Source organism: Myodes glareolus, chromosome 23, assembly GCF_982192425.1.
Source record: "Myodes glareolus chromosome 23, mMyoGla1.1, whole genome shotgun sequence".
In the NCBI taxonomy this organism is placed as follows: Eukaryota; Metazoa; Chordata; class Mammalia; order Rodentia; family Cricetidae; genus Myodes; species Myodes glareolus.
In genome coordinates this window covers 2,099,925-2,172,013 of record NC_142048.1, presented here as the reverse complement: position 1 = coordinate 2,172,013, position 72,089 = coordinate 2,099,925, and the positions used below count along the sequence as shown (strand labels likewise).

Genomic DNA, 72,089 nt, shown 5'->3' with positions numbered 1-72,089 from the left:
ATCAAATTGAATGGAGAGAAACTCAAAGCCTTTCCACTAAAATCAGGAACACGACAAGGCTGACCACTCTCTCCATACCTCTTCAATATAGTGCTTGAAGTTCTAGCAATAGCAATAAGACAACATAAGGGGATCAAGGGGATTCGAATTGGAAAGGATGAAGTTAAACTTTCGTTATTTGCTGACGATATGATAGTGTACATAAGCGACCCCAAAAACTCTACCAAAGAACTCCTACAGCTGATAAACACCTTTAGTAACGTGGCAGGATACAAGATCAACTCCAAAAAATCAGTGGCACTCCTATACCCAAAGGATAAAGAAACGGAGAGGGAAATCAGAGAAACATCACCTTTCACGATAGCCACAAACACCATAAAATATCTTGGGGTTACTCTAACCAAGGATGTGAAAGACCTTTTTGACAAGAACTTTAAGCCTTTGAAAAGAGAAATTGAGGAGGATACCAGAAAATGGAAAGACCTCCCCTGCTCTTGGATTGGGAGAATCAACATAGTAAAAATGGCAATTCTACCAAAAGCAATCTACAGATTCAATGCAATCCCCATCAAAATCCCATCAAACTTCTTCACAGACCTTGAGAGAACATTAATCAAGTTTATATGGAAAAACAAAAAACCCAGGATAGCCAAAACAATCTTATACAATAAAAGAACTTCTGGAGGCATTACCATCCCTGACTTCAAACTCTATTATAGAGCTACAGTATTGAAAACAGCTTGGTATTGGCATAAGAACAGAGAAGTCGACCTATGGAATCGAATAGAAGACCCAGATATTAACCCACAAACTTATGAACACCTAATTTTCGACAAGGGAGCTAAAGGTATACAATGGAAGAAGGAAAGCATCTTTAACAAATGGTGCTGGCATAACTGGATGTCAACCTGTAAAAAATTGAAAGTAGATCCATATCTACCACCATGCACAAATCTCAAGTCCAAATGGATTAAAGACATCAACATTAATCCGTCCACTTTGAACCTGATAGAAGAGAAAGTGGGAAGTAGTCTACAAGATATAGGCACAGGAGGCCTCTTCCTAAGTAGGACCCCAGCAGTACAGACAATAAGAGAAACAATGAATAAATGGGATCTACTGAAACTGGGAAGCTTCTGTAAAGCAAAGGACACTGTCAGTAGTACAAAAAGGCTGCCTTCTGACTGGGAGAAGATCTTCACCAACCCCTCATCAGACAAAGGTCTGATCTCCGGAATATACAAAGAACTCAAGAAACTGGACACTAAAACTCTAATTAACCCAATTAAAAATTGGGGTACTGATCTGAACAGAGAATTCACAACAGATGAACTTCGAATGGCCAGAAGACACTTAAGGTCATGCTCAACCTCCTTAGCAATCAGGGAAATGCAAATCAAAACCACTTTGAGATACCATCTTATACCTTTCAGAATAGCTAAAGTTAGAAACACCAATGATAGCCTATGCTGGAGAGGATGTGGAATGAGGGGAACACTCATCCATTGTTGGTGGGAATGCAAACTTGTGCAGCCACTTTGGAAATCAGTGTGGCAGTTTCTCAGGAAACTGGGAGTCAACCTCCCTCAGGACCCAGCAATTCCTCTCTTGGGAATATACCCTAGAGATTCCCAAACATACTACAAAAGTGTTTGTTCAACTATGTTCATAGCAGCACTATTTGTAATAGCCAGAACCTGGAAACAGCCTAGGTGCCCCTCAATAGAAGAATGGTTAAAAAAGGTGTGGAACATATACACATTAGAGTTTTACTCAGCGGTAAAAAATAATGACATCTTGAATTTTGCATGCAAATGGATGGACATAGAAAACGCTTTAATGAGTGAGGTAAGCCAGACCCAAAAAGAGGAACACGGTATGTATTCACTCATAAGTGGATTCTAACCATAATTTAAGGTCTTTGAGCCTATTATTCGTGATCCTAGAGAAGCTAAATAAGAAGACGAACCTGATGAAGATTATTTAGCTATCCGCCAGGAGGTAGGAAATAGTCAAGAGTCCCAGGTAACCTTGGGTGCATGGGGGGGGTGGGAGGGTTGTTGGAAGGGGAGAGGGTTAGAGAGAAGGGAGTAGGGGAGGAATGGAGAAAGCTCGGTTGACCGAGATGTGGGGAAGGGAGGAAGGATGAATATGGGATCAGGGAAGAATATATTTCAACTAAGGGAGTCATTTTAGAGTTTACAGGAAACTTGATTATATATGGGATCCCAGGTCCAAGGAGAGATCCCCAGATTGTTCTCTGGACAGAGGAGGGGGTGCCTGAACCGGTCTTGGCCCGTGACCATACTGATGAATATTTTGCTTATCACCATAGATCCTTCATCTGGCGTTGGATGGCGATACAGATGGAGGCCCACGTTGGGGCACCGAACTGAGCCCCCCAAGATCCAAATGAGGAGCAGAAGGAGGAAGAAAATGACGAAGGACTGCGAGGGATACTATCACCCACTGATACAAGGGTTCGGATCTAATGTGAGTTTACCAAGGCCAGATGGACCGTGACTGAACGAGCATGTGATCCAACCAGATTCTCTGAATGTGGCCGGATTTTCTGAATGTGGCTGGCCTGCAGTCTTTCTGAGAAGCCATTGACAATGACACTGGGACTGGTTTCCTCTGCATATACTGGATTTTTGGGATCCAGTCTGTTTGGATGCTCACCTTCCTGGACCTGGAGGGAGGGGGGAGGAACTTGAACTTCCCACAGGGCAGGAGACCCAGACTGCCCTTGGGGACAAAGAGGGAGGAGGAGAGGGAGGGGGGGAGTGGGAGGGCGTTGGGAGGAGGGGCGTAAATGGAAACTTTTTATAATTTAATAAAATTACTTTCAAAAAAAATAATAAAATCTTTAAAGAGAAAGTAAAAAAAAGATATATTTATGTATTATATACACAGTGTTCAGCCTCCATATATGCCTGCAGGCCAGAAGAGGTCATCAGATCTCATTACAGATGGTTGTGAGCCACCATGTTGGCTGCTGAGACTTGAACTCAGGATCTCTGGAGGAGCAGTCAGAGCTTTTAACCTCTGAGCCATCTCTCTAGCCCCTCAAAGTAGTCTTTAAATAAACACTTTGATGTATAATTTACAAAATCTAAAATTCACCCCATTTTTACAGATGTACTTGTGTAATTCCTATCACAAAATAAATAGACCAGCCAGCACACAAATATTTTCATTCATTTACAGAATTTCTTTCAAGATTGTGTTTTGTATGTAGCTATGGCTGGCCTAGTATTCACTTTGTAAATGAGATTGACCTCAAATCCACGGTAGTCCTCTTGCCTCATCTCATGAATGCTTGGATTATAGATGTGTGGAACAGAGTCTGCCTGTTTCTACCACTTGAAATAGTGAAACCACCACTAAAATTGGAGTGTACAACAGTTCTGGACCCCTCCAGAGTTCTCTCATGTTGTCCTTTGTCATCAAACTCTCTAATGTCTAACCCCTGCCAATTTTTCTTTGTTTCCTGTTCCTGTAGCTTATCTTTACCAATACACTGTATAGATAGAACCATACAGCTCGGATCCTTTTGACATTGATTTATCCACTGAACAGGATACATTTGAGATTCATCTATGGTTCTGTATGTATCGGAGCATTCAGTCTTATTGCTTGTGAGTTTTCCGTTAATTGAATGTGTTAGTTTGTTCATTTAATCACTTCTTGAAAAAACCAAGTAGTTTCTAAAATTTAATAGTTTGGGAATATTATGAGACATATGCATCTTTATGTAAGTGTAGGTCTCACTTCTCTAGTTTCATCAGGAGTAGTATTACTAAGTTTTGAGTTTAATTTATGTGTAACTTCAGGCTAATCTGCCCTTAGCTCTCCATATCTTCTTCAGTGCTTGTTGTTTGCAGCATGGTCTCATTATGGTTTTCAGTGGTCTTTCCTAAATGGGTAAAAATGTTGAATTATCTGCAGATATGCATATTTGTCACCTGTCAATCTTCTGCAATGAAGTATCTGTTCAGAATGTCTGTCTATTTTTATTGGCCAGTATGCACGTTTTTGGAGTAAATTTGTAGGAATAGGTTTGAAGTTTTCAAAGACCTCATAGATATCGCATTCTTAAAAATTTCCTTTTTGCTTTTGTTCAGCCTCCTGGCAACACAAATGGCTTCATTTTTCTCATCCTGTGACTCTCCAAAAAGTAATCATCCTACAGACAGCTTAGTCCCTGTGTGAGCTCAGAATGAGGTCACATAAAGTAAATCTCAGTAAATAGGGATTATCCAGACAGCTTATTGTATAAAGGTGCTTACTGCCAAGGCTGATAACCTGAATTGATTATGTGGGTCAAGTATAAACAAAGGTTGCTTTTAAATGACTGGGTGGTGGTTGTGGCACACACCTTTAATTCCAGCACTCAGGAGACAGAGGCAGGCAGATCTCTGTGAGTTTGAGACCAGCCTGGTCTACAAGAATTAGTTTCAGGACAGGCTTCAAAGCTGCAGAGAAACCTTGTCTCAGAAAAATAAAGAAAAATGGCAGAGGGGAACATAGAGATACTTCCAATATTATCATGGTATGAGAGACTCAATCAGACTCAACACTCTTGCCCTTAAAAGAGGAATGGGTTGTTGGTCAAAGAAGGCAGGAAGTTTCTAAAGGATAAAAAAGGCAATAGGAACATGGATATTCTGCCAGAGTTTCAGAAAGTTCAGCCAACACTTTGACTTCAGTGGTGAGAGATGAAGACTGATAGGCTTCATTTTATATTCATATACTTGTCTGCAGGGTTTAGTATCTCAGTCTATTGGACTGAGGACTTAGTTTTTTGTTGGCTCTTGACCAAACACTTGTCCCATTTCCTGTCACATGTTCCAAAGCATTTCACAGAATTGCAATTGTCTTTAATCAAAGTAAAGGAATAAAAATCCAGTTTGTTTATAGCCTAATATTTCAAATTTTTTCTCACTCAGATTTTCAAGGGAATAATTGACAACTAAATGCTGCATATTTCATAGGTTTGGTGTATTTAATGGACACGTGCATTGTTAAATGAATTAATATAATAGATATCTCTCTTATTTCATATATTTAAGAGAGAGCACTAAAGATGCTTCATCAGTGACTTCAAACAGCCAATATGGTACTTGTAGCCACCATACTGTTCACCACAAAGTGGTTCCTTAGATTCAGCACATGTTCAAGAAAAGAAAATTGCATATGTAAATTATAGTCAGGGGTTTAATCTCTGACACTACCTACCACAGGATTATTTCCATTGTCAGGGTCCAAAGATGTGAGTCCATTCTACCTTGACTATTGGTCAGAGAGTTTGAGCTTGTTTTCTTCTCAGAGTTGTTGACTTCAGCTGGCAATACCATGAAGAAATTCTGACCTAGGGAATATTTTATTACCATTTTGAGAATAGAGGTGTATCCACTCACCTGGACCAAAGGTCAGAGATGCTCTGTCCTTGTATCATGTTAGTGAAGTATCTTGCCTTCCTCCTCCCCTTTGAGAGTGGGGTATAAAAAGGTGTGGAACATTAACAAGAGTTGATTCAGGGTGTGATATTCACTCGAGTTCCCTCCAAAATGCTGGGGTTAAAGAAATGCGCCATCACCACCTTTTTTTTATTATAGAGTGAATTTTCAACAGTATGGCTTCCATAATTTACCATTTGAACTAGATAACATAAGTGTTCTTTAAAATATGGAAGAGCATTGTTTTGTTTTGTTCTCTGTATATTTCTTTGAAGAACAGCTTTTGCTTAAATTTAGTAGTGGGTGTAGATATTGAGTTTCTCAAGTTCTCTGTTGGAATTTGTTAGAAATGGTTTTTGCTTCTTGCCACATAATTATGTTTCTCCGTTCTTCTAGACCACTCCACATTCTTATACATATTGTATATTGAACAAATACACACACAAACAGCTACATTTTATATAAAAATTTTGGAGAGTAAACAGAAGTTTTAAAATTCATTTCCATAAGCAACAATATCATTGCAACCAAAATTCAAACTAAAGCAATTTGATTCAATTCCAAAATGAAGTAAGCCAGATAAGAATATCAGAACAACTAAGTCCAAAAGTAAGAAATAGCATGCCAAGTAGCTTAGTTCACAGTTCACAGAGAGAGAGAGACAGAGAGTCAGAGAGAGAGAGAGAGAAAGAGAGAGAGAGAGAGAGAGAGAGAGAGAGAGAGAGAGAGAGAATGCAATAAAATTCTTAAATAATGAGTAAGACTTAAACTGAACAGAAATAACCAGGTAAGGGTTTCACAGAGTCTATTATTAAAGAGAAGAGGAGACACTTAGGGTGAAAATCAGTCATTGTGTTTTCCTCCATCTTTAAGCAACACTGTCCCTCAACTTATTAGTACTTCCTTTCTTTCAAACAACTGAAAATTCAATATTTTGTCTTCTTCCAGAAAGCTCCAGGCTGCATTGTCAGACTCATTCTCTGAACACTGGCTCAGCATTTCACACAGCAATTCTATGCAGACATTTTACTAAGGTCACAAATGGCATCTGAAGGGGCTGGAGAGATGGCTCAGTGGTTAAGAGCATTGCCTGCTCTTCCAAAGGTCCTGAGTTCAATTCCCAGCAATCACATGGTGGCTCACAACCATCTGTAATGAGGCCTGGTGCCCTCTTCAGGCATGCACTTAGACAGAATATTGTATATATAATAAATAAATAAATACTAAAAAAGAACAAAACAAATGACATCTGAAGCAACATCAAAGCAGAATTGAAATCTACTTCTTTTAATATGATTATAGGTTTTACTGTGAAATGTTGTCCACCTTTGCTCAGCATGTGTTTCATTCATGTGTTAATTAGTGCTGCTGATTCTCCTAAAGACCTCTGTGGACTACTGCTGTACATGCCCCTTAAAAGTTGGAGCTTCTCCAATTCTGTTGTTGATCTTTAGCCCTCATTATTTTACATTCTCTCTTTGACCAACCTATCCAGTGTTATGATTCCCAGCATCCTGTGACATTGCATAAAATTTCTTCTCTCTGATGACTTAACTATGGGTTCCAAGTGCCTAAAGTTGGATTTGGATTACTCTCTTTCAAAATGATTTCATGCTTAATATGAATATTACATCCTGAAATATGATATCAGTGATATGCATTCATTCTATTTAGCCCTTACAGTGGAAATTTTATCATTTTAGTTTATACCTTTGTCAATATTCTCCATTTTTTAATCGATTTTGCTTAGCTATACATTTTTCTCAGCTCTCCTCCCTTCTTTTCCCTACCCCTTCTACTCTCTCCCATGGTCCCCATGCTCCCAATTTATTCAGGAGATCTTGTCTTTTTCAACTTCCCATGTAGATTAGATCTATGCATGTCTCTCTTTGAGTTCTCATTATTGTCCAGGATCTCTGAGATTGTGATTGTTGGGCTGGTTTTCTTTGCTTTAAGTTTAAAAACCACCTATGAGTGCTTACATGTGATAATTGTCTTTCTGTGTCTGGGTTATCTCACTCAAAGTGATGTTTTCTAGTTCCACACATTTGCCTGCAAAATTTAAGATGTTGTTATTTTTTCTGCTGTGTAGTACTCCATTGTGTAAATGTACCACTTTTTTATCTATTCTTCAATTGAGGGGCATTTAGGTTGTTTCCAGGTTCTGGCTATGACAAATAAAGCTGCTAAGAACATAGTTGACCACATGTCCTTATGGCACAATTGAGCGTCCTTTGGATATATACCCAAAGATGGTATTGCTGGGTCTTGAGGAAGGTTGTTTCCTAATTTTCTGAGAAATCTCCACACTAACATCCAAAGTGATGTTAGTACCAGCTTGCATTCCCACCAGCAATGCAGAAGTGTTTCCTTTACCCCACAACCTCTCCAGCATAAGTTGTCATCAGTGTTTTGATTTTGGCCATTCTTACAGTTGTATGATGGAATCTCAGAGTTGTCTTGATTTGCACTTCTCTGATAACTGAGGATGTTCAACATTTCCTAAAGTGTCTTTCAGCCATTTTAGATTCCTCTGTTGGGAGTTCTCTGTTTATGTCTGTACTCTATTTTTAAAATGGATTATTTGTTCTTTTGATGACCAATTTCTTGAGTTCATTGTACATTTCAGAGATCAGACATCTGTCCAATGTGGGATGAAGATCTTTTCCTGTTATGTAGGCTGTTGTTTTGTCTATGACCGTTGCTTTACAGAAGCTTTTCAGTTTCAGGAGGTCCCATTTATTAATTGTTTCCCTTAGTTTAGATGCTTCCAGGGTTATATTTAGGAAGTGGTCTCTTGTGCCAATGCATTTAAGTGTACTTCCTAATTTCTCTTCTATGAAGTTCAGTGTGGTTGGCTTTATGCTAAGATCTTTGATCCATTTGGACTTGCATTTTGTGCATGGTGATAGATATGAATCTATTTTCATCCTTCTACATGTTGATATCCAGTTATGCCAGCACCATTTGTTAAATATGATTCCTTTTTTCCATTTGGTATTTTTTTTCTTCTTTGTCAAATATAAGCTATTCGAAGGTGTATGTAATAATATCTGGGTCTTTGATTCAGTTCCACTGGTCCTCCTGTCAGTTTTTATGCCAATACCAGGCTGTTTTTAGTAGTGTAGCTCTGTTGTAGAGTTTAAGAATAACATGCTAGTACTCATGGAGAGGGGCAAGTTCTCACAGGAACCCTGAACTGGGGACAGCATCCGTGTGTCTAACTTCTGTCTGAAGGACTGCCTACTCTTCAAAGAGGGTAGGCATTGGAGTTGTGAAGCTAGTATCTAGAAATACTTTCTGTGTTACAAGATCAAAGCCAACTGGGGGCTGGGCGGTGGTGGCACACACCTTTAATCCCAGTACTTAGGAGGCAGAGGCAGGTGAAACTCTGTGAATTTGAGGCCAGTCTGGTCCAAAAGAGCTAGTTCCAGGACAGGCTGAGAAGCTACAGAGAAACCCTGTCTAGAACCCCCCCCAAAAAACCAAAGAAACAAAACACCTAACTGGAAACCCCTGGCACAGCTGAGGTGCCTCTGCAGGAGCAGTCACCCAGAAATCTGCAGAAAGCCCTAAAAACTCCTTAGAGGCCTGGGGACCTAGGGTTGAGACTAAGGCTATCAGCTCTCTCATTTCCCATGCCTAGTTGATTGATTTTATTTTTTAAAAAACTTCATAGTGTTTGTGTGTTTGTGTGTGTGTGTGTGTGTGTGAGCAGATCTTGTGAAACTGGAGTTATGGGTGATTGTAAACCACCTGACATAGGTACTTGGAACTGATTAAACTGGGGTCCTTTGGAAAACAGCAAGTGCTCTCTAGTACTGGGCCATGTCTCCAAGTGTCACCCCCTGCCCCACCACTGTACCCCTATAGATTTTATTCTCTTGTCCTTCAGTTTCTCTTGAAAGGGCAGTAGCATGGCCGAATGCTGAATACAGATACAGCTCCCAGAGCCAACCTGCCAAGCACCTATGCTAACAAAATATGGATTCTCAAGGACTTGCATAACCTGGCCCTGAAAAGCACTATGCCAAAAATAGGGGCCCCCAAAGCTCCACTCCCTTCTCAGTAGTGACATCAGCCTGTTGACCCAGCACAGGACGTTTGAGTGTAATGTACTTCAGTACTAACATAGAATGTTTACCTGTGGCATTCCATGAAACCTATTCTTATTTTTTCCTGCCAGAGATGGGTATGCCCTGCAGCCCAAGATACCATTTTAAATGGAAAATACTCCCATACCTTTAAGGTGCAGGAAAGTCAGAAACTCCATTATGGTGCACACGATGTTGCTCTCAGGCAGGGGCCCACCAATGCTGCCTAGACAATGGAGAAGAACAGTGTTCATGGCCTTTTTTCTTACCACCTTTGTATCACCCATCTGAGGCCAAGGAGGCTGGCTGAAAGCCTGGGATCATCCACACACAAAAAAATGTAGCATTAACTTAAAAGTTCAAGGCTATTGTGGACTGCACACTGAGTTCTAGTCCAGTCTAATATATGTGTGGACATATATGTCTAACCATCACTATGATCTCTCTTCAGAGTTCTTCTAACCTGTAGACACACCCCCAACTCCTTGTCAGCTATTACCCATTGTCTGTTGCAGAATATTTATTTATATTGTGTGAAAATGTGTCACCGTGGCTGGTTTAATATAGAGCTGAATGGCCAATAGCTAGGCTGGAAGAGGTTAGGTGAGACTTCTGGGGACAGAGAGGGAAGAGGAAAGATGAGGTTGCCAGACATAGGTGGATAAAACAGCATGAGCAGTTTAGAAAGATGTGGTAACTAGTCACATGACTGTTGTGATCTAGCTGCCCTCACTTCCCCTGACTGACAGCAGGACTTCCTTGTGGTCTGTAATTGACAAGGATGTTTGTGTTCTTTCTGGCCGGTGATTTTTCACAGAAGCAGTAGAGATATAAAAGACTTTAGCTGGGGCAAAATAAAGGTTACTTGTTCTTCCATATGAAAAGAAGTTTCCATGTCTCAATCCTAGCACCCCCCCCACCAGTCTTGGCATCCAGACTGTGCTGGCTGCAGCAAAGTGGAGGTTCCACAGAGATCTCGAAAGTGGGGATTCTTGAATGGGGTTGCTCCATCCACCAGCTAAATCAAGGAGCATATTGGGGAAAGTAGGGTGTTTTTTTTTCATCACCAGAGATACTCTGAGGGACATGCTCTAAAAGACTAGCAAGTATAAAGAAGAGGTGGGAGGGGGAATTGAAGGCCTCAAAAAGTAACTGAAACTCTTAAAGCAGCAAGGCATGGAAGTAACAAGGAAAACAGCCTAAGATTTCACATAAACAATAACTTAAGTTAGCCCCTGGTTTATTATGGGAGGGGGTTTAAATGTTCCAGACTAGGAACAAGCTAAGTTAGATTAAAAGGAGTATGTGTTTTTTTCTTCCCCAGAGACGCCCAAATTCCCTAAAAGATTGTTAAAGTGGGGCCCCTTCAATGGTTTTGGAGCAGGTACAGTGAGCCTGCTTCCCTGAGGTTTGCTCCTTTCCATGCAGCAGTTTGCACCCAGAGGGAGCGCATCTGGGGCCAGAAGGCAGCTGGAGCAGAGCTTTGATAGTTGGCTGAGGTGAAAGGCATGTTGCCATGACCCAGTCAGTGCCAGGCCTGGGGGACACTGCTGCGGTGTCAGGAGTATCAGCAAATATGGCAACAAGTGCTGGACCATAGAAGATTGGCAGAGGAGAGACCTTGGAATATTGCTATCTCTGCCACTGCAGATACTGCTGCCAGAATTGCTCTTTAGACTTGAACCAGCTGGCTGAAAGAGTCAGCAATGCTTTGGACATTCAAAATCACAAGTGGCTCTGGTTCAGGAGTAAGTGGGCTATCTTTGGGCTTTTCAACAGTTAATCATGTTACGTGTGTTACTCCTGGCACTGTGCTGCATGCTTCTGCTACTGTTATGGAACTCAAACTCAACGTCATATGAGAGGGGTTTGGAATACTGCTTCTTTTAATTTTATCACCCAGTTAGTGCATGCTAGATGATTGCAGTGCTTGTCTGGCTCATTGGTGCTGTCAGTCCTGGGGATACTTAGTTTAGGGCTATGTGTCTGGGTAGCCACAAATGGGCAATACTTTGGGGGCAGGATGCCACCTAAGACAGGAACTATTAGAGGGCTATTCCCCATGACAGGAAAGGAAAAAGTATTCCACCCAAAGTATCAAGACAGGCACCATTTATTTTTTAAAATAAAACAGGGGGAGTTGTTGTGATCTAGCTGTCCTTGCTCCCCCTGACCAACAGCAGAACTTCCTTGTGGTCTGTAATTGACAAGGATGTTTGTGTTCTTTCTGGCCAGTGATTTTCCCCAGAAGCATTGGAGGTATAAAAGGCTTTAGCTGGGGCAAAATAAAGGTTGCTGTTCTTCCACATAAAAAAGCCTCTGTGTCTCAATCCCAGCACCCCCTGCCAGTCTTGGCATCCAGGCTGCACTGGCTGCAGCACATGACAGAATGTAGAATAAGGTAAATGGGTTAAGTTATAAGAGCTAGTGGGATAAGCCTAAGATAAATCTAAACTTTCATAAGAATAAGTCTTAGTATCATTGTTTGGGAGCTGGTGTATGTAGAAAGACTTGCTACAACTGTCCTACTGTTTGTCTTCACCAATGACCTTGGTGTCTTCAGTATCTCATACATAAGAAATCAACAATCTCTGTGATGGGCTTAGCTCACTCAACATGAAGGCATTAATGTATTCATCTATGTGGTAGATGTGCCTGAATGTCCTTCCTTAATTAGGGCTGGAAACTGGGACCATCCTGTACCTGAGTTGGCATGGTGATACTCATAGTCTTCCCTGCACCTTTCCTTCCATGTCACAAAGCTATTCCCATAGAGACACTGTTGATGGGCACCTCTCCTCTCCATCTGCTCCTCCTCAACTCCCACCCCAGTCACAAGCATTGAGGTCCAGACATCTTCCTCTGTATGTGACTCTAACCTCAACTCCAGACAGGGAAACTCACAATTTCGACACCTAATTACCAAACCTCCAGGCCCTGGCTGTCCCCGTGAAGTCTGTTTCTCTCACATACCTTGGACTGCTTATTCCAGGCCTTGGTTTCTTTCCCCATGAAGGGACTAACCCTGAGGACCTGCTGATACACATTCTGCTAGATTAGGGCTTGCGAGTCAGGAAATAGCCATGTTAGTCTCTTCATCCATCTCAAATTAGAATTATGTTTCCAAAATGTGGCTACCAATTATGGATTCTACTGTTTCCAGAATCCAGTACACACTCTGAGGCTAGCCTTGCCACACAAGGACAGAGTGATGAAGGGGTCCTTGAAGGCAGACTTTTTTTTACATTGCTGACTATGTAACCTAGGATGTTTAGCATATGATGTGGCTCTGAGCTATATCCCCTCAGATGTGTATGTATACCTGCCTTTCTGAGTCTCTTTTTCTTTCTTTCTTTCTTTCTTTCTTTCTTTCTTTCTTTCTTTCTTTCTTTTTTTGGTCTTTTTCTCCACATTTCTTTCCAGAAAGCTTTCTGTGTGTGCATGTTGTGGAGAGGTCTATGTTATGTCTTCTTCTTGCACTCTCTACCTTATTTTTGAGACAGAATCCCTCTCTGAATCTGGAGCTCATTGATGGGCTATATACACTGAATAGGGAGCCCCAAGGACCCTCCTGTCTCCACTTGCCAGCTGGGGTTTACAAATGTGCCCTGTCATGCTCAGCTTTTATACCCAGGTGCTGTGGACTTGAACTCAGGTTCGTATGCTTGCAGTTTCTTCTCCATAGGAACCCTCTTCCAACCATTTTTCTTTCTTTCGTGGAGGGGGAGTTCAAGACAGGTTTCTCTGTTTAACAGTCTTGGTTGTTCTGTAACTAGCTCTTTTAGACCAGACTGGCCTCTAACTCACAAAGGGCTACCTGTCTCTGCCTCCCAAGTGCTGGGATTAAAGGCGTGTGCCTCCACTGCCTGGCTCTCCCTACCATTTTTTGTGGATTGTTTCTCACCACATAGCCCTAGCTGTCCTAGGAATTGTACTCCTCCTGCCTCAGTCTTCAAGTGCTGTGGTGACAGGCACTACCTCTTCTGAACAGTGGGTCTTCACTGAGCAGTGTCTGTGAAAACTCCAGAGTGTCTAGGATTCCAAGGCAGCTCACAGACCTTCTGCCTCCTGGCAACCTCCCTCATAAGTCAAACTTTGAGTTTTGAGGGCCAGTGACCAGTGCTCCAAGGATTCCTTGTTGTGGGATATTTTACTTCTTTGGCTTTTTTTGGGGGGTGTTTCTACCCAGCTTCCAAATAAATCACACCCAGAGGAGGATTATTCTTAGTTATGAATGCCCAAGTTTATCTCAGCTTGTTTCTAGTCATCTATTTTTAAAAATCTTACATTATCCTGACAACCTTTTTTCCTCTGAGCTTTTATCTTTCTCTATTTCTATATACCTTTCATTGCTTCTTTCCCCATGGCTTGTTGTGTAGCTGGGTGGCTGACCCTGATATCCTCCTGCACTTGTTCTCTTGTTGCTTGCTCTCCTTTTGCCTTTCATACTTTCTGCCTGAAAGCCCTGCCTAATCTTGCTTCTGTCTTGGTATTGGCCATTCAGCTCTTTATTAGACCATTAGGTGTTTTATATAAAACAACAACAACAACAACAACAAAAACTACCAGTCACAGAGAAATAGTGGGTAGCTTCAGAAAGGGCTAAGAGGCCCATGTCAGGGTGATGTGGAGGACTGGACCCTTGTCCAAATAGGGTTTTTTTCTGATTAACCAGCAGGAGATGTCCACTTGGTTCACAGATATTTCCTGGACTGGGAGGTGCTAGGGGTAGAAGTAGAGCTGAAGCCCAGGATTCTCTTCTCCATTCTTGTCCCAGTGTTGTGAGGCATCTTGAAGAGACAGAAAGACCTGGATAGGATACTCAGACCTTCTAAGCACACACAGGAACCTCCCATGCACTCTAAGGTGAGCAAGAAGACCCTAGTGGATCAGTGGGTGTGGGAGCTCTGCTGTAGGGTTATCTCCTCAAGGTACAGTCTTCTCTTTGCCAAATCTCTTGAAGCCAGGGTGGCATTGACAGGACAGGAAGCCCAGGTTGCAGCTTGGAAATGAAGTCTAATGAAGGCAGCATGTTCTGGCTACTGTTGTGTCCACTAGTATTGGGGCAGAGGACATCCAGACCACCAGTGTCTAGGATAATGGGAAGAATACCAGGGAAGGCCATGGTGAGTGACTGTTTCTTGAAGGGGTGAATCAGAAATGAAGCAATATCTGGGCAGGTTTACAACCTTAGGTCCCCTGAGCCTTTGGGGGCCTGGGAATATCTTTCCATTCATTGGACCAGGGTTCTTGCATGCTGGAGTGAGCATACTGAGTCCCCCACAGTGTCTGAAACTCAAAAAGTCACCCTCCCACGGTCTTGTGTCTCCAAAGTCAGGGTATGTGGAGGCCTATAGAAGTGGCTCTGCTTCATCTTGACAAAAGATCAGAGCGTTTGAGCATATTTTTACTCCTTCAAGGTCAAACAACAAAATGTTTGGCCTCATGTGAAGTTCTTCTATATCTTGCCCAAATAACAGGATGTTTTGTCTAAGGTGTTGCTAATGGATGTTTTGCTCTAAATATCAGGATGTTTGACCTAGGGCATTGCTGTTAGATGTTTTGAATATTAAGAAAGTAATCAGTCTTGTTTGCTCCTTATATAATGATTAAAAAAACAAATAAACAAACAGTCTTGCGCCCACCCCTTTGGTTTAGGTTATAAAAGGGCTATAAAAAATAAACTTGAGGCAGATTCAGTATTCATTGGAATGCCTTCCTGACTGTCTTCAGTCTTTTGTCTGTTTCTTTCCTCAATCCACATTACACTTTTCAGGAACATATGGACAAGTCAGCTGGACCATGACTTGATGTCAAACATCAAACCCATGATGTTGCTGGGGTTTGAGAACAGGAGTAAAGTGATGGACACCACAAATTAAAAGTGAGTGCTCAGATAGAAATAAAGTGACAGTGTAGTGAGTGGTTCAAGAGTAAAGCTGTAAATATAGTATAAAAGCAAAGGCTTTTATATACTTGTTGTTTTTTTAAATTTACTTATTTATTTATTTATAAGAATTTCCACTTCCTCCCCTCCTCCTAATACCCTCCCACTCCCCCCACTCCCTCTGATCCTCCCTCTCCAGTCCCAAGAGCAGTCAGGGTTTCCTGCCCTGTGGGAAGTCCAAGTTCTTCCCCTCTCCCTCCAGATCCAGGAAGATGTGCATCCAAACAGACCAGGATCCCAAAAAGCCAGTACATGCACACGAAACAAGACCCAGTGCCATTGTCAATGACTTCTCAGTCAGCCCCCATGTCAGCCACATTCAGAGAATCCGGTTTGATCACATGCTCATTCAGTCCCAGTCCAGCTGGCCTTGGTGAGTTCTCATTAGATCAGTCTCCTTGTACCAGTGGGTGAACGCACCCTTCATGGTCCTGACTTCCTTCTTCATGTTCTCCCTCCTTCTGCTCCTCATTTGGACCTTAGAGGCTGAGTCCAGTGCTCCAATGTGGGTCTCCGTCTCTATCTCTATCCATCGTCAGACGAAGGTTCCCTCTAGTTCTGCCTTCCTTGCTCACGTTCTCCCTTCATCTGCTTCTCATTTGGACCTAGGGAGTTAAGTACAGTGTTCCAATATGTGTCTCTATCTCCATCCATCGCCAAATAAAGGTTCTATGGTGACATGCAAAATATTCATCAGTATGGTTATGGGCCAAGGCCAGTTCAGGCACCCTCTCCTCTGCTGCCCAGGGAACAATCTGGGGACCTCTCCTTGGACCTGGGAACCCCTCCAGAATCAAGTCTCTTGCAAATACTAAAATGACTCCCTTAGTTGAGATTTATGCTTCCCTGCTCCCATAACCATCCTTCCTCCCTCCCCCTCACATTCCTCCAAGCCAGCCCAATCCTCCCCCTCTCCCCTCTCCCTAACTATCTCCCCTTACTTCCACCCCCACCCCCCATGCACCTAAGTTTTCCTGGCAATCTTGTTTACTTCTAATATCCAGGAGGATAACTATATGATTTTCTTCAGGTTCACCTTCTTATTTAGCTTCTCTAGGATCACAGATTATAGGCTCAAAGACCTTTAACTATGGCTAGAATCCACTTATGAGTGAGTACATACCATATTCCTCTTTTTGGGTCTGGGATACCTCACTCAGTAAAGCATTTTCTATTTCCATCCATTTTCTTTTTTTTGAAAGTAAATTTTATTAAATTATAAAAGTTTCCATTTCCGCCCCTCTTTCCAACACCCTCCCACTCCCCCCAACTCCCTCTCCTCCTCCCTCTTCATCCCTTAGGGCAGTCAGGGTTTCCTGCCCTGTGGGAAGTTCAAGTTCCTCCCCCCTCCCTCCAGGTCCAGGAAGGTGAGTATCCAAACAGACTGGATCCCCAAAATCCAGTATATGCAGAGGAAACAAGTCCCAGTATCATAGTCAATAGCTTTTCAGAAAGACTTCGGGCCAGCCACATTCAGAGAATTCGGCCAAATTCAGAGAATCTGGTTAGATCACGTCCTCGTTAGGTCCCAGTCCAACTGGCCTTGGTAAACTCTCATTAGATCCGTCCCCTTGTATCAGTGGGTGATAGCATCCCTTGCAGTCCTGATTTCCTTTTTCATGTTCTTCCTCCTTCTGCTCCTCATTTGGACCTTGGGGGGCTCAGTCCGGTGCTCCAATGTGGGTCTCCGTCTGTATCGCCGTCCTTCGCCAGATGAAGGACCTATGGTGATAAGCAAAATATTCATCAGTATGGTTATGGGCCAAGGCCGGTTCAGGCACCCTCTCCTCTGTCCAGAGAACAATCTGGGGGATCTCTCCTTGGACCTGGGATCCCATATATAATCAAGTCTCCTGTAAACCCTAAAATGACTCCCTTAGTTGAAATATATTCTTCCCTGATCCCATATTCATCCTTCCTCCCTCCCCCCCATCCCAGGGCACCGAGCTTTCCCCATTCCTCCCCTACTCCCTTCTCTCTAACCCTCTCCCCTTCCATCAACCCTCCCACCCACCCCCCATGTACCCGAGGTTACCTGGGACTCTTGTCTATTTCCTACCTCCTGGCAGATGGCTAAATAATCTTCATCAGGTTCATCTTCTTATTTAGCTTCTCTAGGATCACGAATAATAGGCTCAAAGACCTTTAATTATGGTTAGAATCCACTAATGAGTGAATACATACCGTGTTCCTCTTTTTGGGTCTGGCTCACCTCACTCAGTAAAGCGTTTTCTATTTCCATCCATTTGCATGCAAAATTCAAGATGTCATTGTTTTTTACCGCTGAGTAAAACTCTAATGTGTATATGTTCCACACCTTTTTTACCCATTCTTCTATTGAGGGGCACCTAGGCTGTTTCCAGGTTCTGGCTATTACAAATAGTGCTGCTATGAACATAGTAGAACAAATGCTTTTGTAGTATGTTAGGGAATCTCTAGGGTATATTCCCAAGAGTGGAATTGCTGGGTCCTGAGGGAGGTTGACTCCCAGTTTCCTGAGAAACCGCCACACTGATTTCCACAGTGGCTGCACAAGTTTGCATTCCCACCAACAATGGATGAGTGTTCCCCTCACCCCACATCCTCTCCAGCATAGGCTATCATTGGTGTTTTTGACTTTAGCTATTCTGACAGGTATAAGATGGTATCTCAAAGTTGTTTTGATTTGCATTTCCCTGATCGCTAAGGAGGTTGAGCATGACCTTAAGTGTCTTCTGGCCATTCAAAGTTCATCTGTTGTGAATTCTCTGTTCAGTTCAGTACCCCGTTTTTCAATTGGGTTAATTAGAGTTTTAGTGTCTAGTTTCTTGAGTTTTTTGTATATTTTGGAGATCAGGCATTTGTCTGATGAGGGGTTGGTGAAGATCTTCTCCCAGTCAGAAGGCAGCCTTTTTGTCCTACTGACAGTGTCCTCTGCTTTACAGAAGCTTCTCAGTTTCAGTAGATCCCATTTTTTCATTGTTTCTCTTATTGTCTGTGCTACTGGGGTCCTACTTAGGAAGAGGCCTCCTGTGCCTATATCTTGTAGACTACTTCCCACTTTCTCTTCTATCAGGTTCAAAGTGGACGGATTAATGTTGATGTCTTTAATCCATTTGGACTTGAGTTTTGTGCATGGTGATAGATATGGATCTACTTTTTTTCTTTTACAGGTTGACATCCATTTATGCCAGCACCATTTGTTAAAGATGCTTTCCTTCTTCCATTGTATACCTTTAGCTCCCTTGTCGAAAATTAGGTGTTCATAAGTTTGTGGGTTAATATCTGGGTCTTCTATTCGATTCCACAGGTCGACTTCCCTGTTCTTATGCCAATACTAAGCTGTTTTCAATACTGTAGCTCTATAATAGAGTTTGAAGTCAGGGATGGTAATGCCTCCAGAAGTTCTTTTATTGTATAAGATTGTTTTGGCTATCCTGGGTTTTTTGTTTTTCCATATAAACTTGATTATTGTTCTCTCAAGGTCTGTGAAGAAGTTTGATGGGATTTTGATGGGGATTGCATTGAATCTATAGATTGCTTTTGGTAGAATTGCCATTTTTCTATGTTGATTCTCCCAATCCAAGAGCAGGGGAGGTCTTTCCATTTTCTGGTGTCCTCCTCAATTTCTCTTTTCAAAGGCTTAAAGTTCTTGTCAAATAGGTCTTTCACTTCCTTGGTTAGAGTAACCCCAAGATATTTTATGCTATTTGTGGCTATCGTGAAAGGTGATGTTTCTCTGATTTCTTTCTCTGCTTCTTTGTTCTTTGTGTATAGGAGGGCAACCGATTTTTTAGAGTTGATCTTGTATCCTGCCACATTACTAAAGGTGTTCATCAGTTGTAGGAGTTCTGTGGTAGAGTTTTTGGGGTCGCTTATGTACACTATCATATCGTCTGCAAATAACGAAAGTTTAACTTCATCCTTTCCAATTCGAATCCCCTTGATCCCCTTATTTTGTCTTATTGCTATTGATAGAACTTCAAGCACTATACTGAAGTGGTATGGAGAGAGTGGACAGCCTTGTCGTGTTCCTGATTTTAGTGGAATGGCTTTGAGTTTCTCTCCATTCAATTTGGTGTTAGCTGTCGGCTTGCTGTAAATAGCTTTTATTATATTTAGGTATGATCCTTGTATCCCCAGTCTCTCCAACACCTTTATCATAAATGGGTGTTGAATTTTGTCAAATGCTTTTTCAGCATCCAATGAAATGATCATATGTTTATTTCCTTTCAGTTTATTTATGTGATGGATTATATTGATAGATTTGCGTATGTTGAACCAGCCCTGCATATCTGGGATGAGTCCTATTTGATCATAATGGATGATTTTTCTAATGTGTTCTTGGATTCGGTTTGCCAGTATTTTATTGAGAATTTTTGCATTGATGTTCATGAGTGAGATTGGCCTGTAATTTTCTTTCTTGGTTGTGTCTTTGTGTGGTTTTGGTATCAGAGTAAACGTAGCTTCATAAAAAGAGTTTGGCAATGACTCTTCTGTTTTTATATTGTGAAATACATTAAGAAGTGTAGGTATTAGCTCTTCCTGGAAGTTCTTGTAGAATTCTGCATTGAAACCATCTGGTCCTGGGCTTTTTTTGGTAGGGAGATTTTTGATAACAGCTTCTAGTTCTTCACGACTGACAGGTCTATTTAGATTGTTCACCTGGTCTTGGTTCAAGTTTGGTATATGGTACTTATCTAAAAAAAAATGTCCGTTTCTTTTACATTTTCCAATTTTGTGGCATACAGGCTTTTGTAGTAAGATATTATGATTCTCTGAATTTCCTCTGTGTCTGTGGTTACATCCCCCTTTTCATTTCTGACCTTATTAATTTCCATGTTCTCTCTCTGCCATTTGATTAGTTTGGATAGGGGTTTGTCAATCTTGTTGATTTTCTCCAAACACCAACTTTTTGTTTCATTGATTCTTTGTATTGTTTTCTGTGTTTCTATTTTGTTGATTTCAGCCCTAATTCTGATTGTTTCCAGTCTTCTACTCCTTCTGGGTGAATCTGCTTCTTTTTTTTCTAGAGCTTTCAGGTGTGCTGTTAAGTCTCCAATGTGTACTTTCTCCATTTTCTTTAATTGGGCATTTAGTGCTATGAACTTTCCTTTTAGCACTGCTTTCATAGTGTCCCATAGGTTTGGGTATGTTGTATCTTTATTTTCATTAAATTCAAGGAAAACTTTAATTTCTTTCTTTATTTCTTCCTTGACCCAGGGGTGATTTAGTAGTTGACTGTTCAACTTCCATGTGTTTGTTGGCTTCCTGGGGGTAGCATTGTTGTTGAATTCTAACTTTAATCCATGGTGATCTGTCAAGGCACAGGTGGTTACTAATATTTTTTTGTATCTGTGGACGTTTGCTTTGTTATCGAGTATGTGATCAATTTTCGAGAAGATTCCATGAGCTGTAGAGAAGAAGGTATATTTTTTCCTATTTGCATGGAATGTTCTATAGATTTCTGTTAAGTCCATTTGATTCAATATCTCCAACAATTCTCTTATTTCTCTGTTAGGTTTCTGTCTAATTGACCTGTCCATTGGAGAGAGAGGTGTGTTGAAGTCTCCACTCTTACTGTGCGTGGTTTGATGACTGCCTTGAGTTCTAGAAGTTTTTCTTTTACATAAGTGGGTGCCATTATATTAGGGGCCTAGATATTCAGGATTGAAACTTCTTCCTGATGAATTGTTCCTGTTATGAGAATGAAATGTCCATCTCCATCTTTTCTGATTGATTTTAGTTTGATGTCTATTTTGCTAGATATTAGAATGGCCACACCAGCTTGTTTCTTAGGTCCATTTGCTTGGAAAACCTTTTCCCAATCCTTTACTCTGAGTAGGTACCTGTCTTTGTGGTTGAGTTGTGTTTCTTGTAAACAGCAGAATGTTGAATCCTGTTTTCATATCCAGTCTCTAAGTCTGTGCCTTTTTATAGGTGGATTGAGTCCATTGATATTAAGTGATATTAATGACCAGTGGTTGTTGACTCTGGTTATTTTTTGGGGGGCGGAGAGTAGTAGAGTGTATGTGTTTCCCTTCTTTGAGTTGTGGTTGTGAAGGGTCACTAGATGTCTGAGTTATTGTAGGCAGTTTTGGGAATGTTGGATTCCTTGGATTGTGATTTTTCCTTCTAATACTTTCTGTAAGGCTGGATTTGTAGCTACGTATTTTTTAAATTTGTTTTTATCCTGGAATATTTTGTTTTCTCCATTAATAGTGAACGATAATTTGGCTGGGTATAGTAGTCTGGGCTTGCATCCATGGTCACTTTGTTTCTGCAGTACCTCTATCCAGGACCTTCTGGCTTTCATGGTTTCCATAGAGAAGTCTGGTGTAAATCTGATAGGTTTACCTTTATAAGTTACTTGACCTTTTTTCTTTACAGCTCTTAATATTCTTTCGTTAATGTGAATGCTTTGTGTTTTGATTATTATATGGTGAGGGATTTTTTTTTTGTTCTAGTCTATTCGGTGTTCTGTTTGCTTCTTGAACCTTCGTAGGAATATTGTTCTTTAGGTTGGGAAAGTTTTCTTCTATAATTTTCTTGAATATATTTTCTGTACCTTTGATCTGCAATTCTTCTCCTTCTTTTACCCCTATTATTCTTAGATTTGGTTTTTTTGATTATGTCCCAGATTTCCTGAATGTTTTGTGATGAGAATTTGTTGGATTTGCTGTTTTCTTTGGTCAGAGCGTTTATTTTCTCTATGGTGTCTTCATAATCTGAGATTCGTTCTTCTTTCTCTTGTATTCTATTGGTTATGCTTGTTTCTGAAGTCTCTGCTTGTTTACCTAGAATTTCCATATCCAGCCGGCCCTCAGTTTTTGTTTTCTTCATTGCCTACATTTCAGTTTTTAATTCTTGAACTGTTTCCATTACCTGTTTGATTGTTTTTTCTTTGTTTCCCAGAGTGTTGTTTATGGATTACTTAGTTCTTCAAACTTTTTGTTATATTTCTCTTCTAATTCTTTACTCGTTTCTTCAATCTTTTTGTTATACTTCTCTTCCATTTCTTTAAGTGAGTTATTCATACCCTGTTTAAGGGACTCTATTGCTTTCATAATGACACTGTATTCCACATCTTCCGGAATAGGGTGTTCAAGTCCTTCTGTAGTAAGATCGCTGGGATCTGGTGTTTTCATGTTGTTTTTCAGATTGTTGGAGGAATTCTTGCCTTAGCGTCTGCCCATCTCTTCCTTCAGATGCTCTCCAATGGCTCTTCCCTCTGTTGAGTCTTCTGCTACAGGATCAGTGTCCCTTGCTGGTCAGGAATCCCCCTGCTTGCAGTCCTACCTTGGTACAGGCAGGTATTAAAACAAAGGAACTCCCTCCTGCCTGGTTGCACTCACTGCCCCATCCAGGCAGCACCCACACTGGCTGGGTTGGAGGATTTTATGCCCTAAAGAAGGGAGGGAGGAAGGGAAGGGTTTCCTGTCTGAAAGCGAGGATGGGTTAGGAGGAGAGAGGGCTTATCTGGGGGAAGCCACCCCTTCGGAATACCCAGGGAGATAAGGGTAGCGGGAAAATTGTGTGTTCCCTTACCAGGCTTCTGTGGCGGATCAGGAGCACTCTTACCCCTCCATTATATCATCTGCTACAGGATCAGTGCCTCTTGCTGGCCAGAAATCTCCCTGCCTGCAGTCTTACTTTGCTGCAGGCAGGCTATTAAAACAAAGGAACTCCCTCCTGCCCAGTTGCACTCACCGCCCAGTCCTGGAGGTGCCCACACAGGCTGGGTTGGGGGATTTTATGCCCCAAAAAAGGGAGTGAGGAAGGGAAGGGGTTCCTGGCTGAAAGCAGGGATGGGGTAGGAGGAGAGAGGGCCTCTTGTTGGGTTTTTATGTATGGGTTATATGTTTTCTTCCTATAACCAGAGATGTCAGTGTAAATATATGTTATTTGTAAATAATATTTCTATTATTGCCTTGTGTGTTGATTACAGTGTAAATGTTTTTGATAAGCCCAAATTATATATAAATTCTATGGTTATTGTACGGGCAGGAACATTGCATAACTTGTTATGGTGAGGCCTACAAACTCTGTTTAAAGCTCCAAGACTGTTTGTTGCATAGCTTATGTAGAGAAGGACAGGGACAAAGAGACCAACCTGCTTTTGGGGATGACTGTTAGAGCGTGGCATGAGCCCTGCCCCATAGGATACCAGTTGTGCTGATGGACAAAACAAGACCACCTGAAGCTCTGGCTCCCACCTCTGCTCTGGCAGTCTGCCTAAGGTGGACACGGTGGTGAGACCAGAGCAGGAGCCAAAGCCCAGGACTGAAGGCAGAGTGAGCTTAGTGGGGCACAGCCAGTACTCGGGATCCAGGTCTGGTGAGGGATTGTGCATGCAGAGTGGGCCAGTTCTATCTGGACATGTGTTGACTTCTCAGCGGGGCTTTGCTTAGTCCCTCCAACACACATGTGACAGTGTCCCAAGGAGCCTGAGCAAGCAGCAGGTCTATGTGGAGCTGGAGCCAAGGGGAACATGGCATCTCAGAGAGGGTTTCACCCCAACATCACTCATGTGGAGGCTGAGAATCTCCTGCTAACCAGAAGTATTGATGGCAGCTTTTTGTCAAGACCTAGTAAGAGTAACCCTGGAGATTTTACTTTGTGTGTTAGAAGAAATGGAGCCATCAATCACATGGAAACTACTATGACCTCTATGGTGGGAAGAAGTTTGCCACCTTGGCTGAACTGCTCCAGTATTACATTGAACATCATGAGCAGCTAAAAGAAAAGAACGGAGATGTTGTTGAGCTCATGTACCCACTGAATTGTGCAGACCCAACCTCTGAAAGGTGGTTCCATGGTCACTTGTCTGGAAAAGAAGCAGAGAAACTGCTAATTGAAGAAGGGTAAGCATGGCAGCTTTCCTGTTTGAGGGAGCCAGAGATACCCTGGAGACTTCATTCTCTCTGTCCTCACTGGTGATGACAAACAGAAGAGCAAAGATGGTAAGTCCAAAGTGAACCACGTTATGATTTGATGTCAGGAACTGAAATACAATGTTGGTGGAGGAGAGTATTTTGACTCTTTGACAGACCTGGTGGAGTGTTACAAGAAGAACCCCATGGTGGCGACACTGGGCACAGTCCTGCAGCTCAAGCAGCCTCTCAACACAACTCATATTAATGCTGCTGAATTTGAAAGCAGGGTTTGAGAGCTAGGCAAGGTAGCTGAGACCACAGGTATGGTCAAACATGGCTTTTGGGAAGAATTAGAGACACTACAGAAACAGGAATATAAATTTCTCTATAGCCAAAAAGAAGGACGGAGACAAGAAAGTAAAAACAAAAATAGATACAAAAACATCCTGCCATTTGATCACAATAGGGTTGTTCTGCATGATGGTGATCCCAATGAGCCCGTTTCTGATTACATCAATGTGAACATCATCATGCCTGAATTTGAAACCAAGTGCCACAATTCAAAACCCAAAAAGAGCTACTTTGTCACGCAAGGCTGCCTGCAGAACACGGTGAATGATTTCTGGAGTATGGTGTTCCAGGAGAACTCTCGAGTCATCAGCATGACCACAAAGGAGGTGGAGAGAGGGGAGAACAAATGTGTCAAGTACTGGCCTGATGAGTATGCACTCAAAGACTATGGGGTCATGCATGTTTGGAACATCAAAGAAAGTGCTACTCATAACTATACCCTAAGAGAACTCAAGCTCTCCAAGGTTGGACAAGGAAATACAGAGATGGCCTGACCATGGTGTGCCCAGTGACCCTGAAGGTGTTGCTGGGCTTCCTGGAGGAGGTCCACCACAAGCAGGAGAGCATCATGGATGCAGGCCTTGTTGTAGTTCACTGCAATACTGGAATTGGCAGTACGGGAACATTCATTGTTATTGATATCCTTATTGACATCATTAGAGAGAAAGAAGTTGACCATGACATCTATGTTTCTAAAACCATTCAGATGGTGTGGTCGCAGAGGCCAGGAATGGTCCAGAAAGAGGCACAGTACCAGGTCATCTACATGACAGTCCAGCATTACATCCAGAGGCTGAAGTATAGGACCAAGGAGGAAAATAAAAGCAAATGGAAAGGACATGAATATATCAATAGTAAGAATTCCCTGGTGAACCAGACAACCAGTGACCTGAGCCTCGTGCCACATTGCACTAAAACACCACCCAGTGCAAAAGTGAGGGAGGTTCTGGGCTTGGAACATAGTTCATTACTATATCCCATGAGCATCAGAAGTTTCCCAAGAACCCTGTATGACTCTAAGAAGGATGATAACGACGACAGTGGGCATAGCTCCCAGAGAAGGGACAGTATCTCCAACAGGGTTTTTTATGAAGAGTTTCAGGCACTGGGAAGACGTGTTGACTGTATGGAATACTCCATAGGCAGCATCATGTCCAAGATTGATGCTGTGATTGTCAAGCTTAGGACCATGGAAAATGTGTATAAACAGTTGAGGTAGATGTTAAGTGCTATTCTGTTCTGGCAATTATATTCTCCATTTGCAGGACAAAGGATCCCTCTATAAACTGAACTAAGATAATCTCCTGGCCACTCATGACCAGCATAATTGATGTGAGCTGAGTTAACTTTTAAATGATGGTATGTACGTGACTTTTGACATACTGGTTTTACATTGTCCCATAGCCTTCCCTGCTATGTGAAAGTGGCAGTATCAGGGGAATGCAGAGCTTCAGTAAACACTATCCACAAGTACCAGAGAGAGACAATGGGCTAAATACAAGCACTAGTTTAACTGAAGAAACCATGTTAATGGAAATTGTAAAGAAGGACAATTATCTAAGTTTCACCTCAAAATTGTAAAAATTCCTTTGTTATTGCCTAATTCTTGTTGCTTCTTACTATAAGGATGAGTTCAGATACCAGTTTTTGCCACAGTCTTACAAGTCCATTTCTGGGTGTGGTCTCAAGGAGATTTATTTACTTTTTTTTAATTTTTATTTTTTCCTGGAATAAAGTTTGCTTTTGGTTTATTAGACTTTGGTGTTTTTTTGTACAACCCCCATGAACCTAACATTTTGGGGACCCATACAGGAAGCACAAACCTTGTTCTGGGGGGCACCCCAGTCTCTGGTCTCTAGTAAACTTTATTATTATTGTTTTTACCAATTGGTAAGTTTCTGGCTTTATCTGGTATCTTGTGTCTGGACAATCTGGGGGCTCAAGAAGATCTAGTAGACATGCTTCTAATCTCATAGCCTGAGGGAAATGGAGGATGTTCAAATTCCTCTTCTGGTCATTGGGTCATTTGGTTACAACCCTTTGGGACTGATAAGGGATCATGTAACCCAACATGCAGCAATGTCTTGTCAATTCTGTTTAATTGTCATGTTCTGTTTAATTGTCATATCATGTTGAAAATTGTCTACTGCAGACTCTTTTTGGTGACTGTTAGCAAATTAATGTCTACCCTGGGCTAAGGTTCCTCTGTGCCTAAGATCCTTTCAGGTCCTATGCTCCCACTTCCAGGATTTCAGGAATATAACAGTAGATTTTGTCAGCCTTCCCTGCCCTCTTTGCCTCAGGAATCCAGGCTTCAGTGGGCACCTGTCTGTGCTAGCACTGCTGTTATCCAGGGAGAGAACTGTCCCTCCCTTGCAGGTACTGTAGTCCCAGGCTGACTTGTCAAGGAGAAGCCAGGAGGACAGAGGCAAGCAGAGGCAACTGCAAGGCCAGGTACCAAGGATAGCCACTGTCGGCCACTTGTCCCGAAAAATAATTGGTTTTGGTCTCACAAAATGACACATGTTCCAAAGCTGCATAGCCGGAATCATGAGAGTGGAGTAGCAGTGGGACCAGAGCCATCAGGAAAGCAGGAGCTGATGCAGAGGTCATAGGGGGTGCTGCATACTGGCTTTCTTTCTCTGTGATGATTTTAGTTTCTGTCAAGTTGACATAAAGCCAGCCAGTATACCCTTAGTAAAGCTTGGCTGGTTGACTGCTGAGATCTTGCTTTCCCAGCCTTCTTATTTTTTAAATCAGCAGAAAAAAACATTCATTCCTGTAACCATCTAGCCTGGTCCAGCATAGACCAGCAAGATCCAACTATGTCACAGCCTTGCCCATGGCCCCTCTTTTCCCACCACTCTACAGTCTCTCCCTTGTCCCATTCTCCCCTCATCTCCTAGGCCGAGCACTTCAGTCTCTGATGGAGACTGTCCTGGGAAGAACAGAACTACCTCCTGGGGAGACCCTTTGGCCCCATTATGCTTAACCCCTGGATGGCCCCTGGGCTCTGGGACCTCTTCCTTTGGACTGCTCCAAGTGCGTCCAACAGACACAGCCTACTGCTCCCATTCCCAGCTCTTCTTCATATAAGCACTAAAAGATCTCTGCAGCCTTTGTTCTCCTTTGCTCCTTGTCTGCCCTTCAGATGCTCTGCTGCACCCTCTGATCACAGCAGGACCCCAACAAGGCCCATCTCCTGAACCCAGCAGTCCACAGCAGCCCAGACCATGGGGACACCAACAGCTTTGGGTCCAAGATCAGGGCTCCTTCCTCTTTAAATGGTCACTCCAGGCTGAGACAGGTTGGCCTGCTGCTGGGTCTTTCTTCTCCTAGGCCTCAGTGTCTCTGAGTATTCCTGGGCCCTATCCCTCACTGCAAACCAGCAGCAGCTGCTGCCTTTCTAGCCCTTCATATTCAGTCACAGATGCCCCATTGGAGCAGCCTGGATCTCACTGGGTTTCTGGTGTACCATGCAACTTTCCTCCCAGGACTGGGGATGTCTGCATACTTGGCTTGTGGCTGCAGCTGGACATGGAGGTAGCACCTGACTGTGTTGTACAGGCTGACTTCACACTGTTCAGGAGATGCTCCTGCCCCTCAGTTGCTGAGATGACATATGTGCTACCATGCTGGCTAGAAAATAGGTTCAGTCAAAGACAGGGATGTGAGGTCCTGGGACTTCAACAGCAAGGATGACAAAGTTGAGTGCCAAGACATCTTGGATTATGTCTAACACTGGGGGTCTCCAGGAAGACTCTGTCACCCTCCGTACATGGCTATGTTAATAAAACTAGGCAGTAAACAAACCTGTCAGAAGTTACAAACAAGACTGCCAAGCTGGGGGCACTCAGTGACAGAGTATTTTCTTGGCATTTTGAGGGCCCAAGTTATATCCCTGTCATCAGAAAATAAACATTTGCTGGTGATGTCTTAGCATATATGAGGGCCTGAGCTCCATCCTCAGGACTAAACCCCAACACCACAAAACGATCACTGCCAACACTGAGTTACTGAGTACAATTCTCATGACCCTTATGGTGCAAGGAAAGAAGCAACTCTCCAAGCTGTCCTTGACCCCTACATGCTCCTACCCCTTCACACACACAGAAAGTGTAATTAAGGAAAACAAAAATCAGGGCAGTTGCCAGTTCACCCCTTTAAACCTAGCACATGGGAGGCAGAAGCAGGTGAATCTCTGAGTTTGAGGCCAGTCTTGTCTACAGAGCAACTTCTGGGGCTCCCAGCACTGCACAGAAATCCTGTTTCACAAACAAAACAAAACAAATTGGGTCTGAGGAGCACTTGCTGCTCTTCCAGGAGATCTGAGTTTGTTTCCCAAGACTCACACTGGGAGGCTCATCAGGTTTCCCAGTGGAAATTCTATATGTGTCCCTGTGCCACTGGCACCCATACATCATGGGGACTGCAGCTTTCTATGCAGATATGCTCCAGACCAGCACCTTCAAGGGGCCTGCCCCACATCTACTCAAAGGCGAGATTTTAAGGGCCCCACCTGCCAGGAGGAAAGGAGTACCACTTAGAATAGAAACTGGATGGAGCTAGAAAATATTATTTCGAGTGATGTAACCCAGACCCAGAAAGACAATTATCACACGTACTCACTCATAGGTGGTTTTTAAACTTAAAGCAAAGAAAGCTAGCCTGCAAACTACAATCCCAGAGAACTTAGACAACAATGAGGACACTAAGAGAGACTTACATAGATCTAATTCTCATGGGAAGTAGAAAAATACAAGATCTCCTGAGTAAATTGGGAGAATGGAGACTTTGGGGGAGGGTTGAAGGGAGGAGAGGTGAGGCAGGGAGGGGAGCAGAGAAAACTGTAGAGCTCAATAAAATCCAATAAAATAAATAAATCAATAAACATAAATAAATAAAATTAACTGGGGCAGAATTGGGGACACAGGGATCAAGGCTTGGAATAAGGGGAGTCTATTATGTTTCCTGTGAAGAGGGGGCTGACTCCAGTCAAACACAGAAAGATGTCAAGGATTAACCCATGATGACAAGAGCAGAGACCCCATAGCTCTGTTCTTTGAGACACTTGCTGTGGCCCCTGCTTTTGTTTGTCTCAACTGACTTTTCCAGCCAACTATCAGGACAGCGTCCTTGTTTATTCCTATCTATCTTCTTAACTTAACTTAGCTCAAATCTGTTGTTATCGTTAATCAACAATGGTGCGGGTGGGGGTTGGGCATGTTAGTCTCTCAGTTTGCAGAGAGATGCTTCAGTTTTGTAAATAGAGCTATGGTTTATAAAGTGGAGTAACCCGCTGTTAATAGTTAATCATTAAGTTGCTGAGAAAGCTGCTGACAGTCTGCTCTCATTCTCCTAGGTTTACAACCTTATATTTCTTTATTTTATGTTATTATTTTTGGAATCTATATTTTTATATTCTTATTCTTGTGCTCTTTGTTATATATGTTCAAGCCACACTCAATTTCTTAGACCACTTCCTGTTACCTATGAGTCAAGACATGAGAATGCTCAGCACCTTCTCTAGCACCATATCTGCCTGCATACTGCCTAGGTTCCTACCATAATGATCATGAGCTAAATCTCTGTGAGCCATCACAATTACCTGTTTTCCATTTTAAGACTTGTGGTCTTTGTGTTTGTTCACAGCAATGGAAACCCAGAACTAAAACAGCAAGCAAGAGGACAAAAAATGGAAATTTGGAAAATGTTTGTCATTTAAAAGGTTTTTTTCATGAGGTGCCAATTGGTGTGTCTGTTGAAGAATAATGTAAAGGAACCTTGTAGTAATAGGAATATCTTTTTCATAATTGTATCAAGATTCACATCCTGGTTCTCTGGTTAGATGCAATTTGGCCTTAAAAAGAGAATACCAGCATTATAAAATGTATCTAGGTCAGGCCAAACTTAATAATACCCAGGACTTCATCCCATATCAGGGGAGATGCCCAGAAGTGTGGGCCCCAAGCCACTCTCAGAAGTTCCAAACCAAAGTAGCTGATGTCCCAACAGCAGAATCAACAAAACCAACCAAGCAGCTGTTGATGGTACCACAAAGGCTGATGGTTATCAGTGCAGCCTCATAGTCAGTGATGCAATAGAGTTACCAAGGACATGGAGAGTGTCACCTTTCAATTGTGCCAAATATGCTCAAGACCCTCAAAAGACCTGTTGTGTCAACATCTTATTATGTCAGGTGGGATTTTATGAGCCTCATTCTTCCCTAGGATCTACAGTCAGTTAGTAGTTGATGGGGGCATGGACAGGCATTGTCTTCAATAGTGTAAACACTAGTAAGGTACTCATGTTTCTGTACACAACCCTTCCCCCACCCATGTTCTTGACAGCAGCCCTGATGTAATTCACTGAAATGATATGAAAAATATTTTGAAATGTTACTGGAAAAATAAAAGACATGAAAACAGAAGGACTAGTTGGGAAGAGAGAGAGGATGAATAGGAGTGAGTGAATAAGTGAAGGTAAAGAAAAATTACTACTACAAAAGCATGTCACATACATACTTAAAAAGATGAGAATGAAATTTATGTTATTCATAATTAATATATGCTATTAAAGGCATTTAAAAAAGGCCAGTGGTTCATGAGGAACAATACCCAAGACTGACTAACATCTGGCCTCCACATACATGGAGGAGTATCCACATGAATATGCACCTACATGTACACAGCAACAACAAAAACAGAAAACCTGTATGTCAGGTACAGTGAAGTGGTATATGCATTAAAAAAATCAGACTAGAATACACTTGAAAACACCCAGTCCTCGGGGCTCCTACTGTCACACATGGTATAATGTTTTGGTGCTGGGAGTGATATTTATCAAGAATCAGACATCTTAAATTTATGTTCCCCCTAAACTTCCAGTAGAGAGCAAGATAGTGTATGTGTATGTTGATAAAGATCAAGCTCTATGTATACTAGACAGGCAGTCTACCACTGACCTACACCCTCGGCCATACTCTCTGGAAATGGCTATGAAAACAGCACAGGGAATGAATGGGTTAAGGGACTAAGACCTTAGGTCACCACGGGTATCTTGATTTTTGGTGATGGTCAGTTTTCCTATGGAATAAGATTTAGGATATGGGCAGAAGTCATGTTTCAACTGGCTGTGTTACAGTTCTCACAATGGGAACTTACTAGAACACCTGGCCCTGTCATTACAATTTGGCCTTTTGATGGTGACACCTTACATTCTGTCCAGGTCAGTTCTCACAGTGGTATATTTTATATGCTGTAGACACTCCCAGATCTGTTTGCTGGACAGTGAACTTCAAGACCCAGCATCTTGGAACCTCACCTCCATTGCACTTTGTAGGTTATAAGGTTGGTGAGCAGCATCACATGCCTAATATTAATATGCTCATGCCATGACTGACTATAGCGTTCTGGAGTTCACTGATGATAGCTGCCTGTTTAGCCTGATGTGCAGATGCAGGACTTCACTGTTTTAGCATTCACCTGCAAGATGCCAGGGAACTTTAGCAATACACATCTGGAGACTCCCACGACAATGACTTTCATCCTTGGTTTCCTGGTGGCTTTTTAATAAGTATTTGTTATAATTTTTATGCCACCTTCTCAACTACAAAATTTATTTTTATTCATGTGTATGTGCGAGAGAGTATGTTACCTGTGGGAGTGTACATGAAATACATGAAGACAAGAGGTGGGGATTGGATTCTCCAGGTGCTCTGATTAAGACAAACAGTGATGCAAAAAAATTGAGATGGACTACCACAAGAAAAAGCAGACCCAAGATGCTGTGGTCTTTTGTTCTTGTTGTTTTTATTTGTTTTGTTTCATTTTTGGTGGGTGGAAGGGATGTGTGTGCACATGAATGTAGGTACTCTTGAAGGCCAGAGAGAACATTGAATACCCCAGAACTGAAGTTACAAATGATTATGTTCTGCTATATGGATGCTGGGAACTGAAATTCAGCCCTCTGCAAGAGCAGCAAGTGCTCAAACACTTTTTAGAATTACACTTATTTATTTTATTAAGTGGGTGAATACCAGTTCAAAATAATGCCTAAACATGATATAACTATTCCAAAAAGAAGACAAACACATTATGTATTAGATCAGATAAAAATTATGCCTAATTTGATTTAACTATTCCTATACAACTGCAAACACATTATAAAATTGCAATAAGTGCCAGTGTTCCTAGAGGCCCATTCTTTTAATATGTCAAGTTTAAGTATGATATCCATCAATAACCAACAATATTCTCCTTTTGTGGTATGAGTTTATTTTTATTATTTCTTTACTTTTACAACCCAACCAAAATTTCCCCTCCGTCCTCTCCTCTCACTAACTCCCTCCTATCTCCACTGTTCCCATTCCCCATCCATTCCTCCTCCTCTCTTTTCTCTTCAGAAAAAGGTGGACTTCATATGGATACCTGCCAAACATATTCTATCAAGTAGTGGCAAGACTAGGCATGTCCTCTTCTATTAAGGCTGGATGTAGCAATCCTGTAGGAAGAGTGGGTCCCAAAAGCAAGCAACAGAGACAGGCCCTGCACCCACTGTTAGGAGTCCTACAAGAACACCAAATTACACAACTGTAACATATATACAGAGGGCCTAGGTTAGTCCTGTGGATGCTCTCTTGATGGTGGTTCAGTCTCTGTGAGCCACTATGATCCCAGGTTAGTTAGTTCTGTGAGATTTCTTGTGGTGCTCTTGCCCCCACTGGATCCTATAAAAATTTAATTACTTTTTATTATTTTATATGTATTGGTGTTTTGCCTTCATGTATGCCTCTGTGAGAGTGTCAGATCCTCTGGAATTGGAGTTACAGACAGTTTTGAGATGTCAATAATTTTTTCATTATTATAAACATTTCTTAATTCTCTATTCTGACATTGTAAAATAAACTTTCATATAATGAATATGTGAAGATCTACTGATAGGTATTTGAAATAATAATAATATTTGTTTAATTATTTAGGGAGAGTAGAATTATATATTGGTGCGGGAGAATTGTCTGTATTCTGTCAATCATGTATTTTAATAAAATGCTGATTGGCCAGGCAGGAAGTAGAGGCGGGTCAACCAGACAGGAAGTAGAGGTGGGGCAATGAGAATAGGAGAAGGCTAAGGAGGAGGAAGCGCTCTCCGCCAGTTCTGCCCAGACCACCAGAGAGGAAAGATGTAAGCTGCCCCACTGGAAAAGATACTGAGCCATGTGCTAACGTAGATAATGATAATGGATTAATATAAGTTATAAGAACTAATAAGTAGCCTGACCTAATGGGCCACTCAGTTTATAATCTTATGGAGTCTTGTGTGTGATTTTCTTTGTTGCTTGCTGGTTGTGGGGTACTGGGTGGGACGATACCCCAACAAGTCAGCCCTCATGTTACAATATATATAATACACAATCACTAATATACTGATATTATATAATACATATTTATAAATATAGAGGTATGTTTGTATATACTTTAAATGGGGAACAACATCCATCAGTTAAATAAACAACCCGTTAGTCTGAGACTAGAAGTGTCAACACATGACTAATTCACTAATAGGGAGAAGTCATAGAGTAGTGAGGAACAAGGCAGTAAAGCCTGGTGGAGGCTGTATGGTGGGCAGTCCAAACACTTAGTGTGTGGGGCTTAGAGTCAAGACCTGAATTTGAATCCTGCCCTCATATAGTTCATAGCACTGTTGTCTATGCGTTATTTCATTTCCCCTGAGCCTCTGTTCCCCATTCTGTACAATGGGCATTATAATGGTAACCATATTACAGGATTGTTAGAGGTTGAACTGAGATGACACCAGTAAGTCTGTTGAGACTGGGCCTGCCATATCACCAGCATTCCATGCCTTGTTGGAATATCCACCGGATAACATGAGGTAACTTGGAAACTGTGATCACTTTGTAAAAGTGAAAAGGAATTGATTTTCTGTCTGTAGGTATGCATGTCTCTTGTCTCTAGTTCCCCATACCTAGAGACATTTATATGACAAGAGGATGCTTTTGGTTTGTATTGTTTGATTGGGAGTTTTGCTTTTATTTTTGAGTTAGTATCTTGTAAAATCATAGTATCCTCAAACTCACTATATAGCTGAGGATGGCCTTGAACTTTTGATCTTTCTGCTATCACCTACTAAATGCTGAGTTTTAGGTCTGTATCATAAAGTCCATCTGGTTCTAACTTCCTTTCTTTGTTTCAGATTCTTATTATGTAGCCTTAGTGGGCCTGGAAGTTGCTATGTAGAGCAGGGTGGACTCAAGCTCAAAGAGATTCACCTGCCTCTGCCTCCCAAGTACTGCAATTCAGAGGTATTCACCATCACACTCTGGTTGTAACTTCTAGGAATATCATTCCTTTAACCTGGAATCACCATACTCTTGAGGAACCATAGTCCCGTCCCAAGGTTGGTGAATTCTGGGATCTTCTTTCCTAGCACCTACCAAAGAAACTTGGGGTAAACCGGCCTTCCAGATGAAGACTATCTCAGAGGCATCCTTGGCCTCCTTCACTAGTCAGATAGGCTTGTCCTCGTAGTGTTGTGGACTACTAGGTCATATTTTTCTTTTTTCTTTTTCTTTTGTCTTTCTGAGATGGGGTTTCTCTATGGAGCCCTGGCTGTCTTGGAGCTCACCCTGTAGATCAGGCTGGCCTCAAACTCACAGAGTACCACCTGCCTTTGCCTCCTGTGAACTGGGATTAAATTCATGGGCCACTTCCCACTATGGCATGTATGTGTGTGAATGCATGTGTGTGGAGGTCAAAAGACAAATTGAGTCATTTTTTCCTTCTGCCTTGAGGGTTCTGAGGATTGAACTCAGGTCATCAGACTTAGTGGCAAGCACCTTTATTTACTGATCAGTCCTGTGTTCATGTACAGACATTCACATTGATTTTTCTCTTCTTTGTCTATTTTAGAAGATTTGGGAATCCCTTCTGTGTGATTAAGAACTTAAGCTGGTTGTACCTTAACCTGCCTTCTCCTTCCTGGGTCTTGAACTTGTATATTAGCAACTTTTTTTACTTGAAGAAAAATCCTTTATATTGGGTCAAGCCTAGAATTCCAGCATTTGGCAGGCTGAGAGAGCAGGATCATTTTCAAGTCAGCCTGGGCCAGAGTGAGATCCTGTCTCAAACAAACAATAACAAAAGGGCTAGAGACTTAGCTCAGCAGATAAGAACACTGGCTCCTTTTCCAGAGGACCCAGGTTCAATTCCCAGCCCACATATGGCTGCTCAGAACTGCCTGTAATTCCAGTTTCAGGGAATCCAACACCTTCATGCAAACATTTGTGCACTCAAAACACAAGTGCACATTAAATATAAGTAAATAAATCATTAAAAAAACCAATAACAACAAAAGTCTCTGGAAGTACCCAGAAAGAAATGACAATAGATTTGAGGGGATTTTTGGTCTACTAACAGTTTAAGGTGGTATGGGAGAGAAATTTGACCCTCTGATCCACAATTTTCAATGGTTTATTTATTTGTTTGTTTTTGTCATTGCTAGAATTTTATTGATTTGGGCAGTTTGGTAGTTTTTATTTATTTATTGGAGGGGTGTGCCCTGGAGGTCAAAGGACAACATGCTGGAGTTTGTTCTTTCATCATGTATGTTCTGAGGACCAAACTCAGGTTGTCAGGCCTGGCAGCAAGCGCCTTTACTTGCAAAGCCTTATTGCCAGCCTAGTCCCTTTTTTTTCTGTTTTCAACTTTTTTTGTAAAGATTTGTTTGTTTTATTTCACAGGTATGAGTGTGTCACTGTATGTATATATGTTCACTGCATGTGAATAGAGCAGATGGTTTAACATCCTTAACCACCACAGAAACAAAAATTGTAACTACCTGGAGGTTTCATCTTATTCCATCCAGAATGGCCCAGATGAGAGAAAGAAATGAATATGTGCTCCTGAGGATGTGGGGAAAGAGGAACACTTATTCAATGCTGGTTGGAGTGCAAACTTGTACAGTCACTACTGAATAAGTGAGGAGGCTTCTCGGGGTTGAAAATAGATTTACCTCTGGATCCAGCTCTACAACTCTTGAACACACACACAAAGGGCCTCACCTCCCATCAGTACACCAATGTTCATGGCTTTTCTCTCCAACTAGTCAGAAAGTGAAAACAGCTTAGATGTCTATCAAGAGATGAAGGGATAATGGATATAAATTCATTTATACAGTGGGACATTATTCAGCTGTGAAAACAAAATGAAATCATAAAATTTGCAGGTAAATAATGGAATTGAGAAAAAAATCATACTAAGAGAGGCAACCAAGACCAAAACACACAAATAATGTGTTTTTTTCCTCTTCATACTTGGATGCTATGATTTAAATGTGTGTTTCATTTAGGATACAAACAGAGGTCAGACATCTATGAAGGGGTTGGCTCTTCCAAAAAGAGAAAATTGAATAAAGTGTTACAACAGGATAAGGAAAGATTCAACGGAGGAGGTAGGTGGGTGGGCAAAGTAAAGGAAGGTATATAGAAAGTGTGGTCATTTGAATAGGAATGACCCCCATAGGCTAATATATAATATATTTTTATATTTGTCATCAGGAAGTGGTATTTTTGAAAGGATTAGGAGGTATAGTCTTATTGGAGTAGGTATAACTTTGTTAGAGGAAGTGTGTCACTGGGGGTCCAGATCAGTGACTCTCTATTCCTGCTCCCTGCTGATCTAGATGTAGAATTTTCAGCTCCTCCAGCACCATGTCTGCCTGCATGCCACCATGCTTCCCACAATACTGATAATGGACTAAGCCTCTGACAGTGTAAGCAAGTCCAAATTAAATGCTTTCTTTTATAAGAGTTGTTATTGTTATGGTGCCTTTATACAGCAATAGAATACTGGCTAAAACAGGGAGGTTAAAACCTTCTATTGATTCCTGGAACTCTAAAAGTTTCCTGAAATATGTACATATATAAAATTTGTTTCAATATGATTAGTATGTAATGAGGAAGACAGTACTCCAGTTAGATATCAAATTTCCAGGACAAGGAATATGCTACATCTTGTTGAGTTGTTCCTAAAGGAGTCACATAGTACACCTCCCAAATATCATAAATTATTACTTATGCTGTTGTTAAACCTTTACAACCTGACATTAAGGCCTAATGGCTAAATATAACGTTCGCTTAAGTCTCCATTTCCTTATGTCATAAAACATGAATAAATTGAGAATTTGAACTAGAGACATCAGTACTACTGACTAGCTAGTGAGGGTTCTGTTAGGAGCTATCAAAACTACTGACTTCATATTCTCCTGGCAACACAGGACCTAGATTTAACAGCCCTTTGTGTGAGGGGTAAGAGATCAGCAGTCTGTGTTGAAGGCTGTCTACAGCCTTCTGTGTGCAAATGTTGAGCCCACCTGCCTGACCCCTAAGCTGACTACTCTAAAATCAGAAACTGGGTCTGTTTACTTATGTAAGGTTTAAAAACTAGCTCCATTTCAAACTGAGTGTCAAACTAGGTTATGTGAAAAAAGAAAAATCTTGGAGTCAGCAAGACTATTCTCAGCCTAAGGATAATTAGCCACAGGATGTCTGGACTACAACACTAAGTCATGGCCCTCAGCATTTGAGTCTTGATAGTAATCTAAAGGAAAGACTGATCCCAGAGCCACCTGGATCATTTTTCAAAGTTGTTCCCATACTGTATAATTGTTATTTTAAAAATATTAACCAGATGCTCATTCTGCTTCTGTAATTTCACTTATCCTTGCTTGCTCTAGAAAACAAAAACAGGATAATTTCTCACATAGCAAAAATACCCCAGGAGTTGAAACAATTGAGGTTTGTGCCTTTAAAAACTCCATCAAGCCTTCCCCTTTTGTAGCAGCTCTCAGATAGTCAAGAAGATTCTTGTGGCAATGTTCCTATAAATAAACTTTGTTTTTCAATCTTTTAACTTCAAGGAAGGTTTGTCTGCTGGTCTCACTGAGGGTCACACATGGATGATGGGTGCAAGGGCCAACAGTCAGAGGGTGACAGAGCAAGACTGCCATAGGTGATACCATTTTTTTTCTGAGACAGGAGAAGCTATCTCCTGTGGAGCCTATCTTGAAGCTAGCTCTTGTAGATCAAGTTGGGCTCAAACTCACAGAAATTTACCTGCTTCTGCCTCAAAAGTGCTGGAATTAAAGGCATGAGCCACCACTGTCTGGCCTGGAACTTTTTTGGTGAATGGAAGTGGACTGGAACATTGAGTGTGCATGTCACTAAGCTTGTGTGACAGCAGCTGTCAGGTGGACTGGAACATTGAGTGTGTATGTCACTCAGCTGTATGACAGCAGGTGTCAGGAGATCAGCTCTCTGTGAGCATTGGCTTGCATATTAGTGCTTCCAGGAGACAATGGCCAGTGACAGGGGACCATGGTAATGTCAGAAGAAGATATTATTCCCTGTGTCTGGTGTCAGTGATCTCAGGTCCAGGGGAAAGCACTGACCCTCTCTGTGCTCCAGACAATGAAGGTGGATTGGTGGGAAATGTACCAGCCCTGCCCCACCCAGGGAGTTTACAGGCCAATAAACTTCATCCTATTCCTTTACTAGATGGGCCTGGCAATGAAAATACAAAGACATGGCTGACTGTCTCTGGGAACATAAATCACCAAGCAGGGGCTGGCTGGCCCTAAGGGTTCTGGAGTAGGGCTAGGCCCCAACCACACTGGCCACCCCTGATAGGTAGGGCAAATTGGGTTCTGTGTTTACAGTAGGGGTAGACAGTAGCCTGAAGTGGTTTTCAAGTTTTCTAATTAATTTCCCTTTAATACAGTTCCTCATATTGTGGTGACCCCCCAACCATCAAATTATTTTTATTGCTACTTCTTAACTGTAATTTTGCTAGTGTTATGAATTGTAATCTAAAATATCTGTGTTTTCGAAGGTCTCAAGGCTGATGGGGGTGTGAGGACTCCATTAGACCACGATATGATAATACCTCCTTAGCATATACCATATTCTGTTTTGTCTCATGCTGCATCCTACACTGTATTTCCCTTCTTACCTGCATAACTCACAACACAAGCCCCTATAGGCCCCGTGACACTGGAATGGAATCACAGGGTTGGATTTACTGTTGCCTGTGGCTCTCAAAGTCCAAGTGTCTGAGCTGTGCTGGCTCCTAGTGGACAGGATGGATGGATAGATCAAATGTCAGCTCAGCTGATTCAGGGCCATTTCCCTTCCCCACCCCACACATCCAGGCATTTGCCTCTCCATCCTGTGGAATGCTGTGTCTTTCCCCATTCCCTCTCCTGATGAGAGTACTTGTGTGAATAGCTTGAACTTTTGTCTTGCCCAGACTAAACCACAACTGTTGCTTTTGGGTCATGGTTGCCCTGAGGCCATTGACTAGACAGTTCTTCATCTTCTGTGGTGCCTCAGGAAGCTTCCAGCACTGGAATGCCTCCATAGGACATGGCAGCAGGAGAACTGGAGGTCAGGATAGAAGATCCCTTACTGTGAGGTCCACTCGGGCAAACAAAATCTGCGTGGCTCCATGGGACACAAGCTTCATGGATACTTTTGAGGACAGTCCCTCTGGCTGTTGGAATCTTGGTGGGATGACTCTTGGATGGGCAGAACTGGTACTGGTTTTGTTTGTGTGGTCATTTGGGCATCGAATGTAATCTATGCGACTGCAGAATGGCAAGTGACATATTAAACAGTCCATCTGAATCTAAAGAAGGAGTTCTGATCAGCAGGACTACCTTCCCCTGGGCCCTGAGCCCATCTGTACCTATGATGGGCATTGTTAGGTCCTAGCAGGGAAATCTGGGTGTGATAATTATCTGGTGATGTCTCCCTATGTGTGAGGCTTTTGGGTCTCCTCATTATCTGGGCACTATCTGGATAGGGGAGAGGTTTATGGCTACCTGTGTCTAAGCACCCAAAAACTCCAGTTTCTTAACTCTCAGGATGGGTGATTGTCTCCACATGACTGTAATTCTAGCTCGAGTTGGCTCACATGGCCCCTCTGACATCCCCTAGCCAGAGCATAGCCCTCGTTTGTGAAATGGGGATCCCAGGTGTAGGAGTTTAAAGCTTCATTCATTCCAGGCAGGTGCTGTACCATAGAGCTGCCCCCACCCTTCTTGACATTTTTAGATCTTTCAGCTACTAGGAGTGCTGCTGTGGGTCAGGGCACACAGATGTGAGTCCATTCCACCTTGATTAGAGGTCAGAGAGTTTGAGCTTGCTTTGTTTTTTCAAAGTTGTTGACAAGTGACTACAAAACAAGAGGTCCTAACCTAGAGTGGTTAATTGGTATTTTAAGTACAGAGGTTTATCAGCTTCATTTTGACCAAAGATCAGAGGTTCTCTGTTTATTTGTTTTATCATGTTGATGAAGTCTGTTGCCTCCCCCTTTCCCTCTTTGGAGTGGGGTATGAAAAGATATGTGGAAAATAAAGGGGTGGTTCAGTATTCACTAAATTTCCCTCCTGATGCTGTTCTGTGTTTTGTCTTTTATTTCTCTCTTATCTGTTTCCTTTTGCTTAATAATTCTAATCATCCCACTCCTACCCTGGAATGTGTGAATCCAATCTAGGCTGGTCCTAAGCAGCTGTGTTTCTTCCATATCATCCTTGGAAGACAGCTTCCTCCTACAGGACAGAGACAGAAACCTTAACACACACCACTGACAGAGTTGAGATACCGATACCCCTGTGCTCTTATTTAAATAGTCTGCCCACTCCTGGTTTGAACATTGTCTGGCAGAATTCTAAGCCCCAGGAGCATGCCCCTCACTTGCCTGTCACAGCTTTGCTAGTTTGCAAAGTAAAGCATTGGGTCTTCAGCGTGCTACTTTGAAGAATCTGTTTCACAGCTTTCCATTTCATCCACAGAGGTCCCAGGCCCTGAGCCTAGCCAGCAAGAGCAAATGGTCTTTGTCAGCAGGGACGCCATGGAGCTGATCTGCTCTCTGCCTGGAGGTGTCTGCACAGGCTGCACTGTCTGGTCTAAGGATGGCACAGAGCTGGTAGCTTCCCACCGCATCCTGGTGGGGCCCCAGAGGTTACAAGTGCTGAATGTCTCTCATGATGATGCCAGGATCTACACGTGCCAGCAGCAGCTCACTCAGGATGTCCTGTGCCACTTCACTGTGCATGTGACAGGTAAGTTCTTGGTGGCTGGGGCTGACAAATGTGTTGAGTAGCTGCATAGCTAGGGAGGTCAGGGCAGTCCTAGGCAGCGTGGCTCCAGTATCCCTGGCTCAAGGGTGTTGCCGCCTGTAGTTACCCACATCAGAGAGGGTACCCCCCAGTTATGTGCTATTTGAATGAATGGCCTTGCAAATGCAGAGAGCAGTGGTCCCTAAAGATGGAGAGCAGTGTACTCTGAAAATAGGAAGCAGCAGTTCTCTGGATGTAGGAGTGTCACAGGACCACTGCTTGCATATAACTACTGCAGATGTTCCATTCTCAGAAGATGATGAAGATGGCATGAATGTGGCTGAAGACACAGGTAAGATCAGAGCCTAGGCATACTGAGCTGGTCAGGATCAGGCTTCTTCCTTCATGTCATCTTCTTGCTAAGGGGCACTGCTACAGGTAGACAGTGCCCCAGGGGCAGAGAGGGGGCAGGACTGCTTGTCAGGGATTTTGGTAAGTTTTCTGGTGGGAAGGAACATCACAGGTGTGAGTAAACCAGGCAAGGAGCTCAAGTTGCCACTGACGAGTACATAGATCCAAGGATTCATGTTGTCTGGGTTTCTTTCCTGCCCAGTTTCCACAATTGTTAAGTCCCAAAGAAATCAAACAGAGGTCTACATTAGTTATAAACTGATCAGCCCATTAGCTTAGGCTTCTTATTAACTCTTACAACTTATATTAGCCCATTATTCTTATCTGAGTTAGCCACACGGCTCAGTACCTTTTACAGCAAGGCATTCACATCTTGCTTCTTCTGTGGCAGGGCCAGGACTGCAGAAAGAGCTTTTCTCTTCCGAGAATTCTGTTCTCATTGACCTGCTTCTACTTCCTGTCCAGTTGTCCTGCCTATACTTCCTGCCTGGATACTGGCCAATCAGTGTTTTTTTAAAATAAAATTTACAGGGTAGAAACCATCATTCCAGAGCAGATTCACAGAATTAGTGGCTGTTGCTGCAGACCAGCAGGAGGGGAGCAGTGCTATGCTGAGGCATACATTGTAAAGGGGGCATCACAGATTTGGTGTGAGTATATGAGGGCACATGGCAGTGCCCATGTTATGACCTTGAAGCATGGAGAGAGAGAGAGAGAGAGAGAGAGAGAGAGAGAGAGAGAGGTACCATCTGTACTACTACGTATACGATTATACTACACATGTAGTGCAGAGCCTTCACTAAAAGACCATCTGTGAGCTGGGCAAGGGCCTGAAGATTTAAACACACAAAGACACACAGACAGAGACATGAGTAATCCTTGAAACAAGAATGCCCCTTTATTGTGTACCAGAGCCACTTATATATGGATGCTTAACTGATAGCCATGCCCCAGGCAAACCCACCAGAGACCACTCTCCTACCATAAGGAAATCCTGAGGATCTCATGCTCAGAGTAGCTATAAACACAGGAAAACAAGTTGTTTTGCTCAGAGCAGCTGCAAGCATAACAAGTTGTTTACAGGAAGTTCAGGGTCTGGGTTCACAGCCCCCAACAGAGAGAGAGAGAGAGAGAGAGAGAGAGAGAGAGAGAGAGAGAGAGAGAGAGAGAGAGACAACATCAAGGGTCAGACATTGTATGTGGCAGTGGTTATGACTTTGAGACTAGGCTGGTGTTAAATGAGTCCTCAGACCACCTGGAACCTTCTGGGGTAGAGTGGACAAAGGGCTGAGAGGAATCAGAGAGACAAACTTAGTGGGAAAACAGGGTAATGAGTCTTATGAGTGTGTGAGGGTGAAGAGAGCAGCTATAGGGTCTTGTTTGAGGTGTCACAAACCTCATAGAAATGGATTTAGATTCTAGGGCTGAAGCCAAAAAAGTCCAGAAAAGTGGGTCAGCTTCTCATTTTCCTTTTCAACTTTGGCTATCAGGTTGTTCAGAACAAAATTTCTAACACAGTTGCTCTCTAGTTCTGCCCCAACAATTCCCAATGTGTTTGCCCTAATTTCCTGTTTTCTTCTCTCATCCTGGCCTTCCCAGGTTTTATTTAGTGTTTTTGTACCATGAAGGCTTAGGTAAGATGCCTGAAGGGTCACCTTCTTGACCTTACCTGGCATTAGGCAGCATTAAGTCACTGTAGTCTCCCATTGTGGCTCTTCTCTCAAGCCTACTGGCCAAATTTGGAGCCTGGAAGGGCAGTTTAGAGCTACCAGGGACACCTCACCAGTGTCTGCACACTTTTCTCCTACTTCATATGGCAGTTCCTCCTCCCAGAGATGCATAGGGCCCTCCGGTTGAGTCACTATGGAAGACCCTGCCCCTGCCTTTGTTCTCTGTTTTGGAAATTTGTTGCCTTCCTCTGCTTCCTCATGAGTCCAAGCAATATGGCATCCTGTTGTTGGTTATTTTTGCTCTACTCTTTGGGAGCCCACCGCCCAGCTCCCAATTAAACACATGGAAATTTATTACTTATGGTTGTCTGGCCTTAACTTGGCTTATTTCTAACAAACTTTTTAAAACTTAACATTATTCCATCTACCCTTTGTTTCTGAGTTTTTATCTTTCTCTATTCTATATACCTTTCATTACTTCTTACTCTGTGGCTGACTGTGAAACTGGGTGACTGGGCCTTTGCATCCTCCTCTTTTTTTCCTTGTTCCTTCTTAAACTTTCTTCTTCTATTTATCCTCTCTGCTTGTGAGCCCTGCCTATTTCCCTCTCTTGCCCTGCTATTGGTCATTTAGCTCTTTATTAGACCAGATAGAGTAACACAGCTTCACCAAGTTAAGCAAATATAACATAAAAGAGTGAAACACATTTTTACATCATGAAACAACTGTTCCACAACATACAAAAATGTAACATATCTTCAATTGATATTCCACAACAGCATCCTCCACCCAGCCAAGAGAAAGGAGGGAACTCAGTGGAGGGAAAGCATTACCTACAGGGTACCTGCCTTCACTGGGCACTATATAGGCTAACTCAGGTTTGGCGTACTGGTGGAATGACCTGGCTTAGTTGCCTCCTGGGATCTACATCCTATTGGGTTCTACTTCCTGGATACCTACACGTGTGAGCCTGCCTCAAATGGAGAGAATAGCCAAGACTGAAAGTAGGACAACTGTGGATGCAGTGATCAGACAAATCAAGGGAGTCTCAGTACAGATGAGGGATGAGGCTTGAGGGTGTGTTGGTAGGCGAGCTTTGCAAGGGTGTACTGATTATGCTGTCATGAGTACTTCTGCCATCAGGGGCCCCTTACTGTACTCGGCCAGACCGTATGGATATGAAACTGCTGGCTGTGCCAGCCACCAGCACTGTATGCTTCCACTGTGCAGCTGCTGGCAACCCCACCCCCCCATCTCCTGGCTGAAGAATGGCTAGGAATTCCGAGGGGAGCATCGCATGGGGGACATCAAGGTAAGTCTGGGAAAGGGGCACTGGATACAGAGGGTATAACCCATATCATTTGTCGTAGACCATCCTCGACAAAATTGCCTCTTGCCAGGGTAGGAGCATGAAATTTTAGAAATAGAAGTAAAATGAAAAGTAATAAAACTGAAACTATAGAAAAGTACCAGGAGGGCATTCCAGTGAATATTGAAATTTTCCCTGTTTAGTTTTCCTTATACGTTTATATCCAAATACAAAAGGAGAAGAAGGCAACAAAAGACTTCTTTAACTTGATATAAAGTACAGGTAAAACAGTTAATTAATTTAACATTTTGAGGTGTCAAGTCATTAGCATTTTGTTGTTTAAATAGCGCAGCAACTCTAGACCAAGTATCCTGAAAGCAGTCACTTCCTAGGTAACCTTATATTACATAAGAAAGAGCAGAAGTATGTTTGCATATCCTAACTATCTGTCAGATTGAAAATAGGCTCACAGTTTTGGGCATCCATAGTCACCCACCTACTAACTTTTCCTGCAGCTTAGGCACCGGCATTGGAGCCTGGTCATGGAGAGTTTGATGCTTTCTGATAGTGGCTCCTATACCTGTGTGGTTCAGAACAAGTTTGGTAGCATCCAGCAGACTTACACACTGGATGTACTGGGTAAGAGCCAGGCTAAGTGACTAAAGCAGGTCAGCCTCGGGCCATTGGACCCACTGCACCTGACTTGTCTGTGTCTTACAGAGCGCTTCCCACATCGGCCCATTTTGCATGCTGGGCTGCCAGAAAGCCAGACAGCCACTCTAGGAAGTGATGTAGAGTTCCACTGCAAGGTGTACAGTGATGCTCAGCCACACATCCAGTGGCTGAAGCTTGTTGAGGTGAATGGCAGCAAGATAGGCCTGGATGTCAAGCCCTATGTCACCGTACTCAAGGTGGGCTCTGTTGTTGGCTGCTGGTTGGGTGGATGGGTTAGCTAGAAGTGCCTTGGCCCTGTTCCTTAATTCCCTCTTTGGCTGAGGAATACCTTGGGAATGAGACCCAGGTGTTGGAGTTTCTGGAAGGGGGCACCTGAGTCTCAGAACTTATCACCTGTTCTGAGCTCCAGGCAGGCTCTGTGTTACTTGTGCCCCCCCCCAGGACTTGTTTCCTTGTTTGCTCTGAGGCTTGAGCCTACAGAAGGATTCTCTTGGGTGATAGTTGTGGTGGCTCAGGACAGGAGGATGTCTGCTGAACTAGTACCCTCTGACACCAGAGTACTGACTGTTCACTCTCCAGCTGCCTGCACTGTAGCACTAGCTCCGCCCTGCCTTGACGGATACTTCCTGCCTCCCTCTGCCTGTAGCTTTGCTTCATAACCTCAGGTGGGGGCCGCTTAAGAGCGAGTTTGGACTTTGCAACACAGGAAAGAAAAATATACTTTGAGAGACTTGGAGGTCTGGGGTCTCCCAATGTTGACAATAACTTTTGCTTCACACCTGAGCAACAGGTGACTGAAAGTATATACCAAGTTTTGATCTCTCTGATGTGCTTTGAACCTCCTAAAGACTCAGCAGTACCTGAGGCCTGTTAGTACTCATTTCTCTGCAGTCAAATTAACTGACCCTTCCCTATTCCTATCCTCCATATGGATCCCACATTACTCAAAATAGCTTTGAGTCTTCAGTAACCACTGTTTGAGCTTCCCTCTTCTTGGCCCTACATACTGCCTCACATGGACTTCACCTTGCCACTCCTGGGAGTTATACCACCTCAACCCTTTCCCAATGTCCAGCATTCATTGTCTGGCACCAACCTATCCCCAATAATCCAAGCAGGTGACCTCCATGAACTCTGATATACCCTTGGTCTGCATCATCCACCCATTTTCAAGAGAATGTACTGTAATGACCAATATTTCTGAGCTTGAGCTGCTAGCCGATCCAAAGTGGGAAATATCTAGAACTTGGTCAGTGCTGGTGAGGTTTTATGTATACTTGGAGGAAATTCTGTGGCTGGGGGCTAAATGGCTACCAGGGAGAAGCCTGTTAGAAGTGGGATGAAATACTCCTAAGGTGGGGTCCAGGGTGAGACTCGGGTTACTCTGTCTTCATAAGCAAAAGCCCATTGCCAGCTATGGATACAGAGGCAAAGAGCCATGAGGGCTGAGGGTCCTGGTCACATACTCACTGCCTCTGCTTCTTTGGACAGGCTGACACTTGGAAATTCTCTAGGAGAAGGCTGCTTTGGCCAGGTCTTTATGGCAGAGGCTATTGGCTTTAACATGAACAACACTGTCAAACCTGTCCCTATGGCTGTGAAAATGCTGAAAGGTGAGGAGGGAGAGAAGTAACACAGGGCCTATGGGGCTGTAGGGCTACCACCTGACATTCCCACTTTCAACACAGATGATGCCAATGATCAGGACTTGTTGGACCTGGTGACTGAGATGGAGATGATGAAAGTTATTGGCAAGCACAAGAATATTATCAACCTGCTAGGGGCCTGCACACAGGGTGGTAAGTACAGCAGGTGGGTGGATAGTTAGATCGGGACCCCTGAGTCACATAACATCTTTGAGGTGCCTGTTCTTCCAGGACCATTGTTTGTGCTGACGCAGTATTCAGCCAAGGGCAACCTCCGGGAGTTCCTGTGGGCACAAAGGCCCCTAAGCATGGAATACTGTGATGCCTCCAGGCTGCCAGAAAAACAGCCTACTTGCAAAGACCTAGTGTCCTGTGCCTATCAGGTGGCCCAAGGTATAGAGTACCTGGCTTCTCAGAAGGTGAGCAGAGCTGGGGCACAGGCCAGGTAGGGTCTTTCTGAGTGGAAGAGTGGATGTCAAGCTTGCTTAGGCTAGGGAGATGTCAATTTAGCACAGGTTCCTTTCATGCCTCCTCAGTGTATTCATAGAGACTTGGCTGCCAGAAACATGTTGGTGACTGAGGACAATGTGATGAAGATTGCAGATTTTGGCCTGGCCCATGATATGTACAATCTGGAATACTACAAAAAGACTGCAAATGTGAGCCCCATTCCAGGGTGGTTGGTATGCAGTGCTCCACCAGGGGACACCTGACAGGCAAAAACTCTCCCTCTGCTTAGGGCTGACTACCTGTGAAGTGGATGGCACCAGAGTTCCTGTTTGACCGAGTCTACACCCACCAAAGTGATGTGTATGTGTCCTAATATAGGATGGGGATGGTAAGACCCAAGTCACACCTATAACAGCCTTTAGGTTCCTGGCCCTCTCAGGCTCATTTGGGCCAACAGCATAGCCCTGCTGTCCCTCTCATCCACACACCCCTCCTTGCCCATTGGTAATCTGTCCTGTTGTAGAACCATTACAGTAATTGACCAGGAGTAACAGGCCACTGCCCTCACTCTCATACAGGTGACCCTTTGGAGTCCTGCTCTGGGAGATCTTTACACTGGGGAGCTCATCATATCCTGGCATTCCAGAGGAAGAGCTTTTAAAGCTATTGAAAGAGGGATACTGCATGGACAAGCCTGCCAACTGCACACATGACCTGTGAGCAAAGCATTCCTTACTCACTCCTCTAACTAGTCCCTGGAAGTGGCTGGTTTCCTACCAGAGCCCCTGGTAGGAGGCTGGTAGCCTAGGGTGAGGTGGGGATGGACAACAAGTCAAGAAACCGCAGCCATATTTGTCACAGGTATGTGATCATGTGGGAATGTTGGCATGCAGTGCCTTCACAGAGGTCCACCTTCAAGCTTCTGGTAGAGGGTTTAGATGGCATCCTCACACTGACATCAACCGATGTAAGTACGACTCAATCCTGCCCTCTCTGCCCTCTCTGATTCCTGTGTGGGCTGCTCCTCCAAGTTCCAGTGATTAGGTGGGCCTTCAAGGGCCAGCCTGAACATAGATGGCCATGGGATCAAGAAGATGCATACTAACACAGTCCTATGACCTTTTCTACCAACAGATATACCTGGACCTATCAATGCCTTTTGAGCAGAGCTTGCCAGGTGATGAGGATACCAAGAACCCCAGTTCCTTAGAGATAACTGTTCACCCACGACCTGCTGCCCCCAACGCAACCCAAGAATTGAAGGCCTCAGATGTGAGGGATCAAGAATCCCATAGACCAAGCCCCAGTTAATGTTTATGTATATAAAATGTATTGAGTCTTTACAAGTTGTATTTGTTGTAGGGTTAACACTTCTTATGTGACACTTCCTCATTTTATAGTATTGATTATTATGTTTCAAACCTAGTCAGAAAAAACAGTGAACTTACTCTTGATATTTTTTGTACTGTTACTGAGCCCTTGATTTGGTGGCTGTCTCTTGCCTATAAGCTAGCAGTGCTAGGACAATATCTCAGGGTAACTTTTCTTAGAGCCCAGCATGTGGTTTGTCAGCCCACATTGGCAGATATAGTTTTGTTAATGCAAACAACTTACTTTCCAAAAAAATAAAGAGATAACCAGTCTTGATTCCCAACTGTTCCACTTATTGATGGAGGACTGTTAACTGTCTATGTGTTACTTTCATTGGTCAATAAAGAAACTGCCTTGGCCTTTTTGATAGGCCAGCCCTTAGGTGGGTGAAGTAGACAGAACAGAATTGTGGGAGAAAGAAAGCAGAGGCAGGCAGATGCCATAGCTCTCCTCTCTGAGATGGACACCAGTTAGAATCGTCCTGGTAAGCCACAGTCAAGTGGCAATACACATTAATAGAAATGGGTTGAATCAATATGTAAGAGCTAGCCAATAAGAGGTTATAACTAATGGGCCAGGCAGTGTTTAAAAGAATATAATTTCTGTATAATTATTTCAGGGGTAAGCTAGCCGGGATCTGGGCGGGAACACAGCCCACCATTCCTTATTTCTACAGAGTACAACCTACCTTCCATTCTGGCATCTGCACAATTCTATCCTCACTCTCTGTGGGGACTGGTTGTGAGATTTGTCTCTGTGTGGGGTAGGGGATAATAACTGGTGAGGAATCTGAGCCATTGACTGGTCCCTAGTGCAAAGTGCTGGACTCAGGCCACAAAGGACTAATTGTCTTACCTTTTCCTTCCCAGTGTGTGGGCAGCTGGGCTTGGACATGCTTGTCTGTGACCCAAACTACCTGGCAGAGCCTCAGGGTTACCAGGTTAGAGGTTCCAAAAAGGATTCAAGAGAGTTAGTGTCCATAGGAGGGCACCTTAGGGTGTGAAGGATGTACTCGGACTGCCCAGCTCCCTGACTGCCTTGCCAGAGGAAGGATCCTATGAGGACACAGGATGCTCAGATATATGTAGTAACTTCTGTGGGAAGGAAGATAGGCAAAATCCCTGGTTTAAACAGTATACACTGATAGGGAATGCCTTTAATCCCAACACTTGGTCTATGAGACCAGTTTGTTCTACAGGACAAGTTCTAGGACAGCCAGATCTATGTAGAGAAGAAGCTGTAGGTCTGGATGTTGGTTGGTTCCCCCACAGCAACCAAACAAGGGGCACCAGACAGCTTCATACCGAGGACTCAGAGCCATGAAGATACCTGGTGACAGTGAACAGGCAGAAGGAAGTAGTTAAACAGCCTGAGCCTCCTACTCAAATCTCCCAAGTCCTATTGAAGTTAGGTTCCTTCTGCTGTGTCTGGTTTCCTCTGATCAAGAGGAGTTTCTCTACCCAGATGCCTTGCCTTTTGGACATGGGTTATGATAATGACAGTTGATTTTCTTGTTTGCTCTGGGTAGTACTGGGAATAGGCTGGTTCCCAGTCTGACACTCCTGCTTACTAACATTGGCCTGTGGCTGGCCATCATTCTGGGTTGGCTATGGAGGCTCATCCAGTTGCATCTGTCTTACCCTCAGTGATTAAAGTACCTACTGCAGCAATTTGCCAAAAAGGCAATCTATGTTCTGTGGGAATGTGGCATTTTTCTGATACCTAGGACAGCCCGCCTTGATTGACTTCCACATATAACTTTGTCCAGCTGTCCCCAGTGACTGGGGTTCTGAGCATTTGATCTATCACCACTGTGACCCAAACCTTGCTCTTAGCCTGGGGAAAGAGCACATTGGGGTAAGGTATTGTCAGACTGGTGTGTGGAGTTGGGGGTTCATAATGGGGGAAGGACTATGCATACATCCATGTGCATCTACTGTCCGGGTCACAGGTATAATTTATGACATCTCTTTTTATTAATTGTTGTTACATGCATGTGTATATGCACACAATTATATATTGCTAACTGTAAACCAGTCATTCTGTATAGCTAGCAAGTTTGTTTTCAGGACTGGCTATTTGATAATGGATATCCAACTTGTGTGCTCTTCCTTGGGCTCAGAAAGTTCTATAAAAAGATGAAGGAGGTTCCTAAGACTTAGGCATTAAACCATGGCTGGGAAAACTGAAACTGACAAGATTAATAAGGCCCTTTCCCTCCCAAGATTATATAGGTGCTGAGCAGGACAGCTGAAATGGTGAGTCATGCAGAGATATTCAGGCTTCTGGTTTTCATGAATCACCCATTTTAATATGAGCCTTGGTGGTGTTGTTGCATTTGAGTCGTTCAGTAAGAAATCCCTTACCTGTACTCCTGTTAATTAACTTCAATAAACTCATTAATTCGAGGGACTAGGAATTGCACTGTCTTCCCTGGGAGGCAGTCAGGTAATGAAAGGGGGAACTGGTAAATAATACCAATGGTCAATTTCTAGATTCCTTTTGATTTTCTATCCAGATACATTGCAGGAGGGTCGTGTTACCATCAACACAGATACAAAAGCATAGTGGGCTTTTTCTTCTATCAGCAGACTCCCTCTCCTAGCTCTTTGGTTCAGTCCAGATAGATATGTTCAAGGTTAGTTCTGAAGATGTTCACCTGAAGCTGCAGGTGGTCATAACTCTTGTGAGTTAACTATGGCTATGTCATGTCGAAAAGACAACATTTCACAGCACGTCTCCTCATCCTCAGTCACAATATTCAGGACATATTTCTATAATACTCTCTAAGTCTATGGTGAGTGGCTTTTCTTCATGCCCCATAGAGAACTTAGTGTTCATGGTCACTTCAGCATTTTGAGGTTTCGAGGCTGTGCATTTATGGCTGCCTACTACATAAAGAAGAACCTCTGACCAAGATTGAGAGCCGAAGAGATCTATTTGTAGAAATAGAAATATCTACAAAGCAGTTACTAGTAGCATAATCTTAAAGGGCTATGACCCTTCCAGCCATGGTCTTCTGATCAGGTACTGTATACGGTACTAATTTCTTTTTGTTGTGCAGATCAGAAGGAAACTAATTACATGGTAACTCTCATGTCACTGTTGCACCAGTGATTTCTTTCATATTTTCTTGTCTTTTAATGAAAAGTTTTAATTTCATGAAATCTTATTTGTTAATTTTTTGTCTCATTTCCTATCAGATGAGGGTCCTATTCAAAAAACCCGTACCTTTGCTTAGAAGTGGGAATATTTTCTCTACCATGTCCTTTGACATTTTCAGGGTATCAGGTCTCATTCTGACATCCATGACCCATTTGATGCAAAGTCTGTGTGGTAGAAGATAAGGGACAGAGTTTCATTTTCTGTATACTAAAAAGAGGTTTTCACAATCATATCTGAGACAGTATCTTCAAATGCAAACATATATATAATGAAACACAAATACATAAACAACATTGCACTAGATACTCAGGAGAGTATTCTGGTTATCAACTGTAATAGGTGGTAAAGCTCTAAGCACTCAGACGAAAGCATGGCAACCACTTGCATTAGAATAAATTTACTTCCTAATGTGAGCAAAGGATCCCATTTATAAACCACATTACATGAGGAACATCAGTACCACAAACCACATAAAGATTCTTTGGGAATCTGGATGGAGCTGGTGGCAAATGCTTGTCATCCTTGCAAGGAAGAGGCCTACCAGGTGTTCAAGGGTAACTTCTGTTATAGAGCAGCATGTGCTATGAGAGATTCTTAAAATGACAATGGGCTCAGTAACTTTCACTTTCCTATGCTGAGCAGTAGGCTAGAAATCTTGGTAGCTTGTAGAAACTGCTGGAACCAACACCATTGCTTGTTCTCTTGGTCAAGTGCATTGACAAAAACAAAACCAAAGCTCTCTCCAAAACTCATCTGCTACTGTTTTGCTCTATTCTTTTGAGACTGGAGCCCTAGATGCGGCTGGCCTCAAATACTTGCATCTGTTCTGTCAGTCTCTGCAGGGCTGGGACTCAAGGCAGTCATTGCATCCAGTCACCTCTGAGTATTCACAGATTCTCACCCTCATGAGAACATGGGCTGTGAGAAGTCACCAGACTCTGAGGCGATGATGGGTCTACCAGCTGTGAGACCCACTTGTCAGAGGCCCTGAGTCAGGTCTCCATGGCCTGGGGGCTGCTCTCACCATGCTGAATTTCACAGACCTCTTCTTCCACTGCCTCAGCAGCTCCTCAGCAGCTCTTTTAACAGTCTCTAGTGTGCACATGCTCAGTGTTCCAGACCGAACGTACATGTTGTCAGGGGCAGGGGTGGAACACTCCCACCCTAGTTTCTCATTGGGCCAGAGTACCTCTGATGTGGGCTTAAACCACATGTTATTTATATTGGATGTGCTTTGTGTCACTCTATTTGGAGGCTGGCATTTTCTGGTGGGATGTAGTGTTGGTGGAAAGGATCTGGAGCATCTCAAGGGGGACAAACCTTAAGGAGTATCTGAACACTGGGGTCTGAATATTGCAGGCCTCTGGCTCCACACAGGAAAAGTGAGACACTCTGGCCTCCCTGGCCTACTCATGAGTGACAAGGGAGGGCCTTGTGGTCAGCACTGCACACCTATCATCCCACAGTTCTTCCACTGCTTCTCTTCATCTCATCTCATCTCATCTCATTTCTCCCAGCCTCACAACAGCTGGACCACAAAACCTCTTTGGCCATGTATGGGAGGCTACCATATAGCTCTGCTTTCTTGCAAAGAGAAAAAAAATTAAAATGAAAAGTGGTTAGTCAGTTTCTGAAAATCTCAAAGCTTCTAGTATATGACAGGGACCCTACCTACATCAAGTCCTCACATAGGTAGAATAGACTTTGCTACTACTCTGCAGAACTGGCCAAGGCCTATTGTGTCTAGTCCCACTAAGGAAGTGGTACCTGATGTTGATTTTGTACCAGGTCATCACTTGGTGTTCCTGTGACTCAGCATGGACAGGGAGCCTGCATCCATATCATTCCCCGGCCCCAGTGATTTGATAAACATTAGGAATGTAGAATGACATAGTCTCTCTTGCCTGAGAAATAACAAAAGCATAAGTTCGAGTGATTTTATGAAAATTAAAATAGGAACTCTCAGGCAGAAGGAAAAAGAGAAAAAGGTTGTATCCTGATAAACAGATTTTTAAAAAATCTACTGTGAGGTTTCTAAGTTCTACCTTGTCTCTTCCATCAGGTTCACTTTTAGGACTGACGGAGTTGTCAAACCAGTTGCCAAGATAGGGAAATTGTTTGGAACTGGAGATAATGTTTAAAGGAGGATGCATGTGCCACTTTCATCACAGTGTCTTATTCAGAACTTAGTCCCTGCAGATTTCAACTCTATATCAGCATGACACTATGAAAGGCACAAATACAAGGTTTTGAGAGAGAGGAAACTGGAAGATACGTTAGGTCTCATTTAAGCTCTGTAGTTGCTTCTAGAGAGGGCAACCTAGTAGTAGCTATATAAACTCAAATTACATGTCCATTATAAATGCAAATTATATAGATCTGACAATCCACTTTGAGAAACACATTTTATTGGGTATTGTGGTACATGCTTCTAAACCCAGAAATTCTAAAGTTGAGGCAGAATGATTATAAATTTGAGACAAACAGAGAGTAAAATCCTACCTCAGATAACAGAAAAAGTGATGGGATGTCACATAAATGCTGTCACAACAAGAGAGTCGCATTCAATCTACCTTTAAAATATAAATCACAAACACCATGAAGCCTCTCCTCCATCTCCCACCAAGGCCTCTTTTACGACAGAAGGTGTTGTTGAACCAGGTGACATTTATGAATGAAATACTGTAGGGGCTGGATTATGCAAGCCCATATTCCTACGTTGTATGGCAGTCAGAATTCTGAGCAATGTGGCAAGGCACAATTTGCACCTGCCACACAGAGGTGATCACTTAGCCTTTTGATAGTAATACAACCGGATGCTATCCAAAGCAGGTAGTCAGGATATGCTAATATGTTGTTCTGCTCCTTCTATTGTAATTTAGGAGCTCTCAAGCGTGTTTTTTCAGCCTATGTGACAGAACAGGCATAGATGTGGATGTGACCTAAGTCATTCTCCCTGCTACCTAGAATGCTACCAGAATGCTAATGAACTTCTCCCTCAGTGTACATTTTGCTATAAAAGCTATTTGAATAATAAACTTTTATTTCAGGTTATTTCAGTGGATAAATTTCAGGATGTGAATTTTGGATTTCATGAAGGATATCTGAAACTCCCTCCCAATATAGTTGTGTGAGTTGTGTTTTCATTCTCACACCTCCACTCTGGTATGAGAAATAGTTTATGTCTGGGCTGGTCCCTGACATATTGTTACCCCGCAATGTGAGACTCCAAGCACATGGAAGAATGATCAGAAATATGAAGGAGAATGTGAGGAACCCATGAGAAAATTGCACCACAGATGGAAAGGTAAGGAATGAGTACTCAGAAATAATGGGTAGAATTTAAAAAAGCATGTAAGTGGGAGAGTAAATCAGAAATAAAAAAAACATAAACAATAAGGTATGTATATTTGACAAGTAGACAGTATTCAGTTATGTATATTGGCAGCTAAAGGAAGTTAAAGTGGAGCAGAAACAAAGGCAGAGATATTTAGAGTCTGTAGGCATTCTGATCACAAAGATGCAGCTTTTATTGCTGCTGAATGGGTAGGAAGAATGAAGGGAATATGGCATTTGGCCCACAAATGACCTAGGTTACCACTGAGATTGTCCATGCACATGCGCTGTAGCTAGCGGGGTTTGACCCACATGCAGTAGGGAGCTGACTCTAACCTGCCTGTGTGGTGGAGCCAGAGAGGCCAGCAGGTGACCAAGTTCAGAGAGCTAATGTTACCTCCCACACTCAGCACTCTGGGCACAGGGTTGTTTAGGCTATCCTGAGGTTTTGTTTTCCTTATGAAGTTGAGGACTGTTCTTTTGAGGTCTGTGAAGAATTCTGCTATAATTTTAATTGGCGTTTGCATTGAATCTGTAGACTGCTTTTGATAAGATTGCCATTTATTGCTATGTTGGTTCTACCATCCCAAAAGCATGGGAAGTCTTTCCATTTTCTGATGTCTTAACTTTCTTTTTTCAAAGATTTAAAGTTCCTGTCATACAGGTTTTTTTCACTTGTTTAGTTAGAGTTACTCCAAGATATTTTATGGTATTTGTAGTAAAGGGTCATGTTTCTCTGATTTCTAGCTAAATTCATTTATCATCTGTGTAGAAGAGGTGAATTTAGGTTATTTTCAGGTTCTGGCTATGACAAAATAATTCTATGAACATAGTTGAGCACATGTCCTTATGGTAACGTCAAGCATCTTTGTGTATAGGCCCAAAAGTGGTACTCCTGAGTCTTAAGGTAGTTTATTGCCTAATGTTCTGAGAAATTGCTATACTAGAATCTAAAGTGGATGTGCCAATTTGCATTCCCCACCAGCAGTACAGGAGTCTTTTCTTTACCCCACATTTTCTTTAGCATAAGTTAGTGATGGAGGAGGGTTATCTGTCTATTGTGTTATTTTCATTGGTCAATAAAGAGACTGCCTTGGCCCTCTGATAGGACAGAAAATTAGGTAGGCGGAGTAAACAGAACAGAATGCTGGAAAGAGGGCAATGAGGCAGACACCATGGAGCCAGCCACCAGGTCAGACATGCTGAATCTTTTCCGGTAAGCCACCACCTAGTGGTGCTACAGATTATTAGAAATGGGTTAATATCAAGATATGAGAGTTAGTCAGTAACTAACTCTCTAGAGATAATGGGCCAGGCAGTGCTTAAATGAATACAATTTGTGTGTTGTTATTTCTGGGACTAAGCTAGCCGTGCGGGAGCTGGGCAGGATGAAAAGCAGGCCTGCCCTGCAGCCCCTCACTACATATGGCGCCCAACAGGCAGTCTGGACTATGGAAACAATGTTGCAGCTTGCTTCCTGGCAAGGACCTTGAAATGCTTTAGGAGCTTTTGACTGTTGTTTTCTCCATACTCCTTAGCAAATTAAAGACCCACATGGTCAGAAAGAGAGAGAGAGAGAGAGATACAGTAAAGAGAAATTAAAAAAAAACTTCTAAATGATTTAAAGTCCTTAAAAGAAAGAAAGAAAGAAAGAAAGAGAGTATTGGATATGGTGATACACATCTTTAATCCCAAGGCTTGGGAGGCAGAGGCAGACAGACCTCTGTAAATTCAAAGTGTGATGGCAGACACCTTTAATCCCAGCACTGGGGAGGCAGAGACAGATGGATCTCTCGGAGTTCAAAGATAGCCTGATCTACAGAGGGAGTTCCAGGACAAAGATATACAGAGAATCTGTCTCAAAAAGTCAAAAGTTAAAAGTAAAAATAAAAGAAATAGAGGTTAAAATAAAGCCACGTAAAGATGGAAAATACACAGAGAATCTTGATACTGTATGCTATTATGCTCTCTTTGAATTGTTTGAATGCTGAGAAAGGAGCAACAACTGCTAAAGGACTTTTGTTTATAAATGCTGCAGAATTAACCCAAGATAGTTATTTTGAAAATGCCTTGGCTTCAAAATTGAAGTCAAAAGGTATGTTACTTTGGAGAAGAGATTTTGCTTTTGTTTCCACAGAAAATGAGAGGCTCTGGATTTATTCAGAGTTAAGAAAAATCATCTTTGATCAAGGGAGGCCACCTGAAAAATCTCCGACAGGAACAGATGGCCCAGATGTCTGAGTTCTTTATCCAGATCAGGTTTAAGACTGCTGCCTAAGATGATCAAGACTCACAGGATACTTCAGTCAGGACTTGATCATAACTCTAAATTTTTCTTTAGGTCCCCATAAGATTATCAGTGCCCCCAACCAGCTGGAAGTAGCCTGGAATACTACACCCACATTCCCCAAAAATGGACTATGGATATTTTCCTTTGTTTTTGTTTTTTTTTTTAAAAAAAGAGAGGGAAGTGGTGCGGGGAGAATTGTGTGTATTCTATCAATCATGTTTTAAATAAACGCTGATTGGCCAGGCAGGAGGTGTAGGCGGGAAAACTAGACAGGAAGTGGAAATGATGCAAGGAGAGCAGGAGAATGCTAGGGAGGAGGAAGCTGATTCCTCCCACTCCTGCCCAGACCACCGAAGCAGCAGGATGTAAGCTGCCCCACTGAGAAAGGTACTGAGCCACATGGCTAAAATAGATCAGAATAATGGGTTAATCAAGATGTGAGAATTAGCCAGTAAGAAGCCTGACCTAACGGGCCAATCAGCATTATAACTTATAGAGATCTTTGTGTGATTTCCTCTGAGACTAAACAGCTCGTGGGGCTGGCGAGACAGAAAACACAAACAAGCAGGCCCGACCTCTTCATGTTACAAGTTAGTATCAGTGTTTTAAATCTTGGTCATTCTTTTAGGTATAAGTTGTTTGATTAGCATTCTTTAATGGCTAAGGATGTTGAGCATCTTTTAAATGTCTTTTGGTCATTTTAGATTCATCTGCTGAGAGGTTTCAGTTTAGGTCTGTACCCTGTACTTTTGTTGGATTATTTGTTCTTTTGATGACCAATTTCTTGAGTTCTTTGTATGTTTTGAAGTTGATTAGTAAAGATCTTTCCCCATTCTATAAGCTGAGTTTTGTCTTGTTGACTGTATTCTTTGCTTTATAGAAGCTTCTCAGTTTTAAGAGATATCATTTATTAATTGTTTCAGTGTCTGTGCCACTGGGACTGTATTTGAGGTACACCAGTGCATTGTAGTGTACTTCTAACCTATTTTTCTGTGAGGTTCAGTGTGGTTGGTTTTATGCGGAGGACTTTGATTCATTTAGAACTGAGTTTTGTGCACAGAGATAAATATGGATCTACTTTCATTCCTCTACACATTGATGCCCAGTTATGCCAGCACCATTTTTTGAAAAGCTTTCGTATTTCCATTTCCCTGTAAGCTAGGCAGACTTACAACTTATAAGGAGGATAGTTTAAAAACTTCCAATTTCCAATAGACAGCTTATAGAAGCTGCCAAACAGGTACTCAAGCAGGTAGAGTATGTGTAGGCCCATATTTCTTTATGGTGTAGCAGCCAGGCTCTGAAGTCATTGGGCAGAGTTGAAGTGATCACATAACCCTGGAGACAGGCTGTCTCTGCCTGACAAAGGTCAGGATGTTGGCTGCTCCTTTTCTTTGTAATTTAGATGATGCCTTATAGAGATGCTAATTCAAGTCAATGTGACAGCTAGCATACTCAGCAGACAGGTAGATGTGCATGTGACAAAAGGCCATTCACCTGGTTGCCTACATGACAGAATGATGATGTATTTTCCCATCCAGTTTATGTATTGGTATAAAAGATGTTTGGAGGATAAACATGAAGAGATCTTCAGGAGAGATCTTCAGGAGGAAGAAGCCGGAGATGCCCTTTTCCATAATAATGGTGTAAGCTGTGTCTGGTTATTCCTTGCACCCCCGTACCAGTCCAGTTAGGGAAAATAGATATTTGTGTTGGAGCCACATGGGCTCTAACAAATATGCTGTACAATAATCAGCGAGTACATTATATTAATTTTGATTCAGCCTTAGAAGCATGTAGAGTGAATACAAAACTTATTTCTACAGCAGTTTAATGAAAAAAAATGGTTTGCTTTTTATGACTGCACCTTCCCATTCTGCCAGTTAGAATATTAAACTCTTAATTGAAAGCAGGAGATTGAACAGTACAAAAGAACAGTGTGGAATATAGGGGATGTTTTATCAGAGTACTGACTATGATCAATGTTTCTTATACTAAGAAATAAATTAATCGATAATTTTAAAGATTCTTGGACAATTGTATTTGTTCAATTAAGAAGCCAGATTAATAATCTATTCCCCGCTGATTGCTGCTGCTATTTGCACAACTATATTTTGCTAATGTTGTAGCTAAAGATTCTTTAAAGTATATTCTGCTAAATTTTACAGATGGTTCATCCAATGGAAAAACTGCATATATGGTTAATGATAAAAAGGAACTGTGGAGTGTGCCTGTAACTCCTTGAAAACAGCTTAAATGGATAAACGTTGCAAACAGATTCTGGCATGGTGGCACCAAAGTGACCTTTGTTAAGGCAAGGTGAAAAAAACCCTTGTAATGAATTATAAAAAGACCCGGTCCTTTATTAATTTTGGGTCCAGAAAGTGTTTGTGCCTTTTTTTCACAGAAAGAAAATAAAGCTGGATGAGAGGACTGCACACACAGGAAAGGAGTGGCAGTCCGATGACATCATAGCTGATCACATCCCCATAGAGGAGTCGGAGTGAAAGGAGTTGGATAAAAAGCCCACAGTCTTCTCCACCTCCGCAGAGAAGAGTGCCCGGTTCACAGGACCTGATGCCATCACTCTGCATTGCTGGATGCCATTCTGAGCTGCTTCCAGATACTTGGGACACACACAGTCACAGAGGTCCTGCTGTACGATGACTACAACTTGCTTACAGTCTGAATCCTGTTTACTTTGAAGCTGAAATGCAGACTGAACATTTGACTGTTTTAATCTTTGGGACACAGAACTCATTTTGATTAAATATTGGACCTGCAAACTAAGACCTAAGCTTTCTTCTCATGGAAGGAAAGACACAAAATAAGAAATGATTGAAGCCCTTCTTCACTTAAGAGGGGGGGCTGGCCTGAGGGTTTAACTGCTACTCAGAGACTGGAACTTGTATTTGATAGCAGCAATGTCATTGGACTCTCACCTTTTAGAAAAAAACTTTCCTTGTCTTTTGATTAATATGGATTTTAAAAAGTGTGATATGTTAAATTGTGGATTTATTGTTAATTCTGATTCTAGAATTATAGTATTGATCTGATAATGTTTGTAGCTGCTTTTTGTTTGAGAAAAGTTTTGACATGCCCTGTAAATGTTTGGACTTAATGCATGTTAAGAAGTGTAGATTTTGATAAAATCTTATCAAGATTATCAAGAGGTGCTCTAGACCAGCTGAAGAAACATTTTCAACTCAGGCAATCTTTAAATAGGAGACTATAGCCTTTAGGAGCAAGCATGATTATTCATAAAACATTATGATCTCTCCTAATGAGAAAGTATGGCTCCGAGACACAGAGCCCAAAGGTATTTCTCTCCCTTAATCTCTTTTATTCATAGAGGTCAGCATCAGAGATGGGTTTGAAGCTTCTCCCCAGATGCCTAAGAAGGGAACTCGCACAATTAGAATCCTTGTTTTTGATGGTAAGCATTGGTAGATGAAGGAGTCTTTACCTAAGGCGAATACAATCTGCCCTGTTATAGAAGCACAGGTTTTATTAAAATTAATATAAGGGAATGGATTGTAGGGGGTGGATAATACGGCCCCATTTTCCTATATTATATGGCATTCAGAATTCTGAGTGACCTGGCAAGGCACAATTTGTACCTATTACACAGAAAGTGGTCTCCTAGCCTTTTGAGAGTGAGACAACCTGACGTCATCCTAAGTAAGTGGTCAGGCTATGCTAATGTCATTTTGTTTCTTCTATTGTAATTTAAGAGATCCCCTGGGGAAGAGGTGATTTTCAGTCTAAGTGACAGTGCAGGCATAGGAGTGGATGTGACCTAAGTCATTCTCCCTGCTCCCTAGGAAATGGATGCTAATGAACTTTACCCTCAGTTTACATTTTGATATGAAAATGGTTTAAATAATACATGGAGGTGAATTTCAGGATGTGAATTTAGGATTTCATGAAGGATCTCTGAAACTTCCTCCCTATAAAGCCGTGTGAGTTGTATTTTCTATCCCACACCTCCACTCTGATATGAGAAATAGTTTATGTCTGGGCTGGTCCCCGGCAGAAAATATGTGAATATATGTAACTGTTGAAGACACTGAGTATAAAAGAGCAATGCATACAGAGTGTAAAAATCTCATATATTCACCAGAAAAAATGTATAGATTTACATGTTCTAGACAGTAAATAACACACTATACATCATGGTTATTTTATATATTTTAATGTTCTATGCAGTAAATGCCACACTGTAAATCATGGTTATTTTTATATCTTTGCATGTTCTAGGCAGTAAATGCCACACTATAAATCATGCTTTTTTATATATATCTTTACATGTTCTAGGCAGTAAATGCCACACTGTAAATCATGGTTATTTTTATATCTTTACATGTTCTAGGCAGTAAATGCCACACTATAAATCATAGTAACTTTTGTATATTTACATGTTCTTGATTGTAAATACCACACTATAAATCATGTGTGTTTGTTTCACATTTATATTTACTTGTTCTAGGAAGTAAATAAAACACTATAAATCATGGTAATTGTTATATATTTGTGTGTTCTAGGCAGTAAAAGCCACACTATAAATTGTGGTTATTTTCAAGATAGGGTTAATGTGTTTTGTTTTGACAAAATCTCAATTGTTTGATTTTACCAATAAAGACTCTAGAACTAGATGCTAGGTTAAAAGCCTGTTAGCTCAGAGAAGCAGAGAAAATACCAAGCTGACCTCCACTGGCATCCCATCTCTTCCTATCTCGCTCTGTGTATCTGTCTTCATCCTCTTCACTATCCTGACTCTCCATCATTTTTTCTTAATGATCCTAAATTCACTTCCTGTCAGCTGGTTGTTTGTTCTGTCTCTTGATTAAGTAAACTTGACTTTATTAAACCTGTTTACAGTATTTAGGCAAAAAGCTTTTGGGTTAAAGGTGTGTGCTGGGGCTGAGTCACACCAAAACTGGAATTGATTTTTCACAATCTCAGGGATTACAGTATGATCAAATACCCTGCAACAGGTGAGGAAGATTTTTAGTTCATAGTTTTGAAAGATTCATGAGTAAAATGTATATTTTTGCAATTTACAATCTAAAGTAATCAGCAATAAGAAAAAAATATATTTTATCTTGAACTGAATGTTCTTATGTTCTTTAGAGCAGCAAGAAGTCATTTTCCCCCAAACTAAATTCTCTAGTCTTGCATTCTCCGTACCAACCTCAAGTTGACAGTCACTCGTAGGATGCTTGCCCTAGTCAGGCAGTGCTGATATTCAAAGGAGTTGTTAAGTAAACATTTTGATGTAAACAAAGACTTAAATTTACCTCTTCTGTTTTCATACTGATGTAATTGTGTAATAACCCTCACAATATGCATAGACCCATACACACACATTATTATACACTTACAGAATTTCTTTCAAGATTGTGTTTTGTGTGTAGCTATGGCTGGCCTAGTATTCACTTTGTAGATGAAACTGACCTCAAATCTCTGGTAGTCTTCTTGCCTCATCTCATGAATGCTTGGATTATAGGTGTGTGCCACAGAGTCTGCCTGCTTCTACCACTTTAAATAGTGTAACCACTACTAAAATTGGAGTGTACAACAGTTCTGGACCCCTCCATAGCTCTCTCATGTTGTCCTTTGTCATCAAACTCTCTAATGTCTAACCCCTGCCAATTGTTCTACGTTTCCTGTTCCTGTAGCTTATCTTTACCAATACACTGTATAGATAGAACCATACAGCTCGGATCCTTTTGACATTGATTTATCCACTGAACAGGATACATTTAAGATTCATGTATGGTTCTGCATGTATCAGTGAATTCAGTCTTATTGCTGGTGAGTTTTCCCTTAGTTGAATGTGTTAGTTTGTTTATTCATTCACCCGTTGAAAAAACTGAGTAGTTTCCAGAATTTAATAGTTTGGGAATATTATGAGACATATGTGTCTTTATATAAGTGTAGGTCTCACTTCTCTAGTTTTATCAGGAGTGGTATTACTAAGTTTTGAGGTTAATTTATGTGTAACTTCAGGCTAACCTGCCCTTAGCTCTCCATATCCTCTTCAGTGTTTGTTGTTTGAAGCATGGTCTCATTATGGGTTTCAGTGGTATTTCCCAAATGGGTAAAAATGTTGAGTTGTCTGCAGATATGCATGCTTGTCACCTGTCAATCTTCTGAAATGAAGTATCTGTTCAGAATGTCTGTCTACTTTTATTGGCCAGTACACACGGTTTTTGTAGTAAATTTGTAGAAATAGGTTTGAAGTTTTCAAAGACCTCATAGACATCTGATTCCTAAGAATTTCCTTTATGCTTTTGTTCAGCCTCTTGGCTGCTGTGGGAGTTCCTTCAGCTCCTTCAGCCAATCGCCGCTGAGTTACCAGCCCATTGGGGCGTGGTCTCTCTCCCTTTAAAAAAAGCAACGGCTGTCCTCCACTCTGTCTTTGTCTTCCGGCTCCATTTCCGGCCCCTGGACTCCTTTCCTGTTCGCGCGGAGGGGCTGTTGTCTGGGACGGTAATCTGTAAGTTTTTTCCCCTTTGAATAAATAACCATTCTATTAATCATAATTCCAAACTGGTGTGGGATTGTCTGTGACTTACGCCTTCATCTGGCGCCCCACGTTTGGTTGTAGAACCCCCCCCCTTCCCCCCCACTCAACTGCTTGCTACCAGCTCGGCTAGTCACGAGACCTCCCTCAGCTGCGGCCTGTGCCCTGTATGTGGAGGCAGCAGTTCAATTAAACCCCACGCCTCCCAAGCTCCACAGGCTCGGGACAATCTCTGCAAGCCTGGTTTGCTCTTTTCTGAGTTGTTTTTAAATTTCCCTTGTAAGTGCGGTGCTTTAGTGGCGTGAATCAGAACGACTCGGTCACATGGAGGCATACGCGGCTTCCGGGTTGCTCTTTTCTACCCCTGGATTCTGGGTTTCTGGTTCCGTGTATGGAATTGATTTAATTAAACTTTCTTTCTTGAGCAACTTATATTTCCAAGTTTTTAACAAATACTACGGCAGACACTGAAACAGGACCCGTTTAAGTCACCTTTGCAGTGGTTCTTGTCGCAACTTGGCAACAGCGCCGCCAACTAGACAAGAGGTAATATGGCAGTTTTTGTTTCCAACGCCAATTTTACTGTTTTCTTTATTAATACAATGGATTATGTCATGCAAGGTTTATATGACTATGGGAATATATTAATTTACTTGTTACTAGGTTTCAGTTTTCTTTTCAATATTTTATCATTAAGAAAGATACGATTTTTACGGACTAATATTGAACAACTAGTTGAAAGGATTAAAATTATTGAAAATCAGGGGATATCTGAACAAGTGGATACTATGATAGACAAAATTGACTCCATGTCCAAGGGTACTAGGAAGTTACCTGAAAGGGTACAGGCTGTTGAATTTGACGTTCAGACGTTACCACAAAGTTTTGATAAGGTAACAGATAGAATGAACCTCCAGAATGGGAACCAAAAAACTGATACCTTAGTGAAATTACTAGAAACACGGGTAGGTCAGGAGATTCAGGATTTAAGGGATACAATGATAAAAAGATTAGAAATGATTGAAGAAACTATTGGAGCTGGTGAACAGAGTAAGAAGGCACAAGGACAGGATACAATGCCACCACCAGCTGTTAGAACTGGCTTACCCAGAGTCCTAACAACATACCCTGTAATTTATTCTGACAAAGGGTTAACTTCCAAAGGCTCAAAGGGAGTTAAAGAAGCTAGATGGACACCAATAGCAATGAATGATTTAAAAGAAATTAAGCAAGCTGTCGTTAACTTTGGCTTGCACTCTGCATTTGTTAAGGAAATGATAAGGACTTGGGCTTCTAATGTCAGAGCTACCCCCCATGATTTCTCTCAGCTAGTGTCTGCAGTTTTAGATGATGGGCCTTCCTTGATGTTTGGAATTTATTTCAGAGAAGAATCCAAACATATGGAACAGCAAGGAAGAGCAAAAGGTGTGGAGGTTTCCCAAGATCAAATTCTTGGTGTAGGAGCATATGCTGATCCACAGGTCCAAGCTCTTTATGATGAAGAAGTGCTGTCCTTATGTCACAAAGCAGCCTTGAATGCTTTGAATAGAATACAAGATCCAGCAAAAAGGGTCGAATCATATACCAGGGTTAGGCAGGGACAGAGAGAACCCTTTACTGACTTTGTGCAAAGATTAATTAAGGCTCTGGACATAGGGGTAACAGACCCAGAAGCTAGAGGAATACTTCTTGAATCTCTAGCTTTTGAAAATGCAAATACTGAATGTAAAAAGATAATTGGGCCTTTAAGATCTAGATCAGCACCAATGGAAGAATGGATACAGCATACAATGAATGTTGAGATGTTTAGCTATAATGATGAATCCTGGGTAGGAGAAGCGATTTCCAAAGCTATGAGGAGACATCAAACTACCAGGTGTTTTAATTGTGGTAAATTAGGACATCTGAAAAGGGATTGCAGGCAAAGAAATCCTAGGAATAATATCTCCTCTGGGAATGACAAAAGTAGGAGATCTCAGCCTTCAGGTATATGCAGGAGATGCGCTAAGGCCGACATTGGTACAACGAATGCAGGTCAACAACAGACAGACAAGGCAACCCGATACCATTGGGAAACTCCTTGAGGGGCCTCTCGCAGGCCCCCAAGCCAAAAGTGGCCCAGTCATTCCCAGTTACAGTCGAAAATGTGTCTCACCAAGAAAATTAAAAACTCCAATGTCTGCCGTAAAAAGTAATACTGGTCTAAATGATGAATTACATGTGGAGAATGAGTCAAAAAATTCAGGAGGACAGAGTAAACGTATATTTTGGCAAACGTATATTAACGATCAAAGGCCAAAGCTAAGAGTCTGTATAAATGGCATTTTTATTGAAGGCTTATTAGACACAGGTGCGGATGTAAGTATAATTACTCCAGAATCCTGGCATCCGAATTGGCCTCTTCATGAGGTAGATGTTCAGTTCCTGGGAATTGGAACCCTATCTCGTGTAAAACAAAGCACAAGATGGGTGGAATGCATAGGGCCTGAAGGGCAAATAGGAAGATTAAGGCCATATATAGCAAATATTGCAATAAATTTATGGGGCCGTGACCTGCTACAGCAATGGAATACCCAGATTAACATTCCTGTAGTTCCAGGAACTCACAATTCTGGGAAGGATATAATGAGGTATTATGGAAAAAGGTCACCAGCCATTCAGGCTGTACAAGAACACACAGCCAATAGCAAACCTTTAGAGGTACCAACAGCCCTACCTTTAAAATGGCTAACTGAGAAGCCAATATGGATCAAGCAGTGGCCTCTAGCTGAAGATAAGTTACAGGCTTTGGAACAGCTGGTACAAGAGCAACTAGATGCTAACCATATTGAAGAATCAACCAGCCCTTGGAATTCTCCTGTGTTTGTTGTAAAAAAGAAATCTGGTAAATGGAGAATGGTGACAGATCTAAGAGCTGTCAACAAGGTAATTCAGCCTATGGGTCCGCTACAATCTGGAATTCCTTTGCCTTCTCTATTACCAAGAGGATGGCCTCTTATAGTTATTGATTTGAAAGATTGTTTTTTCACTATACCTTTGCAAAAAATGGATAGAGAAAAATTTGCCTTCACAGTGCCTACTTATAATAATTCTCAGTCTACTAGGAGATATCAATGGACTGTCCTCCCACAGGGGATGCTCAATAGTCCCACATTGTGTCAATATTTTGTTAATAAGCCACTGGAAATAATTCGTAAGCAATTTCCCAAGTCCATAATTTATCATTACATGGATGACATTTTATTATCTGATTCAAATAAAGATATTTTGGAAAGTATGTTTGAAGAAGTAAAGAAAGTCTTGCCTAGGTGGGGATTACAAATTGCCCCTGAAAAGATTCAAAGAGGAGATTCTATTAATTACCTAGGCTACAGAATAGGGTTAGAAAAAATTCGAACACAAAAGGCACAAATTAGGAGAGACCGGTTACGGACTCTTAATGACTTCCAAAGATTGTTAGGAGATATTTCCAGTCTACGACCAGCTGTTGGGATAACACCTGATCTAATAGTTCATTTAAACAAAACCTTAGATGGTGATAAGGATTTGAATAGTCCCAGAAAATTGACAGTTGAAGCAGAAAAGGAACTGACAATGATTGAGGAAAAATTACAGGAGGCACATGTGGATAGGGTCAACCCGAATCTTAGTTCCATCCTAGTCATACTGCCTTCCAGAATTTCTCCTACAGGGATTTTAATGCAGAGGGAAGATATTATTTTAGAGTGGATATTTATACCTCATAAACCAAGTAAAAAATTAAAAACTTATGTAGAAAAGGTTTCAGAATTAATTATAAAAGGTAAACTGAGACTTCGTCAACTAGCAGGTATAGACCCAGCAGAAATTATAGTGCCTTTTACTACTGAGGAAATAAGAAAGTTATGGGAAGATAATGAACCATGGCAAAGAGCTTGTGCTATTTTTTTGGGAGAAATTAGCAGCAACTATCAGAAAAGTGATAGACTTAACCTCATAAAGAGAACTTCTTGGATTCTTCCTAGAATTGTACGTGATGCTCCAATAACTGGAGCTCGGACATTTTATACTGATGCAAATAAATCAGGGAAAGCAGGTTATAAATCGGAAGAATTGAGTAAGGTGGAACAAAGCCCTTATAATTCTGTCCAGAAGGCAGAATTATATGCCATTCTTATGGTGCTAAGGGATTTTAAAGAACCTCTTAATATAGTTACAGATTCACAATATGCAGAAAGAGTTATCTTGCATATTGAAACCACTGAATTCATACAAGATGACACAGAGTTGACTTCATTGTTTATCGAGGTACAGGACATAATTAGGAATAGGCTTTGTCCAATGTACATAACACACATCCGGTCCCATACCGGTCTGCCTGGGCCTCTAGCACAAGGTAACGCTGAAATTGACCAATTATTGATTGGAAGCGTTCTGCAGGCCTCAGAATTTCATAAAAAACATCATGTCAATAGTAAAGGCTTAAAGAAAGAGTTTTCCATTACATGGCAACAAGCTAAGGACATTATAAAGAGATGTCCTACTTGTTCTTTCTATAATCAAACACCATTGCCTGCAGGGAGTAACCCAAAGGGTACTCAAAGGAATGAAATCTGGCAGATGGATGTGTTCCACTTTATGGAATTTGGTAAATTAAAATATGTACACCACACCATAGACACGTATTCAGGTTTTCAATGGGCAACTGCCCTGAGCTCAGAAAAGGCTGATTCGGTAATCACACATTTATTGGAAGTTATGGCCATCATGGGTATACCTGCACAAATAAAGACAGACAATGGTCCAGCATATGTATCTAAGAAAATGAAACGCTTCTTTGCTTATTATAATATAAAACACGTTACAGGTATACCAAATAATCCTACAGGTCAGGCAGTTATAGAAAGATCAAATCGTACTATAAAGGATATGCTAAACAAACAGAAAGGGACGAAAGATACCCCCAGAAATAGATTGCATAATGCTTTATTAACCTTGAATTTTCTTAATGCTAATGAGAAAGGAACAACAGCAGCAGAGAGGCATTGGATAATGGAAAAAACTTCTGAACTAAACCAACCTGTTTATTTCAAAGACGTGCTGACCTCTCAATGGAAGCCAGGAGATGTGCTACATTGGGGAAGGGGTTTTGCTCTTGTTTCCACAGGAGAAGAAAAATTGTGGATACCATCAAAATTAATAAAGGTTCGATTTGAAGAGGAGAAACCTCTTGGAAAGGAGAAATGACAGCATCTACAATGATGATAACCATACAGGTGGTAAGAAAAGCATATAGAATGGGGGCAGGGTTCTGTTCTTATCTCCACAGGAAAACACTGATCTTTGAAAAGTTCAAGGGACCCTGGATATTTGAATACTGACAGATGGAAAATAACGGCCCAATAGGGACTATCAAGAAAACTGAATAGGTTCTGTAAGTACCATATACTAAATCATATTTCTAAATTTATAGAGCTGGTTTTAGAGTTGGACTCTGGCTCAGTCCCTCTCTAATTCCAAGCCTGTTGTTTAAAGAAAAACCCAGAGTTTCTGGAGTTTCTGTCTCATGTCAAGAGCCATGATATGGGACAGAAAGAAATATGAGTTTAGAAAACATCTTTACTTTTCTTCATATCTATCATACCTTCATTAAATATATCTATCATGTCTCTCATTGAATATAGGTATTCATGTATATGTCTATATAATTAATGTTTAAGTTTTCCACAATGAACAATGAGTTTTTCCTACAGTGACATTTGAAGTTTCCAGGAAGAAGATGAGGCCCCATAACAACAACTCCACCTGGTTGATATGACGTCATGATACTGATAGCGCTACTACAAGACCTGTTTTGGGTACCAGCTGCACAAGACGGTTCCAACGTGCTGAAATGGTGCACATCTTGTACAACATTCTGGCCAGACCTCCACAAAATACTCAGAGACTATTTGCAATTTTAAAAGACATTGATCTTGAAATTTAACCATCATTTTACTTTCACAGGATCCCCCAGAAAGAACGTCGCCCCCATGACAGCTGGAAGTAATTCTAGAGAACGACATCCCCTCTCCCAATAAAGTTTGTCCTTGGGTTTAGGGACATCATTTAGGTGTTGGTTATAATTAGTATACGGTTGAGGGTTGGGGGAGGAATTTTATAAGCACAGGAATCTTAAAAAAAAAAAGAGGGATAATTGGATTATGGGATAAATAGATTTGTACTTGTGAGTTATTGCTTTTAGACAAACATATTGGTATCGATTCTTATATATTGATACAAAGTTAAATTATGTTGACTATTTTATGCATGCATGCTTCATGCTTCTACCTCTGTTTAAAACATTTTTATGTATTTGTATATATATATTGTATTGATATATGTATATTTACCATATTGCATTGTACATTTCTACCTCTGATTAAGATACTTATGTATTGTTTATGTATTGATATATATATTTACCATATTGCAATGTATACTTGCACATTGTTTATATTTGGAAGTCACATTGTCCTCATTTATTGCACAGTTGTTTATTATCTCAGTTTTTAAGTTAGATAGATATTGAGAATTATATAGATCAACAGTCATCTAAGTTTGTCATTTATAATTAGACTAATCAGGTTCTTTAGATATATAGAGATTATATTCAGTATAGATAGATAATCTTCAACCTCTTCAAAGAGCTGTAGAAAATGGCCTTTAATCTAATTCAGAGTTCTATGGTAGGGAGACACAATCACTCCTGGCAACACTGATCTATGCCTGAGAGAATGTTGAGCACCAAAGACACTCCACCTGGAGCCTTTCTTCTTGGCAGAACTGGCCTTTGGGTAAAGAAATGCTCATACCTCAACTACTGACAGAGTTACAGAATATCCGTAAATGGATAAAACAAGACTGTCATATCCTGCCAAGACAGGGTAAGATAGTTTTGAAGTTTCTTGCCTTTGAAAATGGTATGTCAGTTACATCAGGCCTTAGCCAAAGTTGGTTGCTTCAACGCTGCAAATGTGACTTTGGGTGTTTGTCCAGGTAGCCAGTTGTTTCTGCGATTTGGTACATGTTCTGGAAGTTGTTTGATTGCACTTCCTAATTACTCAGATAACATTATTTCCCTTCTCAGATCTTCGATGGGATTGAAGATTATATAAATGTAGTTACTTTCCTTTCATGACTTGGCCAAGTTATTTGTTATACAAGACTTAAGCTAGTTAGAATAGGATATTTGTATTTATTGTATATAATTTCGTAGGTTTGTACTTATTGTATATAATTGCGTAGTAGGCTTAGAACTCTCTTACTTAAACAAAAGGGGGAGATGCTGTGGGAGTTCCTTCAGCTCCTTCAGCCAATCGCCGCTGAGTTACCAGCCCATTGGGGCGTGGTCTCTCTCCCTTTAAAAAAAGC

The 72,089-nt window shown here is 41.8% G+C and overlaps 2 pseudogenes; both read left to right on the top strand.

Moving 5' to 3' along the window:
- Positions 1–14,226: 14,226 nt before the first annotated feature.
- LOC148118262 (tyrosine-protein phosphatase non-receptor type 11-like) lies at positions 14,227–25,928 on the top strand (annotated as a pseudogene).
- A 7,449-nt stretch (positions 25,929–33,377) lies between these two features.
- Positions 33,378–49,317, top strand: LOC148118261 (fibroblast growth factor receptor 3-like; annotated as a pseudogene).
- The last annotated feature ends 22,772 nt before the right edge of the window (positions 49,318–72,089 follow it).